General features: G+C 42.3%; 15 non-coding genes and 5 pseudogenes across 15 annotated transcripts; all 20 read right to left on the bottom strand.

The window, feature by feature from the left end:
- Positions 1-2,647: 2,647 nt before the first annotated feature.
- LOC138361952 (U2 spliceosomal RNA) lies at positions 2,648-2,840 on the bottom strand. The gene has a single exon (XR_011227309.1). It is a non-coding gene; the product is annotated as a U2 spliceosomal RNA (small nuclear RNA).
- A 2,540-nt stretch (positions 2,841-5,380) lies between these two features.
- LOC138361951 (U2 spliceosomal RNA) lies at positions 5,381-5,573 on the bottom strand. The gene has a single exon (XR_011227308.1). It is a non-coding gene; the product is annotated as a U2 spliceosomal RNA (small nuclear RNA).
- Positions 5,574-8,104: 2,531 nt separating this feature from the next.
- Positions 8,105-8,297, bottom strand: LOC138361950 (U2 spliceosomal RNA). The gene has a single exon (XR_011227307.1). It is a non-coding gene; the product is annotated as a U2 spliceosomal RNA (small nuclear RNA).
- Positions 8,298-10,837: 2,540 nt separating this feature from the next.
- Positions 10,838-11,030, bottom strand: LOC138361949 (U2 spliceosomal RNA). The gene has a single exon (XR_011227306.1). It is a non-coding gene; the product is annotated as a U2 spliceosomal RNA (small nuclear RNA).
- Positions 11,031-13,577: 2,547 nt separating this feature from the next.
- Positions 13,578-13,770, bottom strand: LOC138361948 (U2 spliceosomal RNA). Its single transcript, XR_011227305.1, has one exon. It is a non-coding gene; the product is annotated as a U2 spliceosomal RNA (small nuclear RNA).
- A 2,545-nt stretch (positions 13,771-16,315) lies between these two features.
- On the bottom strand, positions 16,316-16,508 carry LOC138361947 (U2 spliceosomal RNA). Its single transcript, XR_011227304.1, has one exon. It is a non-coding gene; the product is annotated as a U2 spliceosomal RNA (small nuclear RNA).
- A 2,558-nt stretch (positions 16,509-19,066) lies between these two features.
- LOC138361946 (U2 spliceosomal RNA) lies at positions 19,067-19,259 on the bottom strand. Its single transcript, XR_011227303.1, has one exon. It is a non-coding gene; the product is annotated as a U2 spliceosomal RNA (small nuclear RNA).
- A 2,542-nt stretch (positions 19,260-21,801) lies between these two features.
- LOC138361945 (U2 spliceosomal RNA) lies at positions 21,802-21,994 on the bottom strand. Its single transcript, XR_011227302.1, has one exon. It is a non-coding gene; the product is annotated as a U2 spliceosomal RNA (small nuclear RNA).
- A 2,546-nt stretch (positions 21,995-24,540) lies between these two features.
- LOC138361944 (U2 spliceosomal RNA) lies at positions 24,541-24,733 on the bottom strand. The gene has a single exon (XR_011227301.1). It is a non-coding gene; the product is annotated as a U2 spliceosomal RNA (small nuclear RNA).
- A 2,567-nt stretch (positions 24,734-27,300) lies between these two features.
- On the bottom strand, positions 27,301-27,493 carry LOC138361943 (U2 spliceosomal RNA). Its single transcript, XR_011227300.1, has one exon. It is a non-coding gene; the product is annotated as a U2 spliceosomal RNA (small nuclear RNA).
- Positions 27,494-30,065: 2,572 nt separating this feature from the next.
- On the bottom strand, positions 30,066-30,258 carry LOC138361962 (U2 spliceosomal RNA). Its single transcript, XR_011227314.1, has one exon. It is a non-coding gene; the product is annotated as a U2 spliceosomal RNA (small nuclear RNA).
- Positions 30,259-32,828: 2,570 nt separating this feature from the next.
- LOC138361961 (U2 spliceosomal RNA) lies at positions 32,829-33,021 on the bottom strand. Its single transcript, XR_011227313.1, has one exon. It is a non-coding gene; the product is annotated as a U2 spliceosomal RNA (small nuclear RNA).
- Positions 33,022-35,608: 2,587 nt separating this feature from the next.
- LOC138361960 (U2 spliceosomal RNA) lies at positions 35,609-35,801 on the bottom strand. Its single transcript, XR_011227311.1, has one exon. It is a non-coding gene; the product is annotated as a U2 spliceosomal RNA (small nuclear RNA).
- A 2,606-nt stretch (positions 35,802-38,407) lies between these two features.
- Positions 38,408-38,600, bottom strand: LOC138361953 (U2 spliceosomal RNA). The gene has a single exon (XR_011227310.1). It is a non-coding gene; the product is annotated as a U2 spliceosomal RNA (small nuclear RNA).
- Positions 38,601-41,232: 2,632 nt separating this feature from the next.
- LOC138361959 (U2 spliceosomal RNA) lies at positions 41,233-41,412 on the bottom strand (annotated as a pseudogene).
- Positions 41,413-44,376: 2,964 nt separating this feature from the next.
- LOC138361958 (U2 spliceosomal RNA) lies at positions 44,377-44,556 on the bottom strand (annotated as a pseudogene).
- A 2,970-nt stretch (positions 44,557-47,526) lies between these two features.
- Positions 47,527-47,706, bottom strand: LOC138361957 (U2 spliceosomal RNA; annotated as a pseudogene).
- A 2,971-nt stretch (positions 47,707-50,677) lies between these two features.
- LOC138361955 (U2 spliceosomal RNA) lies at positions 50,678-50,857 on the bottom strand (annotated as a pseudogene).
- Positions 50,858-53,820: 2,963 nt separating this feature from the next.
- Positions 53,821-54,000, bottom strand: LOC138361954 (U2 spliceosomal RNA; annotated as a pseudogene).
- A 2,907-nt stretch (positions 54,001-56,907) lies between these two features.
- Positions 56,908-57,100, bottom strand: LOC138361942 (U2 spliceosomal RNA). The gene has a single exon (XR_011227299.1). It is a non-coding gene; the product is annotated as a U2 spliceosomal RNA (small nuclear RNA).
- Between the last annotated feature and the right edge of the window lie 1,784 nt (positions 57,101-58,884).

The raw sequence follows: 58,884 nt of genomic DNA, 5'->3' as shown, positions 1-58,884 counted from the left end.
CGTATCAGATATTAAGCTGATAACTTTGATCTTAGCCAAAAGGCCGAGAAACTACACTTTGATCTTAGCCAAAAGGCCGAGAAGCGATAGGATGCATGGTTGCTCTGCAACACCAGGCAACAATTGCGGCTAGAAACCACGTAGCGAGTTTCAATTGCAAAAGGGCATGTGATTATCGTTGAGTACTATTCGAATTCAAGCATACATATAAACGCCATGCAGTAAAGGCTTTAACCATTTCTTACCTGATCAATGAATTTATATATATATGCAAATTCATGATATTACATGGTTTCATTCATGAGTAGTGAATATGTAACTGGCGGCAAAGTGGTAAACAGACTCGCGTGGCGTTTCACGAATTCGCTCCTGGCCAGGGAGTATAGCGCTTAACTCTAATACATAAACCTCCATTTGTCATGTGTCTTAAGGTAGCTACAGCTTTTGAAAAGTATAATAACGAATTAAAAGTGCAAGGGGCCTGTTACGCCAACGCTCGTCAAAAAATATAAATAGGAGACGTTCTCTCTCTGATACCATAACAGAAAACGAACAGCACTATTACGCGCCAACTATTCCATTTTTGTATATATATCACGACTTTTTCACATCTAACACTTTGCTTGATACATCGTTTTCACAAACCGGAGACGAGGCGAAGCGAGGCAGGGCTGGGTGGCGAGAGGCGAGAGGCTAGAGGCTAGAGGCGAGAGGCGAGAGGCGAGAGGCGAGAGCGAGAGGCGAGAGGCGAGCGAGACGAGAGACGAGAGACGAGAGACGGAGACGAGAGACGAGAGACGAGAGACGAGAGACGAGAGACGAGAGACGAGAGACGAGAGACGAGACGAGACGAGAGACTAGAGACTAGAGACTAGAGACGAGAGACGAGAGACGAGAGACGAGAGACGAGAGACGTGACGTGATGCCATGCCATGCCATTCAATGCCTTGTGATTCAATACCATGCAGTTCAATGCGATGCGATGCGATGCGATGCAATGACATGCGATTCGATGCCATGCGAGGCGAGCGATGCATCATCTAACATAACGGGATTCCCTGGAAAACGACTCTGTTGTTGAATGAACAACAAAGTTAAGATATAAGAAGATGTAAGTAATTCGAGAAGTCTGAGTACTGTAGGTACTATAGCAAATTCATTGCTTAATATATGTGAATGTGTAAGGAATCCATCCATCGCTTTTACCGAGTATACAAATACTCGGTCATTGTTGGTGTTTAGGGAGGTAAATGAAGTATTGCAAAGCTAATTACGAAACTAGCTTTCACAATGACATTTGGTGGTTGGTCGCTTTGCAAATTATAGTAGATTCTATATCAATTTTATTCGTTATTTTACGTGAATGAATGTGTGCCTGCATACATTGCCTAAATAAAGAATGTAAATATACGTCGGTGGTGTTTAGAGGGGTGAATGAAGCATTTGAAATCTAAATAGGAAACTAGCATTCAAATGGAGAGGGGTGAGAGTGCAGGTGCGCTTGAACTTGGGTGGGTTCTGGGTTTCATTGACGTATATATTACAGGTGAATGTGTGCATCGAATGCTCGATTGAAGTATATAAATACACATTGTTAGTGTGTATTGAGGTAAATGATGGATTGTAAAGCTAATCAAGACACTGGAATTCACTTTGAGGCTAGTGGCTGGCCGGCTGGCAGGCAAGCGTGGAAGTGGCAAACGATCGTTGAGTTGCCGTGTAAAACCACACCAAAGCAACACCTCCCTCCATCTCAAGTCGAATTTCGTCTTTATTACGCATTGGTACATTCCAGCAATGGTAAATTAAATAGATAAACGTCTAATCTTGATGTATGTATGAATATAATTTCGCCGTCAGAGCCGACTAAGGAATTCCGAGTGATATACACACACACTCCTCCCTCCCTCCCTCCCTCCCTCACAAGGGAGAGTGAGTAATTCTGTAAAAAAAAGAAGAGCATGCCAACAATGGGTAACTATTATAGTTAGGTTCTCGATCATAGTAAACCCGTTGATTTAGAGTTTATTTGCACAATGACTACGTCATATTAGATGCCATTTAAATACCAAATCCAGTTCTCCACTAAATGCAGACACAAGTCTAACACTATTCAACCCATCTCTACCAGCCTTTTCATAACAAACCACTAAGCTATCTAAACCAGTTTCCACACTTATATAAATAGAGAAAAACTTCACCCTATATAACCTATCTCAGAAAACAAACAAAATCAATTAATATTGCACTAACTGGCAACCCCCCCCCCATTCATAAAATCAACTTCTTTCCTTCCACACCAACCATCGTATTTCTTTGCTCGCACATAATCTTTAATCTAAAGTTATTAAATGATATTACTCACCTCACTCTCCTTCTTTCTCCTTCCTTCCTTCCTTCCTTCCTTCCTTCCTTCCTTCCTTCCCTCTAACTCGTTGCAGTTGTTCAGCTTCGACCCATCAAACCCGGACTCGACTGACTCACTTCTGCTGCTCGTTCCAAGGCTTTTTCCTCATACGATGTTGGCTGGTGTGAAGTAATTACTGCAATTCAAATTAACACGATTCATTAATGTACATAACCAATTAACATAATCGTCTCCTACTTGATTTTGACTAGTTGATAGGGTTGTTTTTGGTCTCCCCGAAGGGAGTGGACCGATCCCAGAGGTACTGCAATACCGGGCCGATCCGCGGCAAAGGTGGAGCAAGCTCCTAGCACTTCGCCATGTTGCAAAAATCAGTTTAATATCGAGGATCCCACATGGGGATCGTATCAGATATTAAGCTGATAAGAACAGATACTACACTTTGATCTTAGCCAAAAGGCCGAGAAGCGATAGGATGCATGGTTGCTCTGCAACACCAGGCAACAATTGCGGCTAGAAACCACGTAGCGAGTTTCAATTGCAAAAGGGCATGTGATTATCGTTGAGTACTATTCGAATTCAAGCATACATATAAACGCCATGCAGTAAAGGCTTTAACCATTTCTTACCTGATCAATGAATTTATATATATATGCAAATTCATGATATTACATGGTTTCATTCATGAGTAGTGAATATGTAACTGGCGGCAAAGTGGTAAACAGACTCGCGTGGCGTTTCACGAATTCGCTCCTGGCCAGGGAGTATAGCGCTTAACTCTAATACATAAACCTCCATTTGTCATGTGTCTTAAGGTAGCTACAGCTTTTGAAAAGTACAATAACGAATTAAAAGTGCAAGGGGCCTGTTACGCCAACGCTCGTCAAAAAATATAAATAGGAGACGTTCTCTCTCTGATACCATAACAGAAAACGAACAGCACTATTACGCGCCAACTATTCCATTTTTGTATATATATCACGACTTTTTCACATCTAACACTTTGCTTGATACATCGTTTTCACAAACCGGAGACGAGGCGAAGCGAGGCAGGGCTGGGTGGCGAGAGGCGAGAGGCTAGAGGCTAGAGGCGAGAGGCGAGAGGCGAGAGGCGAGAGGCGAGAGGCGAGAGACGAGAGACGAGAGACGAGAGACGAGAGACGAGAGACGAGAGACGAGAGACGAGAGACGAGAGACGAGAGACGAGAGACGAGAGACGAGAGACGAGAGACTAGAGACTAGAGACTAGAGACGAGAGACGAGAGACGAGAGACGAGAGACGTGACGTGATGCCATGCCATGCCATGCCATTCAATGCCTTGTGATTCAATACCATGCAGTTCAATGCGATGCGATGCGATGCATGCATGACATGCGATTCGATGCCATGCGAGGCGAGGCGATGCATCATCTAACATAACGGATTCCCTGGAAAACGACTCTGTTGTTGAATGAACAACAAAGTTAAGATATAAGAAGATGTAAGTAATTCGAGAAGTCTGAGTACTGTAGGTACTATAGCAAATTCATTGCTTAATATATGTGAATGTGTAAGGAATCCATCCATCGCTTTTACCGAGTATACAAATACTCGGTCATTGTTGGTGTTTAGGGAGGTAAATGAAGTATTGCAAAGCTAATTACGAAACTAGCTTTCACAATGACATTTGGTGGTTGGTCGCTTTGCAAATTATAGTAGATTCTATATCAATTTTATTCGTTATTTTACGTGAAATGTGTGCCTGCATACATTGCCTAAATAAAGAATGTAAATATACGTCGGTGGTGTTTAGAGGGGTGAATGAAGCATTTGAAATCTAAATAGGAAACTAGCATTCAAATGGAGAGGGGTGAGAGTGCAGGTGCGCTTGAACTTGGGTGGGTTCTGGGTTTCATTGACGTATATATTACAGGTGAATGTGTGCATCGAATGCTCGATTGAAGTATATAAATACACATTGTTAGTGTGTATTGAGGTAAATGATGGATTGTAAAGCTAATCAAGACACTGGAATTCACTTTGAGGCTAGTGGCTGGCCGGCTGGCAAGCGTGGAAGTGGCAAACGATCGTTGAGTTGCCGTGTAAAACCACACCAAAGCAACACCTCCCTCCATCTCAAGTCGAATTTCGTCTTTATTACGCATTGGTACATTCCAGCAATGGTAAATTAAATAGATAAACGTCTAATCTTGATGTATGTATGAATATAATTTCGCCGTCAGAGCCGACTAAGGAATTCCGAGTGATATACACACACACTCCTCCCTCCCTCCCTCCCCCTCCCTCACAAGGGAGAGTGAGTAATTCTGTAAAAAAAAGAAGAGCATGCCAACAATGGGTAACTATTATAGTTAGGTTCTCGATCATAGTAAACCCGTTGATTTAGAGTTTATTTGCACAATGACTACGTCATATTAGATGCCATTTAAATACCAAATCCAGTTCTCCACTAAATGCAGACACAAGTCTAACACTATTCAACCCATCTCTACCAGCCTTTTCATAACAAACCACTAAGCTATCTAAACCAGTTTCCACACTTATATAAATAGAGAAAAACTTCACCCTATATAACCTATCTCAGAAAACAAACAAAATCAATTAATATTGCACTAACTGGCAACCCCCCCCCCATTCATAAAATCAACTTCTTTCCTTCCACACCAACCATCGTATTTCTTTGCTCGCACATAATCTTTAATCTAAAGTTATTAAATGATATTACTCACCTCACTCTCCTTCTTTCTCCTTCCTTCCTTCCTTCCTTCCTTCCTTCCTTCCTTCCTTCCCTCTAACTCGTTGCAGTTGTTCAGCTTCGACCCATCAAACCCGGACTCGACTGACTCACTTCTGCTGCTCGTTCCAAGGCTTTTTCCTCATACGATGTTGGCTGGTGTGAAGTAATTACTGCAATTCAAATTAACACGATTCATTAATGTACATAACCAATTAACATAATCGTCTCCTACTTGATTTTGACTAGTTGATAGGGTTGTTTTTGGTCTCCCCGAAGGGAGTGGACCGATCCCAGAGGTACTGCAATACCGGGCCGATCCGCGGCAAAGGTGGAGCAAGCTCCTAGCACTTCGCCATGTTGCAAAAATCAGTTTAATATCGAGGATCCCACATGGGGATCGTATCAGATATTAAGCTGATAAGAACAGATACTACACTTTGATCTTAGCCAAAAGGCCGAGAAGCGATAGGATGCATGGTTGCTCTGCAACACCAGGCAACAATTGCGGCTAGAAACCACGTAGCGAGTTTCAATTGCAAAAGGGCATGTGATTATCGTTGAGTACTATTCGAATTCAAGCATACATATAAACGCCATGCAGTAAAGGCTTTAACCATTTCTTACCTGATCAATGAATTTATATATATATGCAAATTCATGATATTACATGGTTTCATTCATGAGTAGTGAATATGTAACTGGCGGCAAAGTGGTAAACAGACTCGCGTGGCGTTTCACGAATTCGCTCCTGGCCAGGGAGTATAGCGCTTAACTCTAATACATAAACCTCCATTTGTCATGTGTCTTAAGGTAGCTACAGCTTTTGAAAAGTACAATAACGAATTAAAAGTGCAAGGGGCCTGTTACGCCAACGCTCGTCAAAAAATATAAATAGGAGACGTTCTCTCTCTGATACCATAACAGAAAACGAACAGCACTATTACGCGCCAACTATTCCATTTTTGTATATATATCACGACTTTTTCACATCTAACACTTTGCTTGATACATCGTTTTCACAAACCGGAGACGAGGCGAAGCGAGGCAGGGCTGGGTGGCGAGAGGCTAGAGGCTAGAGGCGAGAGGCGAGAGGCGAGAGGCGAGAGGCGAGAGGCGAGAGACGAGAGACGAGAGACGAGAGACGAGAGACGAGAGACGAGAGACGAGAGACGAGAGACGAGAGACGAGAGACGAGAGACGAGAGACGAGAGACTAGAGACTAGAGACTAGAGACGAGAGACGAGAGACGAGAGACGAGAGACGAGACGTGACGTGATGCCATGCCATGCCATTCAATGCCTTGTGATTCAATACCATGCAGTTCAATGCGATGCGATGCATGATGCAATGACATGCGATTCGATGCCATGCGAGGCGAGGCGATGCATCATCTAACATAACGGGATTCCCTGGAAAACGACTCTGTTGTTGAATGAACAACAAAGTTAAGATATAAGAAGATGTAAGTAATTCGAGAAGTCTGAGTACTGTAGGTACTATAGCAAATTCATTGCTTAATATATGTGAATGTGTAAGGAATCCATCCATCGCTTTTACCGAGTATACAAATACTCGGTCATTGTTGGTGTTTAGGGAGGTAAATGAAGTATTGCAAAGCTAATTACGAAACTAGCTTTCACAATGACATTTGGTGGTTGGTCGCTTTGCAAATTATAGTAGATTCTATATCAATTTTATTCGTTATTTTACGTGAATGAATGTGTGCCTGCATACATTGCCTAAATAAAGAATGTAAATATACGTCGGTGGTGTTTAGAGGGGTGAATGAAGCATTTGAAATCTAAATAGGAAACTAGCATTCAAATGGAGAGGGGTGAGAGTGCAGGTGCGCTTGAACTTGGGTGGGTTCTGGGTTTCATTGACGTATATATTACAGGTGAATGTGTGCATCGAATGCTCGATTGAAGTATATAAATACACATTGTTAGTGTGTATTGAGGTAAATGATGGATTGTAAAGCTAATCAAGACACTGGAATTCACTTTGAGGCTAGTGGCTGGCCGGCTGGCAAGCGTGGAAGTGGCAAACGATCGTTGAGTTGCCGTGTAAAACCACACCAAAGCAACACCTCCCTCCATCTCAAGTCGAATTTCGTCTTTATTACGCATTGGTACATTCCAGCAATGGTAAATTAAATAGATAAACGTCTAATCTTGATGTATGTATGAATATAATTTCGCCGTCAGAGCCGACTAAGGAATTCCGAGTGATATACACACACACTCCTCCCTCCCTCCCTCCCTCCCTCCCTCACAAGGGAGAGTGAGTAATTCTGTAAAAAAAAGAAGAGCATGCCAACAATGGGTAACTATTATAGTTAGGTTCTCGATCATAGTAAACCCGTTGATTTAGAGTTTATTTGCACAATGACTACGTCATATTAGATGCCATTTAAATACCAAATCCAGTTCTCCACTAAATGCAGACACAAGTCTAACACTATTCAACCCATCTCTACCAGCCTTTTCATAACAAACCACTAAGCTATCTAAACCAGTTTCCACACTTATATAAATAGAGAAAAACTTCACCCTATATAACCTATCTCAGAAAACAAACAAAATCAATTAATATTGCACTAACTGGCAACCCCCCCCCCATTCATAAAATCAACTTCTTTCCTTCCACACCAACCATCGTATTTCTTTGCTCGCACATAATCTTTAATCTAAAGTTATTAAATGATATTACTCACCTCACTCTCCTTCTTTCTCCTTCCTTCCTTCCTTCCTTCCTTCCTTCCTTCCTTCCTTCCCTCTAACTCGTTGCAGTTGTTCAGCTTCGACCCATCAAACCCGGACTCGACTGACTCACTTCTGCTGCTCGTTCCAAGGCTTTTTCCTCATACGATGTTGGCTGGTGTGAAGTAATTACTGCAATTCAAATTAACACGATTCATTAATGTACATAACCAATTAACATAATCGTCTCCTACTTGATTTTGACTAGTTGATAGGGTTGTTTTTGGTCTCCCCGAAGGGAGTGGACCGATCCCAGAGGTACTGCAATACCGGGCCGATCCGCGGCAAAGGTGGAGCAAGCTCCTAGCACTTCGCCATGTTGCAAAAATCAGTTTAATATCGAGGATCCCACATGGGGATCGTATCAGATATTAAGCTGATAAGAACAGATACTACACTTTGATCTTAGCCAAAAGGCCGAGAAGCGATAGGATGCATGGTTGCTCTGCAACACCAGGCAACAATTGCGGCTAGAAACCACGTAGCGAGTTTCAATTGCAAAAGGGCATGTGATTATCGTTGAGTACTATTCGAATTCAAGCATACATATAAACGCCATGCAGTAAAGGCTTTAACCATTTCTTACCTGATCAATGAATTTATATATATATGCAAATTCATGATATTACATGGTTTCATTCATGAGTAGTGAATATGTAACTGGCGGCAAAGTGGTAAACAGACTCGCGTGGCGTTTCACGAATTCGCTCCTGGCCAGGGAGTATAGCGCTTAACTCTAATACATAAACCTCCATTTGTCATGTGTCTTAAGGTAGCTACAGCTTTTGAAAAGTACAATAACGAATTAAAAGTGCAAGGGGCCTGTTACGCCAACGCTCGTCAAAAAATATAAATAGGAGACGTTCTCTCTCTGATACCATAACAGAAAACGAACAGCACTATTACGCGCCAACTATTCCATTTTTGTATATATATCACGACTTTTTCACATCTAACACTTTGCTTGATACATCGTTTTCACAAACCGGAGACGAGGCGAAGCGAGGCAGGGCTGGGAGGCGAGAGGCTAGAGGCTAGAGGCAGAGGCGAGAGGCGAGAGGGAGACGAGAGGCGAGAGGCGAGAGACGAGAGACGAGAGACGAGAGACGAGAGACGAGAGACGAGACGAGAGACGAGAGACGAGAGACGAGAGACGAGAGACGAGAGACGAGAGACGAGAGACTAGAGACGAGAGACGAGAGACGAGAGACGAGAGACGAGACGAGAGACTGACGTGATGCCATGCCATGCCATTCAATGCCTTGTGATTCAATACCATGCAGTTCAATGCGATGCGATGCATGCATGCACATGCGATTCGATGCCATGCGAGGCGAGGCGATGCATCATCTAACATAACGGGATTCCCTGGAAAACGACTCTGTTGTTGAATGAACAACAAAGTTAAGATATAAGAAGATGTAAGTAATTCGAGAAGTCTGAGTACTGTAGGTACTATAGCAAATTCATTGCTTAATATATGTGAATGTGTAAGGAATCCATCCATCGCTTTTACCGAGTATACAAATACTCGGTCATTGTTGGTGTTTAGGGAGGTAAATGAAGTATTGCAAAGCTAATTACGAAACTAGCTTTCACAATGACATTTGGTGGTTGGTCGCTTTGCAAATTATAGTAGATTCTATATCAATTTTATTCGTTATTTTACGTGAATGAATGTGTGCCTGCATACATTGCCTAAATAAGAATGTAAATATACGTCGGTGGTGTTTAGAGGGGTGAATGAAGCATTTGAAATCTAAATAGGAAACTAGCATTCAAATGGAGAGGGGTGAGAGTGCAGGTGCGCTTGAACTTGGGTGGTTCTGGGTTTCATTGACGTATATATTACAGGTGAATGTGTGCATCGAATGCTCGATTGAAGTATATAAATACACATTGTTAGTGTGTATTGAGGTAAATGATGGATTGTAAAGCTAATCAAGACACTGGAATTCACTTTGAGGCTAGTGGCTGGCCGGCTGGCAGGCAAGCGTGGAAGTGGCAAACGATCGTTGAGTTGCCGTGTAAAACCACACCAAAGCAACACCTCCCTCCATCTCAAGTCGAATTTCGTCTTTATTACGCATTGGTACATTCCAGCAATGGTAAATTAAATAGATAAACGTCTAATCTTGATGTATGTATGAATATAATTTCGCCGTCAGAGCCGACTAAGGAATTCCGAGTGATATACACACACACTCCTCCCTCCCTCCCTCCCTCCCTCACAAGGGAGAGTGAGTAATTCTGTAAAAAAAGAAGAGCATGCCAACAATGGGTAACTATTATAGTTAGGTTCTCGATCATAGTAAACCCGTTGATTTAGAGTTTATTTGCACAATGACTACGTCATATTAGATGCCATTTAAATACCAAATCCAGTTCTCCACTAAATGCAGACACAAGTCTAACACTATTCAACCCATCTCTACCAGCCTTTTCATAACAAACCACTAAGCTATCTAAACCAGTTTCCACACTTATATAATAGAGAAAAACTTACCCTATATAACCTATCTCAGAAAACAAACAAAATCAATTAATATTGCACTAACTGGCAACCCCCCCCCCATTCATAAAATCAACTTCTTTCCTTCCACACCAACCATCGTATTTCTTTGCTCGCACATAATCTTTAATCTAAAGTTATTAAATGATATTACTCACCTCACTCTCCTTCTTTCTCCTTCTTCTCCTTCCTTCCTTCCTTCCTTCCTTCCTTCCTTCCTTCCTTCCTTCCTTCCCTCTAACTCGTTGCAGTTGTTCAGCTTCGACCCATCAAACCCGGACTCGACTGACTCACTTCTGCTGCTCGTTCCAAGGCTTTTTCCTCATACGATGTTGGCTGGTGTGAAGTAATTACTGCAATTCAAATTAACACGATTCATTAATGTACATAACCAATTAACATAATCGTCTCCTACTTGATTTTGACTAGTTGATAGGGTTGTTTTTGGTCTCCCCGAAGGGAGTGGACCGATCCCAGAGGTACTGCAATACCGGGCCGATCCGCGGCAAAGGTGGAGCAAGCTCCTAGCACTTCGCCATGTTGCAAAAATCAGTTTAATATCGAGGATCCCACATGGGGATCGTATCAGATATTAAGCTGATAAGAACAGATACTACACTTTGATCTTAGCCAAAAGGCCGAGAAGCGATAGGATGCATGGTTGCTCTGCAACACCAGGCAACAATTGCGGCTAGAAACCACGTAGCGAGTTTCAATTGCAAAAGGGCATGTGATTATCGTTGAGTACTATTCGAATTCAAGCATACATATAAACGCCATGCAGTAAAGGCTTTAACCATTTCTTACCTGATCAATGAATTTATATATATATGCAAATTCATGATATTACATGGTTTCATTCATGAGTAGTGAATATGTAACTGGCGGCAAAGTGGTAAACAGACTCGCGTGGCGTTTCACGAATTCGCTCCTGGCCAGGGAGTATAGCGCTTAACTCTAATACATAAACCTCCATTTGTCATGTGTCTTAAGGTAGCTACAGCTTTTGAAAAGTACAATAACGAATTAAAAGTGCAAGGGGCCTGTTACGCCAACGCTCGTCAAAAAATATAAATAGGAGACGTTCTCTCTCTGATACCATAACAGAAAACGAACAGCACTATTACGCGCCAACTATTCCATTTTTGTATATATATCACGACTTTTTCACATCTAACACTTTGCTTGATACATCGTTTTCACAAACCGGAGACGAGGCGAAGCGAGGCAGGGCTGGGTGGCGAGAGGCGAGAGGCTAGAGGCTAGAGGCGAGAGGCGAGAGGCGAGAGGCGAGAGGCGAGAGGCGAGAGACGAGAGACGAGAGACGAGAGACGAGAGACGAGAGACGAGAGACGAGAGACGAGAGACGAGAGACGAGAGACGAGAGACGAGAGACGAGAGACGAGAGACTAGAGACTAGAGACTAGAGACGAGAGACGAGAGACGAGAGACGAGAGAGAGTGACGTGACGTGCCATGCCATGCCATGCCATTCAATGCCTTGTGATTCAATACCATGCAGTTCAATGCGATGCGATGCGATGCGATGCAATGACATGCGATTCGATGCCATGCGAGGCGAGGCGATGCATCATCTAACATAACGGGATTCCCTGGAAAACGACTCTGTTGTTGAATGAACAACAAAGTTAAGATATAAGAAGATGTAAGTAATTCGAGAAGTCTGAGTACTGTAGGTACTATAGCAAATTCATTGCTTAATATATGTGAATGTGTAAGGAATCCATCCATCGCTTTTACCGAGTATACAAATACTCGGTCATTGTTGGTGTTTAGGGAGGTAAATGAAGTATTGCAAAGCTAATTACGAAACTAGCTTTCACAATGACATTTGGTGGTTGGTCGCTTTGCAAATTATAGTAGATTCTATATCAATTTTATTCGTTATTTTACGTGAATGAATGTGTGCCTGCATACATTGCCTAAATAAAGAATGTAAATATACGTCGGTGGTGTTTAGAGGGGTGAATGAAGCATTTGAAATCTAAATAGGAAACTAGCATTCAAATGGAGAGGGGTGAGAGTGCAGGTGCGCTTGAACTTGGGTGGGTTCTGGGTTTCATTGACGTATATATTACAGGTGAATGTGTGCATCGAATGCTCGATTGAAGTATATAAATACACATTGTTAGTGTGTATTGAGGTAAATGATGGATTGTAAAGCTAATCAAGACACTGGAATTCACTTTGAGGCTAGTGGCTGGCCGGCTGGCAAGCGTGGAAGTGGCAAACGATCGTTGAGTTGCCGTGTAAAACCACACCAAAGCAACACCTCCCTCCATCTCAAGTCGAATTTCGTCTTTATTACGCATTGGTACATTCCAGCAATGGTAAATTAAATAGATAAACGTCTAATCTTGATGTATGTATGAATATAATTTCGCCGTCAGAGCCGACTAAGGAATTCCGAGTGATATACACACACTCCTCCCTCCCTCCCTCCCTCCCTCCTCACAAGGGAGAGTGAGTAATTCTGTAAAAAAAAGAAGAGCATGCCAACAATGGGTAACTATTATAGTTAGGTTCTCGATCATAGTAAACCCGTTGATTTAGAGTTTATTTGCACAATGACTACGTCATATTAGATGCCATTTAAATACCAAATCCAGTTCTCCACTAAATGCAGACACAAGTCTAACACTATTCAACCCATCTCTACCAGCCTTTTCATAACAAACCACTAAGCTATCTAAACCAGTTTCCACACTTATATAAATAGAGAAAAACTTCACCCTATATAACCTATCTCAGAAAACAAACAAAATCAATTAATATTGCACTAACTGGCAACCCCCCCCCCATTCATAAAATCAACTTCTTTCCTTCCACACCAACCATCGTATTTCTTTGCTCGCACATAATCTTTAATCTAAAGTTATTAAATGATATTACTCACCTCACTCTCCTTCTTTCTCCTTCCTTCCTTCCTTCCTTCCTTCCTTCCTTCCTTCCTTCCTCTAACTCGTTGCAGTTGTTCAGCTTCGACCCATCAAACCCGGACTCGACTGACTCACTTCTGCTGCTCGTTCCAAGGCTTTTTCCTCATACGATGTTGGCTGGTGTGAAGTAATTACTGCAATTCAAATTAACACGATTCATTAATGTACATAACCAATTAACATAATCGTCTCCTACTTGATTTTGACTAGTTGATAGGGTTGTTTTTGGTCTCCCCGAAGGGAGTGGACCGATCCCAGAGGTACTGCAATACCGGGCCGATCCGCGGCAAAGGTGGAGCAAGCTCCTAGCACTTCGCCATGTTGCAAAAATCAGTTTAATATCGAGGATCCCACATGGGGATCGTATCAGATATTAAGCTGATAAGAACAGATACTACACTTTGATCTTAGCCAAAAGGCCGAGAAGCGATAGGATGCATGGTTGCTCTGCAACACCAGGCAACAATTGCGGCTAGAAACCACGTAGCGAGTTTCAATTGCAAAAGGGCATGTGATTATCGTTGAGTACTATTCGAATTCAAGCATACATATAAACGCCATGCAGTAAAGGCTTTAACCATTTCTTACCTGATCAATGAATTTATATATATATGCAAATTCATGATATTACATGGTTTCATTCATGAGTAGTGAATATGTAACTGGCGGCAAAGTGGTAAACAGACTCGCGTGGCGTTTCACGAATTCGCTCCTGGCCAGGGAGTATAGCGCTTAACTCTAATACATAAACCTCCATTTGTCATGTGTCTTAAGGTAGCTACAGCTTTTGAAAAGTACAATAACGAATTAAAAGTGCAAGGGGCCTGTTACGCCAACGCTCGTCAAAAAATATAAATAGGAGACGTTCTCTCTCTGATACCATAACAGAAAACGAACAGCACTATTACGCGCCAACTATTCCATTTTTGTATATATATCACGACTTTTTCACATCTAACACTTTGCTTGATACATCGTTTTCACAAACCGGAGACGAGGCGAAGCGAGGCAGGGCTGGGTGGCGAGAGGCGAGAGGCTAGAGGCTAGAGGCGAGAGGCGAGAGGCGAGAGGCGAGAGGCGAGAGGCGAGAGCGAGAGACGAGAGACGAGAGACGAGAGACGAGAGACGAGAGACGAGAGACGAGAGACGAGAGACGAGAGACGAGAGACGAGAGACGAGAGACGAGAGACTAGAGACTAGAGACTAGAGACGAGAGACGAGAGACGAGAGACGAGAGACGAGAGACGTGACGTGATGCCATGCCATGCCATTCAATGCCTTGTGATTCAATACCATGCAGTTCAATGCGATGCGATGCGATGCGATGCAATGACATGCGATTCGATGCCATGCGAGGCGAGGCGATGCATCATCTAACATAACGGGATTCCCTGGAAAACGACTCTGTTGTTGAATGAACAACAAAGTTAAGATATAAGAAGATGTAAGTAATTCGAGAAGTCTGAGTACTGTAGGTACTATAGCAAATTCATTGCTTAATATATGTGAATGTGTAAGGAATCCATCCATCGCTTTTACCGAGTATACAAATACTCGGTCATTGTTGGTGTTTAGGGAGGTAAATGAAGTATTGCAAAGCTAATTACGAAACTAGCTTTCACAATGACATTTGGTGGTTGGTCGCTTTGCAAATTATAGTAGATTCTATATCAATTTTATTCGTTATTTTACGTGAATGAATGTGTGCCTGCATACATTGCCTAAATAAAGAATGTAAATATACGTCGGTGGTGTTTAGAGGGGTGAATGAAGCATTTGAAATCTAAATAGGAAACTAGCATTCAAATGGAGAGGGGTGAGAGTGCAGGTGCGCTTGAACTTGGGTGGGTTCTGGGTTTCATTGACGTATATATTACAGGTGAATGTGTGCATCGAATGCTCGATTGAAGTATATAAATACACATTGTTAGTGTGTATTGAGGTAAATGATGGATTGTAAAGCTAATCAAGACACTGGAATTCACTTTGAGGCTAGTGGCTGGCCGGCTGGCAAGCGTGGAAGTGGCAAACGATCGTTGAGTTGCCGTGTAAAACCACACCAAAGCAACACCTCCCTCCATCTCAAGTCGAATTTCGTCTTTATTACGCATTGGTACATTCCAGCAATGGTAAATTAAATAGATAAACGTCTAATCTTGATGTATGTATGAATATAATTTCGCCGTCAGAGCCGACTAAGGAATTCCGAGTGATATACACACACACTCCTCCCTCCCTCCCTCCCTCCCTCACAAGGGAGAGTGAGTAATTCTGTAAAAAAAAGAAGAGCATGCCAACAATGGGTAACTATTATAGTTAGGTTCTCGATCATAGTAAACCCGTTGATTTAGAGTTTATTTGCACAATGACTACGTCATATTAGATGCCATTTAAATACCAAATCCAGTTCTCCACTAAATGCAGACACAAGTCTAACACTATTCAACCCATCTCTACCAGCCTTTTCATAACAAACCACTAAGCTATCTAAACCAGTTTCCACACTTATATAAATAGAGAAAAACTTCACCCTATATAACCTATCTCAGAAAACAAACAAAATCAATTAATATTGCACTAACTGGCAACCCCCCCCCCATTCATAAAATCAACTTCTTTCCTTCCACACCAACCATCGTATTTCTTTGCTCGCACATAATCTTTAATCTAAAGTTATTAAATGATATTACTCACCTCACTCTCCTTCTTTCTCCTTCCTTCCTTCCTTCCTTCCTTCCTTCCTTCCTTCCTTCCCTCTAACTCGTTGCAGTTGTTCAGCTTCGACCCATCAAACCCGGACTCGACTGACTCACTTCTGCTGCTCGTTCCAAGGCTTTTTCCTCATACGATGTTGGCTGGTGTGAAGTAATTACTGCAATTCAAATTAACACGATTCATTAATGTACATAACCAATTAACATAATCGTCTCCTACTTGATTTTGACTAGTTGATAGGGTTGTTTTTGGTCTCCCCGAAGGGAGTGGACCGATCCCAGAGGTACTGCAATACCGGGCCGATCCGCGGCAAAGGTGGAGCAAGCTCCTAGCACTTCGCCATGTTGCAAAAATCAGTTTAATATCGAGGATCCCACATGGGGATCGTATCAGATATTAAGCTGATAAGAACAGATACTACACTTTGATCTTAGCCAAAAGGCCGAGAAGCGATAGGATGCATGGTTGCTCTGCAACACCAGGCAACAATTGCGGCTAGAAACCACGTAGCGAGTTTCAATTGCAAAAGGGCATGTGATTATCGTTGAGTACTATTCGAATTCAAGCATACATATAAACGCCATGCAGTAAAGGCTTTAACCATTTCTTACCTGATCAATGAATTTATATATATATGCAAATTCATGATATTACATGGTTTCATTCATGAGTAGTGAATATGTAACTGGCGGCAAAGTGGTAAACAGACTCGCGTGGCGTTTCACGAATTCGCTCCTGGCCAGGGAGTATAGCGCTTAACTCTAATACATAAACCTCCATTTGTCATGTGTCTTAAGGTAGCTACAGCTTTTGAAAAGTACAATAACGAATTAAAAGTGCAAGGGGCCTGTTACGCCAACGCTCGTCAAAAAATATAAATAGGAGACGTTCTCTCTCTGATACCATAACAGAAAACGAACAGCACTATTACGCGCCAACTATTCCATTTTTGTATATATATCACGACTTTTTCACATCTAACACTTTGCTTGATACATCGTTTTCACAAACCGGAGACGAGGCGAAGCGAGGCAGGGCTGGGTGGCGAGAGGCGAGAGGCTAGAGGCTAGAGGCGAGAGGCGAGAGGCGAGAGGCGAGAGGCGAGAGGCGAGAGCGAGAGCGAGAGACGAGAGACGAGAGACGAGAGACGAGAGACGAGAGACGAGAGACGAGAGACGAGAGACGAGAGACGAGAGACGAGAGACGAGAGACGAGAGACTAGAGACTAGAGACTAGAGACGAGAGACGAGAGACGAGAGACGAGAGACGAGACGTGACGTGCCATGCCATGCCATGCCATGCCATTCAATGCCTTGTGATTCAATACCATGCAGTTCAATGCGATGCGATGCGATGCAATGACATGCGATTCGATGCCATGCGAGGCGAGGCGAGGCGATGCATCATCTAACATAACGGGATTCCCTGGAAAACGACTCTGTTGTTGAATGAACAACAAAGTTAAGATATAAGAAGATGTAAGTAATTCGAGAAGTCTGAGTACTGTAGGTACTATAGCAAATTCATTGCTTAATATATGTGAATGTGTAAGGAATCCATCCATCGCTTTTACCGAGTATACAAATACTCGGTCATTGTTGGTGTTTAGGGAGGTAAATGAAGTATTGCAAAGCTAATTACGAAACTAGCTTTCACAATGACATTTGGTGGTTGGTCGCTTTGCAAATTATAGTAGATTCTATATCAATTTTATTCGTTATTTTACGTGAATGAATGTGTGCCTGCATACATTGCCTAAATAAAGAATGTAAATATACGTCGGTGGTGTTTAGAGGGGTGAATGAAGCATTTGAAATCTAAATAGGAAACTAGCATTCAAATGGAGAGGGGTGAGAGTGCAGGTGCGCTTGAACTTGGGTGGGTTCTGGGTTTCATTGACGTATATATTACAGGTGAATGTGTGCATCGAATGCTCGATTGAAGTATATAAATACACATTGTTAGTGTGTATTGAGGTAAATGATGGATTGTAAAGCTAATCAAGACACTGGAATTCACTTTGAGGCTAGTGGCTGGCCGGCTGGCAAGCGTGGAAGTGGCAAACGATCGTTGAGTTGCCGTGTAAAACCACACCAAAGCAACACCTCCCTCCATCTCAAGTCGAATTTCGTCTTTATTACGCATTGGTACATTCCAGCAATGGTAAATTAAATAGATAAACGTCTAATCTTGATGTATGTATGAATATAATTTCGCCGTCAGAGCCGACTAAGGAATTCCGAGTGATATACACACACTCCTCCTCCCTCCCTCCTCCCTCCCTCCTCACAAGGGAGAGTGAGTAATTCTGTAAAAAAAAGAAGAGCATGCCAACAATGGGTAACTATTATAGTTAGGTTCTCGATCATAGTAAACCCGTTGATTTAGAGTTTATTTGCACAATGACTACGTCATATTAGATGCCATTTAAATACCAAATCCAGTTCTCCACTAAATGCAGACACAAGTCTAACACTATTCAACCCATCTCTACCAGCCTTTTCATAACAAACCACTAAGCTATCTAAACCAGTTTCCACACTTATATAAATAGAGAAAAACTTCACCCTATATAACCTATCTCAGAAAACAAACAAAATCAATTAATATTGCACTAACTGGCAACCCCCCCCCCATTCATAAAATCAACTTCTTTCCTTCCAACCAACCATCGTATTTCTTTGCTCGCACATAATCTTTAATCTAAAGTTATTAAATGATATTACTCACCTCACTCTCCTTCTTTCTCCTTCCTTCCTTCCTTCCTTCCTTCCTTCCTTCCTTCCTTCCCTCTAACTCGTTGCAGTTGTTCAGCTTCGACCCATCAAACCCGGACTCGACTGACTCACTTCTGCTGCTCGTTCCAAGGCTTTTTCCTCATACGATGTTGGCTGGTGTGAAGTAATTACTGCAATTCAAATTAACACGATTCATTAATGTACATAACCAATTAACATAATCGTCTCCTACTTGATTTTGACTAGTTGATAGGGTTGTTTTTGGTCTCCCCGAAGGGAGTGGACCGATCCCAGAGGTACTGCAATACCGGGCCGATCCGCGGCAAAGGTGGAGCAAGCTCCTAGCACTTCGCCATGTTGCAAAAATCAGTTTAATATCGAGGATCCCACATGGGGATCGTATCAGATATTAAGCTGATAAGAACAGATACTACACTTTGATCTTAGCCAAAAGGCCGAGAAGCGATAGGATGCATGGTTGCTCTGCAACACCAGGCAACAATTGCGGCTAGAAACCACGTAGCGAGTTTCAATTGCAAAAGGGCATGTGATTATCGTTGAGTACTATTCGAATTCAAGCATACATATAAACGCCATGCAGTAAAGGCTTTAACCATTTCTTACCTGATCAATGAATTTATATATATATGCAAATTCATGATATTACATGGTTTCATTCATGAGTAGTGAATATGTAACTGGCGGCAAAGTGGTAAACAGACTCGCGTGGCGTTTCACGAATTCGCTCCTGGCCAGGGAGTATAGCGCTTAACTCTAATACATAAACCTCCATTTGTCATGTGTCTTAAGGTAGCTACAGCTTTTGAAAAGTACAATAACGAATTAAAAGTGCAAGGGGCCTGTTACGCCAACGCTCGTCAAAAAATATAAATAGGAGACGTTCTCTCTCTGATACCATAACAGAAAACGAACAGCACTATTACGCGCCAACTATTCCATTTTTGTATATATATCACGACTTTTTCACATCTAACACTTTGCTTGATACATCGTTTTCACAAACCGGAGACGAGGCGAAGCGAGGCAGGGCTGGGTGGCGAGAGGCGAGAGGCTAGAGGCTAGAGGCGAGAGGCGAGAGGCGAGAGGCGAGAGGCGAGAGGCGAGAGCGAGAGACGAGAGACGAGAGACGAGAGACGAGAGACGAGAGACGAGAGACGAGAGACGAGAGACGAGAGACGAGAGACGAGAGACGAGAGACGAGAGACTAGAGACTAGAGACTAGAGACGAGAGACGAGAGACGAGAGACGAGAGACGAGAGACGTGACGTGATGCCATGCCATGCCATTCAATGCCTTGTGATTCAATACCATGCAGTTCATGCATGCGATGCGATGCGATGCAATGACATGCGATTCGATGCCATGCGAGGCGAGGCGATGCATCATCTAACATAACGGATTCCCTGGAAAACGACTCTGTTGTTGAATGAACAACAAAGTTAAGATATAAGAAGATGTAAGTAATTCGAGAAGTCTGAGTACTGTAGGTACTATAGCAAATTCATTGCTTAATATATGTGAATGTGTAAGGAATCCATCCATCGCTTTTACCGAGTATACAAATACTCGGTCATTGTTGGTGTTTAGGGAGGTAAATGAAGTATTGCAAAGCTAATTACGAAACTAGCTTTCACAATGACATTTGGTGGTTGGTCGCTTTGCAAATTATAGTAGATTCTATATCAATTTTATTCGTTATTTTACGTGAATGAATGTGTGCCTGCATACATTGCCTAAATAAAGAATGTAAATATACGTCGGTGGTGTTTAGAGGGGTGAATGAAGCATTTGAAATCTAAATAGGAAACTAGCATTCAAATGGAGAGGGGTGAGAGTGCAGGTGCGCTTGAACTTGGGTGGGTTCTGGGTTTCATTGACGTATATATTACAGGTGAATGTGTGCATCGAATGCTCGATTGAAGTATATAAATACACATTGTTAGTGTGTATTGAGGTAAATGATGGATTGTAAAGCTAATCAAGACACTGGAATTCACTTTGAGGCTAGTGGCTGGCCGGCTGGCAAGCGTGGAAGTGGCAAACGATCGTTGAGTTGCCGTGTAAAACCACACCAAAGCAACACCTCCCTCCATCTCAAGTCGAATTTCGTCTTTATTACGCATTGGTACATTCCAGCAATGGTAAATTAAATAGATAAACGTCTAATCTTGATGTATGTATGAATATAATTTCGCCGTCAGAGCCGACTAAGGAATTCCGAGTGATATACACACACACTCCTCCCTCCCTCCCTCCCTCCCTCACAAGGGAGAGTGAGTAATTCTGTAAAAAAAAGAAGAGCATGCCAACAATGGGTAACTATTATAGTTAGGTTCTCGATCATAGTAAACCCGTTGATTTAGAGTTTATTTGCACAATGACTACGTCATATTAGATGCCATTTAAATACCAAATCCAGTTCTCCACTAAATGCAGACACAAGTCTAACACTATTCAACCCATCTCTACCAGCCTTTTCATAACAAACCACTAAGCTATCTAAACCAGTTTCCACACTTATATAAATAGAGAAAAACTTCACCCTATATAACCTATCTCAGAAAACAAACAAAATCAATTAATATTGCACTAACTGGCAACCCCCCCCCCATTCATAAAATCAACTTCTTTCCTTCCACACCAACCATCGTATTTCTTTGCTCGCACATAATCTTTAATCTAAAGTTATTAAATGATATTACTCACCTCACTCTCCTTCTTTCTCCTTCCTTCCTTCCTTCCTTCCTTCCTTCCTTCCTTCCTTCCCTCTAACTCGTTGCAGTTGTTCAGCTTCGACCCATCAAACCCGGACTCGACTGACTCACTTCTGCTGCTCGTTCCAAGGCTTTTTCCTCATACGATGTTGGCTGGTGTGAAGTAATTACTGCAATTCAAATTAACACGATTCATTAATGTACATAACCAATTAACATAATCGTCTCCTACTTGATTTTGACTAGTTGATAGGGTTGTTTTTGGTCTCCCCGAAGGGAGTGGACCGATCCCAGAGGTACTGCAATACCGGGCCGATCCGCGGCAAAGGTGGAGCAAGCTCCTAGCACTTCGCCATGTTGCAAAAATCAGTTTAATATCGAGGATCCCACATGGGGATCGTATCAGATATTAAGCTGATAAGAACAGATACTACACTTTGATCTTAGCCAAAAGGCCGAGAAGCGATAGGATGCATGGTTGCTCTGCAACACCAGGCAACAATTGCGGCTAGAAACCACGTAGCGAGTTTCAATTGCAAAAGGGCATGTGATTATCGTTGAGTACTATTCGAATTCAAGCATACATATAAACGCCATGCAGTAAAGGCTTTAACCATTTCTTACCTGATCAATGAATTTATATATATATGCAAATTCATGATATTACATGGTTTCATTCATGAGTAGTGAATATGTAACTGGCGGCAAAGTGGTAAACAGACTCGCGTGGCGTTTCACGAATTCGCTCCTGGCCAGGGAGTATAGCGCTTAACTCTAATACATAAACCTCCATTTGTCATGTGTCTTAAGGTAGCTACAGCTTTTGAAAAGTACAATAACGAATTAAAAGTGCAAGGGGCCTGTTACGCCAACGCTCGTCAAAAAATATAAATAGGAGACGTTCTCTCTCTGATACCATAACAGAAAACGAACAGCACTATTACGCGCCAACTATTCCATTTTTGTATATATATCACGACTTTTTCACATCTAACACTTTGCTTGATACATCGTTTTCACAAACCGGAGACGAGGCGAAGCGAGGCAGGGCTGGGTGGCGAGAGGCGAGAGGCTAGAGGCTAGAGGCGAGAGGCGAGAGGCGAGGCGAGAGGCGAGAGCGAGAGGCGAGACGAGACGAGAGACGAGAGACGAGAGACGAGAGACGAGAGACGAGAGACGAGAGACGAGAGACGAGAGACGAGAGACGAGAGACGAGAGACGAGAGACTAGAGACTAGAGACTAGAGACGAGAGACGAGAGACTAGACGAGACGAGAGACGAGAACGACATGGCCGATGCCATGCCATGCCATTCAATGCCTTGTGATTCAATACCATGCAGTTCAATGCGATGCGATGCGATGCAATGACATGCGATTCGATGCCATGCGAGGCGAGGCGATGCATCATCTAACATAACGGATTCCCTGGAAAACGACTCTGTTGTTGAATGAACAACAAAGTTAAGATATAAGAAGATGTAAGTAATTCGAGAAGTCTGAGTACTGTAGGTACTATAGCAAATTCATTGCTTAATATATGTGAATGTGTAAGGAATCCATCCATCGCTTTTACCGAGTATACAAATACTCGCTCATTGTTGGTGTTTAGGGAGGTAAATGAAGTATTGCAAAGCTAATTACGAAACTAGCTTTCACAATGACATTTGGTGGTTGGTCGCTTTGCAAATTATAGTAGATTCTATATCAATTTTATTCGTTATTTTACGTGAATGAATGTGTGCCTGCATACATTGCCTAAATAAAGAATGTAAATATACGTCGGTGGTGTTTAGAGGGGTGAATGAAGCATTTGAAATCTAAATAGGAAACTAGCATTCAAATGGAGAGGGGTGAGAGTGCAGGTGCGCTTGAACTTGGGTGGGTTCTGGGTTTCATTGACGTATATATTACAGGTGAATGTGTGCATCGAATGCTCGATTGAAGTATATAAATACACATTGTTAGTGTGTATTGAGGTAAATGATGGATTGTAAAGCTAATCAAGACACTGGAATTCACTTTGAGGCTAGTGGCTGGCCGGCTGGCAAGCGTGGAAGTGGCAAACGATCGTTGAGTTGCCGTGTAAAACCACACCAAAGCAACACCTCCCTCCATCTCAAGTCGAATTTCGTCTTTATTACGCATTGGTACATTCCAGCAATGGTAAATTAAATAGATAAACGTCTAATCTTGATGTATGTATGAATATAATTTCGCCGTCAGAGCCGACTAAGGAATTCCGAGTGATATACACACACACTCCTCCTCCCTCCCTCCCTCCCTCCCTCACAAGGGAGAGTGAGTAATTCTGTAAAAAAAGAAGAGCATGCCAACAATGGGTAACTATTATAGTTAGGTTCTCGATCATAGTAAACCCGTTGATTTAGAGTTTATTTGCACAATGACTACGTCATATTAGATGCCATTTAAATACCAAATCCAGTTCTCCACTAAATGCAGACACAAGTCTAACACTATTCAACCCATCTCTACCAGCCTTTTCATAACAAACCACTAAGCTATCTAAACCAGTTTCCACACTTATATAAATAGAGAAAAACTTCACCCTATATAACCTATCTCAGAAAACAAACAAAATCAATTAATATTGCACTAACTGGCAACCCCCCCCCCATTCATAAAATCAACTTCTTTCCTTCCACACCAACCATCGTATTTCTTTGCTCGCACATAATCTTTAATCTAAAGTTATTAAATGATATTACTCACCTCACTCTCCTTCTTTCTCCTTCCTTCCTTCCTTCCTTCCTTCCTTCCTTCCTTCCTTCCCTCTAACTCGTTGCAGTTGTTCAGCTTCGACCCATCAAACCCGGACTCGACTGACTCACTTCTGCTGCTCGTTCCAAGGCTTTTTCCTCATACGATGTTGGCTGGTGTGAAGTAATTACTGCAATTCAAATTAACACGATTCATTAATGTACATAACCAATTAACATAATCGTCTCCTACTTGATTTTGACTAGTTGATAGGGTTGTTTTTGGTCTCCCCGAAGGGAGTGGACCGATCCCAGAGGTACTGCAATACCGGGCCGATCCGCGGCAAAGGTGGAGCAAGCTCCTAGCACTTCGCCATGTTGCAAAAATCAGTTTAATATCGAGGATCCCACATGGGGATCGTATCAGATATTAAGCTGATAAGAACAGATACTACACTTTGATCTTAGCCAAAAGGCCGAGAAGCGATAGGATGCATGGTTGCTCTGCAACACCAGGCAACAATTGCGGCTAGAAACCACGTAGCGAGTTTCAATTGCAAAAGGGCATGTGATTATCGTTGAGTACTATTCGAATTCAAGCATACATATAAACGCCATGCAGTAAAGGCTTTAACCATTTCTTACCTGATCAATGAATTTATATATATGCAAATTCATGATATTACATGGTTTCATTCATGAGTAGTGAATATGTAACTGGCGGCAAAGTGGTAAACAGACTCGCGTGGCGTTTCACGAATTCGCTCCTGGCCAGGGAGTATAGCGCTTAACTCTAATACATAAACCTCCATTTGTCATGTGTCTTAAGGTAGCTACAGCTTTTGAAAAGTACAATAACGAATTAAAAGTGCAAGGGGCCTGTTACGCCAACGCTCGTCAAAAAATATAAATAGGAGACGTTCTCTCTCTGATACCATAACAGAAAACGAACAGCACTATTACGCGCCAACTATTCCATTTTTGTATATATATCACGACTTTTTCACATCTAACACTTTGCTTGATACATCGTTTTCACAAACCGGAGACGAGGCGAAGCGAGGCAGGGCTGGGTGGCGAGAGGCGAGAGGCTAGAGGCTAGAGGCGAGAGGCGAGAGGCGAGAGGCGAGAGGCGAGAGGCGAGAGACGAGAGACGAGAGACGAGAGACGAGAGACGAGAGACGAGAGACGAGAGACGAGAGACGAGAGACGAGAGACGAGAGACGAGACGAGAGACGAGAGACGAGAGACTAGAGACTAGAGACTAGAGACGAGAGACGAGAGACGAGAGACGAGAGACGTAGAGACGTGACGTGCATGCCATGCCATGCCATTCAATGCCTTGTGATTCAATACCATGCAGTTCAATGCGATCGATGCGATGCGATGCAATGACATGCGATTCGATGCCATGCGAGGCGAGGCGATGCATCATCTAACATAACGCGATTCCCTGGAAAACGACTCTGTTGTTGAATTGAACAACAAAGTTAAGATATAAGAAGATGTAAGTAATTCGAGAAGTCTGATTACTGTAGGTACTATAGCAAATTCATTGCTTAATATATGTGAATGTGTAAGGAATCCATCCATCGCTTTTACCGAGTATACAAATACTCGCTCATTGTTGGTGTTTAGGGAGGTAAATGAAGTATTGCAAAGCTAATTACGAAACTAGCTTTCACAATGACATTTGGTGGTTGGTCGCTTTGCAAATTATAGTAGATTCTATATCAATTTTATTCGTTATTTTACGTGAATGAATGTGTGCCTGCATACATTGCCTAAATAAAGAATGTAAATATACGTCGGTGGTGTTTAGAGGGGTGAATGAAGCATTTGAAATCTAAATAGGAAACTAGCATTCAAATGGAGAGGGGTGAGAGTGCAGGTGCGCTTGAACTTGGGTGGGTTCTGGGTTTCATTGACGTATATATTACAGGTGAATGTGTGCATCGAATGCTCGATTGAAGTATATAAATACACATTGTTAGTGTGTATTGAGGTAAATGATGGATTGTAAAGCTAATCAAGACACTGGAATTCACTTTGAGGCTAGTGGCTGGCCGGCTGGCAAGCGTGGAAGTGGCAAACGATCGTTGAGTTGCCGTGTAAAACCACACCAAAGCAACACCTCCCTCCATCTCAAGTCGAATTTCGTCTTTATTACGCATTGGTACATTCCAGCAATGGTAAATTCAATAGATAAACGTCTAATCTTGATGTATGTATGAATATAATTTCGCCGTCAGAGCCGACTAAGGAATTCCGAGTGATATACACACACACTCCTCCCTCCCTCCCTCCCTCCCTCCCTCACTCACAAGGGAGAGTGAGTAATTCTGTAAAAAAAAGAAGAGCATGCCAACAATGGGTAACTATTATAGTTAGGTTCTCGATCATAGTAAACCCGTTGATTTAGAGTTTATTTGCACAATGACTACGTCATATTAGATGCCATTTAAATACCAAATCCAGTTCTCCACTAAATGCAGACACAAGTCTAACACTATTCAACCCATCTCTACCAGCCTTTTCATAACAACCACTAAGCTATCTAAACCAGTTTCCACACTTATATAAATAGAGAAAAACTTCACCCTATATAACCTATCTCAGAAAACAAACAAAATCAATTAATATTGCACTAACTGGCAACCCCCCCCCCATTCATAAAATCAACTTCTTTCCTTCCAGACCAACCATCGTATTTCTTTGCTCGCACATAATCTTTAATCTAAAGTTATTAAATGATATTACTCACCTCACTCTCCTTCTTTCTCCTTCTTCCTTCCTTCCTTCCTTCCTCCTTCCTTCCTTCCTTCCTCCTTCCCTCTAACTCGTTGCAGTTGTTCAGCTTCGACCCATCAAACCCGGACTCGACTGACTCACTTCTGCTGCTCGTTCCAAGGCTTTTTCCTCATACGATGTTGGCTGGTGTGAAGTAATTACTGCAATTCAAATTAACACGATTCATTAATGTACATAACCAATTAACATAATCGTCTCCTACTTGATTTTGACTAGTTGATAGGGTTGTTTTTGGTCTCCCCGAAGGGAGTGGACCGATCCCAGAGGTACTGCAATACCGGGCCGATCCGCGGCAAAGGTGGAGCAAGCTCCTAGCACTTCGCCATGTTGCAAAAATCAGTTTAATATCGAGGATCCCACATGGGGATCGTATCAGATATTAAGCTGATAAGAACAGATACTACACTTTGATCTTAGCCAAAAGGCCGAGAAGCGATAGGATGCATGGTTGCTCTGCAACACCAGGCAACAATTGCGGCTAGAAACCACGTAGCGAGTTTCAATTGCAAAAGGGCATGTGATTATCGTTGAGTACTATTCGAATTCAAGCATACATATAAACGCCATGCAGTAAAGGCTTTAACCATTTCTTACCTGATCAATGAATTTATATATATATGCAAATTCATGATATTACATGGTTTCATTCATGAGTAGTGAATATGTAACTGGCGGCAAAGTGGTAAACAGACTCGCGTGGCGTTTCACGAATTCGCTCCTGGCCAGGGAGTATAGCGCTTAACTCTAATACATAAACCTCCATTTGTCATGTGTCTTAAGGTAGCTACAGCTTTTGAAAAGTATAATAACGAATTAAAAGTGCAAGGGGCCTGTTACGCCAACGCTCGTCAAAAAATATAAATAGGAGACGTTCTCTCTCTGATACCATAACAGAAAACGAACAGCACTATTACGCGCCAACTATTCCATTTTTGTATATATATCACGACTTTTTCACATCTAACACTTTGCTTGATACATCGTTTTCACAAACCGGAGACGAGGCGAAGCGAGGCAGGGCTGGGTGGCGAGAGGCGAGAGGCTAGAGGCTAGAGGCGAGAGGCGAGAGGCGAGAGGCGAGAGGCGAGAGGCGAGAGGCGAGAGGACGAGAGACGAGAGACGAGAGACGAGAGACGAGAGACGAGAGACGAGAGACGAGAGACGAGAGACGAGAGACGAGAGACGAGAGACGAGAGACGAGAGACGAGAGACTAGAGACTAGAGACTAGAGACGAGAGACGAGAGACGAGAGACGAGAGACGAGAGACGTGACGTGATGCCATGCCATGCCATTCAATGCCTTGTGATTCAATACCATGCAGTTCAATGCGATGCGATGCGATGCGATGCAATGACATGCGATTCGATGCCATGCGAGGCGAGGCGATGCATCATCTAACATAACGCGATTCCCTGGAAAACGACTCTGTTGTTGAATGAACAACAAAGTTAAGATATAAGAAGATGTAAGTAATTCGAGAAGTCTGAGTACTGTAGGTACTATAGCAAATTCATTGCTTAATATATGTGAATGTGTAAGGAATCCATCCATCGCTTTTACCGAGTATACAAATACTCGCTCATTGTTGGTGTTTAGGGAGGTAAATGAAGTATTGCAAAGCTAATTACGAAACTAGCTTTCACAATGACATTTGGTGGTTGGTCGCTTTGCAAATTATAGTAGATTCTATATCAATTTTATTCGTTATTTTACGTGAATGAATGTGTGCCTGCATACATTGCCTAAATAAAGAATGTAAATATACGTCGGTGGTGTTTAGAGGGGTGAATGAAGCATTTGAAATCTAAATAGGAAACTAGCATTCAAATGGAGAGGGGTGAGAGTGCAGGTGCGCTTGAACTTGGGTGGGTTCTGGGTTTCATTGACGTATATATTACAGGTGAATGTGTGCATCGAATGCTCGATTGAAGTATATAAATACACATTGTTAGTGTGTATTGAGGTAAATGATGGATTGTAAAGCTAATCAAGACACTGGAATTCACTTTGAGGCTAGTGGCTGGCCGGCTGGCAAGCGTGGAAGTGGCAAACGATCGTTGAGTTGCCGTGTAAAACCACACCAAAGCAACACCTCCCTCCATCTCAAGTCGAATTTCGTCTTTATTACGCATTGGTACATTCCAGCAATGGTAAATTCAATAGATAAACGTCTAATCTTGATGTATGTATGAATATAATTTCGCCGTCAGAGCCGACTAAGGAATTCCGAGTGATATACACACACACTCCTCCCTCCCTCCCTCCCTCCCTCCCTCACTCACAAGGGAGAGTGAGTAATTCTGTAAAAAAAAAGAAGAGCATGCCAACAATGGGTAACTATTATAGTTAGGTTCTCGATCATAGTAAACCCGTTGATTTAGAGTTTATTTGCACAATGACTACGTCATATTAGATGCCATTTAAATACCAAATCCAGTTCTCCACTAAATGCAGACACAAGTCTAACACTATTCAACCCATCTCTACCAGCCTTTTCATAACAAACCACTAAGCTATCTAAACCAGTTTCCACACTTATATAAATAGAGAAAAACTTCACCCTATATAACCTATCTCAGAAAACAAACAAAATCAATTAATATTGCACTAACTGGCAACCCCCCCCCCCATTCATAAAATCAACTTCTTTCCTTCCAGACCAACCATCGTATTTCTTTGCTCGCACATAATCTTTAATCTAAAGTTATTAAATGATATTACTCACCTCACTCTCCTTCTTTCTCCTTCCTTCCTTCCTTCCTTTCCTTCCTTCCTTCCTTCCTTCCCTCTAACTCGTTGCAGTTGTTCAGCTTCGACCCATCAAACCCGGACTCGACTGACTCACTTCTGCTGCTCGTTCCAAGGCTTTTTCCTCATACGATGTTGGCTGGTGTGAAGTAATTACTGCAATTCAAATTAACACGATTCATTAATGTACATAACCAATTAACATAATCGTCTCCTACTTGATTTTGACTAGTTGATAGGGTTGTTTTTGGTCTCCCCGAAGGGAGTGGACCGATCCCAGAGGTACTGCAATACCGGGCCGATCCGCGGCAAAGGTGGAGCAAGCTCCTAGCACTTCGCCATGTTGCAAAAATCAGTTTAATATCGAGGATCCCACATGGGGATCGTATCAGATATTAAGCTGATAAGAACAGATACTACACTTTGATCTTAGCCAAAAGGCCGAGAAGCGATAGGATGCATGGTTGCTCTGCAACACCAGGCAACAATTGCGGCTAGAAACCACGTAGCGAGTTTCAATTGCAAAAGGGCATGTGATTATCGTTGAGTACTATTCGAATTCAAGCATACATATAAACGCCATGCAGTAAAGGCTTTAACCATTTCTTACCTGATCAATGAATTTATATATATATGCAAATTCATGATATTACATGGTTTCATTCATGAGTAGTGAATATGTAACTGGCGGCAAAGTGGTAAACAGACTCGCGTGGCGTTTCACGAATTCGCTCCTGGCCAGGGAGTATAGCGCTTAACTCTAATACATAAACCTCCATTTGTCATGTGTCTTAAGGTAGCTACAGCTTTTGAAAAGTATAATAACGAATTAAAAGTGCAAGGGGCCTGTTACGCCAACGCTCGTCAAAAAATATAAATAGGAGACGTTCTCTCTCTGATACCATAACAGAAAACGAACAGCACTATTACGCGCCAACTATTCCATTTTTGTATATATATCACGACTTTTTCACATCTAACACTTTGCTTGATACATCGTTTTCACAAACCGGAGACGAGGCGAAGCGAGGCAGGGCTGGGTGGCGAGAGGCGAGAGGCTAGAGGCTAGAGGCGAGAGGCGAGAGGCGAGAGGCGAGAGGCGAGAGGCGAGAGGCGAGAGACGAGAGACGAGAGACGAGAGACGAGAGACGAGAGACGAGAGACGAGAGACGAGAGACGAGAGACGAGAGACGAGAGACGAGAGACGAGAGACGAGAGACTAGAGACTAGAGACTAGAGACGAGAGACGAGAGACGAGAGACGAGAGACGAGAGACGTGACGTGATGCCATGCCATGCCATTCAATGCCTTGTGATTCAATACCATGCAGTTCAATGCGATGCGATGCGATGCGATGCAATGACATGCGATTCGATGCCATGCGAGGCGAGGCGATGCATCATCTAACATAACGCGATTCCCTGGAAAACGACTCTGTTGTTGAATGAACAACAAAGTTAAGATATAAGAAGATGTAAGTAATTCGAGAAGTCTGAGTACTGTAGGTACTATAGCAAATTCATTGCTTAATATATGTGAATGTGTAAGGAATCCATCCATCGCTTTTACCGAGTATACAAATACTCGCTCATTGTTGGTGTTTAGGGAGGTAAATGAAGTATTGCAAAGCTAATTACGAAACTAGCTTTCACAATGACATTTGGTGGTTGGTCGCTTTGCAAATTATAGTAGATTCTATATCAATTTTATTCGTTATTTTACGTGAATGAATGTGTGCCTGCATACATTGCCTAAATAAAGAATGTAAATATACGTCGGTGGTGTTTAGAGGGGTGAATGAAGCATTTGAAATCTAAATAGGAAACTAGCATTCAAATGGAGAGGGGTGAGAGTGCAGGTGCGCTTGAACTTGGGTGGGTTCTGGGTTTCATTGACGTATATATTACAGGTGAATGTGTGCATCGAATGCTCGATTGAAGTATATAAATACACATTGTTAGTGTGTATTGAGGTAAATGATGGATTGTAAAGCTAATCAAGACACTGGAATTCACTTTGAGGCTAGTGGCTGGCCGGCTGGCAAGCGTGGAAGTGGCAAACGATCGTTGAGTTGCCGTGTAAAACCACACCAAAGCAACACCTCCCTCCATCTCAAGTCGAATTTCGTCTTTATTACGCATTGGTACATTCCAGCAATGGTAAATTCAATAGATAAACGTCTAATCTTGATGTATGTATGAATATAATTTCGCCGTCAGAGCCGACTAAGGAATTCCGAGTGATATACACACACACTCCTCCCTCCCTCCCTCCCTCCCTCCCTCACTCACAAGGGAGAGTGAGTAATTCTGTAAAAAAAAGAAGAGCATGCCAACAATGGGTAACTATTATAGTTAGGTTCTCGATCATAGTAAACCCGTTGATTTAGAGTTTATTTGCACAATGACTACGTCATATTAGATGCCATTTAAATACCAAATCCAGTTCTCCACTAAATGCAGACACAAGTCTAACACTATTCAACCCATCTCTACCAGCCTTTTCATAACAAACCACTAAGCTATCTAAACCAGTTTCCACACTTATATAAATAGAGAAAAACTTCACCCTATATAACCTATCTCAGAAAACAAACAAAATCAATTAATATTGCACTAACTGGCAACCCCCCCCCCCATTCATAAAATCAACTTCTTTCCTTCCAGACCAACCATCGTATTTCTTTGCTCGCACATAATCTTTAATCTAAAGTTATTAAATGATATTACTCACCTCACTCTCCTTCTTTCTCCTTCCTTCCTTCCTTCCTTCCTTCCTTCCTTCCTTCCTTCCTTCCTTCCCTCTAACTCGTTGCAGTTGTTCAGCTTCGACCCATCAAACCCGGACTCGACTGACTCACTTCTGCTGCTCGTTCCAAGGCTTTTTCCTCATACGATGTTGGCTGGTGTGAAGTAATTACTGCAATTCAAATTAACACGATTCATTAATGTACATAACCAATTAACATAATCGTCTCCTACTTGATTTTGACTAGTTGATAGGGTTGTTTTTGGTCTCCCCGAAGGGAGTGGACCGATCCCAGAGGTACTGCAATACCGGGCCGATCCGCGGCAAAGGTGGAGCAAGCTCCTAGCACTTCGCCATGTTGCAAAAATCAGTTTAATATCGAGGATCCCACATGGGGATCGTATCAGATATTAAGCTGATAAGAACAGATACTACACTTTGATCTTAGCCAAAAGGCCGAGAAGCGATAGGATGCATGGTTGCTCTGCAACACCAGGCAACAATTGCGGCTAGAAACCACGTAGCGAGTTTCAATTGCAAAAGGGCATGTGATTATCGTTGAGTACTATTCGAATTCAAGCATACATATAAACGCCATGCAGTAAAGGCTTTAACCATTTCTTACCTGATCAATGAATTTATATATATATGCAAATTCATGATATTACATGGTTTCATTCATGAGTAGTGAATATGTAACTGGCGGCAAAGTGGTAAACAGACTCGCGTGGCGTTTCACGAATTCGCTCCTGGCCAGGGAGTATAGCGCTTAACTCTAATACATAAACCTCCATTTGTCATGTGTCTTAAGGTAGCTACAGCTTTTGAAAAGTATAATAACGAATTAAAAGTGCAAGGGGCCTGTTACGCCAACGCTCGTCAAAAAATATAAATAGGAGACGTTCTCTCTCTGATACCATAACAGAAAACGAACAGCACTATTACGCGCCAACTATTCCATTTTTGTATATATATCACGACTTTTTCACATCTAACACTTTGCTTGATACATCGTTTTCACAAACCGGAGACGAGGCGAAGCGAGGCAGGGCTGGGTGGCGAGAGGCGAGAGGCTAGAGGCTAGAGGCGAGAGGCGAGAGGCGAGAGGCGAGAGGCGAGAGGCGAGAGGCGAGAGACGAGAGACGAGAGACGAGAGACGAGAGACGAGAGACGAGAGACGAGAGACGAGAGACGAGAGACGAGAGACGAGAGACGAGAGACGAGAGACGAGAGACTAGAGACTAGAGACTAGAGACGAGAGACGAGAGACGAGAGACGAGAGACGAGAGACGTGACGTGATGCCATGCCATGCCATTCAATGCCTTGTGATTCAATACCATGCAGTTCAATGCGATGCGATGCGATGCGATGCAATGACATGCGATTCGATGCCATGCGAGGCGAGGCGATGCATCATCTAACATAACGCGATTCCCTGGAAAACGACTCTGTTGTTGAATGAACAACAAAGTTAAGATATAAGAAGATGTAAGTAATTCGAGAAGTCTGAGTACTGTAGGTACTATAGCAAATTCATTGCTTAATATATGTGAATGTGTAAGGAATCCATCCATCGCTTTTACCGAGTATACAAATACTCGCTCATTGTTGGTGTTTAGGGAGGTAAATGAAGTATTGCAAAGCTAATTACGAAACTAGCTTTCACAATGACATTTGGTGGTTGGTCGCTTTGCAAATTATAGTAGATTCTATATCAATTTTATTCGTTATTTTACGTGAATGAATGTGTGCCTGCATACATTGCCTAAATAAAGAATGTAAATATACGTCGGTGGTGTTTAGAGGGGTGAATGAAGCATTTGAAATCTAAATAGGAAACTAGCATTCAAATGGAGAGGGGTGAGAGTGCAGGTGCGCTTGAACTTGGGTGGGTTCTGGGTTTCATTGACGTATATATTACAGGTGAATGTGTGCATCGAATGCTCGATTGAAGTATATAAATACACATTGTTAGTGTGTATTGAGGTAAATGATGGATTGTAAAGCTAATCAAGACACTGGAATTCACTTTGAGGCTAGTGGCTGGCCGGCTGGCAAGCGTGGAAGTGGCAAACGATCGTTGAGTTGCCGTGTAAAACCACACCAAAGCAACACCTCCCTCCATCTCAAGTCGAATTTCGTCTTTATTACGCATTGGTACATTCCAGCAATGGTAAATTCAATAGATAAACGTCTAATCTTGATGTATGTATGAATATAATTTCGCCGTCAGAGCCGACTAAGGAATTCCGAGTGATATACACACACACTCCTCCCTCCCTCCCTCCCTCCCTCCCTCACTCACAAGGGAGAGTGAGTAATTCTGTAAAAAAAAAGAAGAGCATGCCAACAATGGGTAACTATTATAGTTAGGTTCTCGATCATAGTAAACCCGTTGATTTAGAGTTTATTTGCACAATGACTACGTCATATTAGATGCCATTTAAATACCAAATCCAGTTCTCCACTAAATGCAGACACAAGTCTAACACTATTCAACCCATCTCTACCAGCCTTTTCATAACAAACCACTAAGCTATCTAAACCAGTTTCCACACTTATATAAATAGAGAAAAACTTCACCCTATATAACCTATCTCAGAAAACAAACAAAATCAATTAATATTGCACTAACTGGCAACCCCCCCCCCCATTCATAAAATCAACTTCTTTCCTTCCAGACCAACCATCGTATTTCTTTGCTCGCACATAATCTTTAATCTAAAGTTATTAAATGATATTACTCACCTCACTCTCCTTCTTTCTCCTTCCTTCCTTCCTTCCTTCCTTCCTTCCTTCCTTCCTTCCTTCCTTCCTTCCTTCCTTCCTTCCCTCTAACTCGTTGCAGTTGTTCAGCTTCGACCCATCAAACCCGGACTCGACTGACTCACTTCTGCTGCTCGTTCCAAGGCTTTTTCCTCATACGATGTTGGCTGGTGTGAAGTAATTACTGCAATTCAAATTAACACGATTCATTAATGTACATAACCAATTAACATAATCGTCTCCTACTTGATTTTGACTAGTTGATAGGGTTGTTTTTGGTCTCCCCGAAGGGAGTGGACCGATCCCAGAGGTACTGCAATACCGGGCCGATCCGCGGCAAAGGTGGAGCAAGCTCCTAGCACTTCGCCATGTTGCAAAAATCAGTTTAATATCGAGGATCCCACATGGGGATCGTATCAGATATTAAGCTGATAAGAACAGATACTACACTTTGATCTTAGCCAAAAGGCCGAGAAGCGATAGGATGCATGGTTGCTCTGCAACACCAGGCAACAATTGCGGCTAGAAACCACGTAGCGAGTTTCAATTGCAAAAGGGCATGTGATTATCGTTGAGTACTATTCGAATTCAAGCATACATATAAACGCCATGCAGTAAAGGCTTTAACCATTTCTTACCTGATCAATGAATTTATATATATATGCAAATTCATGATATTACATGGTTTCATTCATGAGTAGTGAATATGTAACTGGCGGCAAAGTGGTAAACAGACTCGCGTGGCGTTTCACGAATTCGCTCCTGGCCAGGGAGTATAGCGCTTAACTCTAATACATAAACCTCCATTTGTCATGTGTCTTAAGGTAGCTACAGCTTTTGAAAAGTATAATAACGAATTAAAAGTGCAAGGGGCCTGTTACGCCAACGCTCGTCAAAAAATATAAATAGGAGACGTTCTCTCTCTGATACCATAACAGAAAACGAACAGCACTATTACGCGCCAACTATTCCATTTTTGTATATATATCACGACTTTTTCACATCTAACACTTTGCTTGATACATCGTTTTCACAAACCGGAGACGAGGCGAAGCGAGGCAGGGCTGGGTGGCGAGAGGCGAGAGGCTAGAGGCTAGAGGCGAGAGGCGAGAGGCGAGAGGCGAGAGGCGAGAGGCGAGAGGCGAGAGACGAGAGGCGAGAGGCGAGAGACGAGAGACGAGAGACGAGAGACGAGAGACGAGAGACGAGAGACGAGAGACGAGAGACGAGAGACGAGAGACGAGAGACGAGAGACGAGAGACTAGAGACTAGAGACTAGAGACTAGAGACTAGAGACGAGAGACGAGAGACGAGAGACGAGAGACGAGAGACGTGACGTGATGCCATGCCATGCCATTCAATGCCTTGTGATTCAATACCATGCAGTTCAATGCGATGCGATGCGATGCGATGCAATGACATGCGATTCGATGCCATGCGAGGCGAGGCGATGCATCATCTAACATAACGCGATTCCCTGGAAAACGACTCTGTTGTTGAATGAACAACAAAGTTAAGATATAAGAAGATGTAAGTAATTCGAGAAGTCTGAGTACTGTAGGTACTATAGCAAATTCATTGCTTAATATATGTGAATGTGTAAGGAATCCATCCATCGCTTTTACCGAGTATACAAATACTCGCTCATTGTTGGTGTTTAGGGAGGTAAATGAAGTATTGCAAAGCTAATTACGAAACTAGCTTTCACAATGACATTTGGTGGTTGGTCGCTTTGCAAATTATAGTAGATTCTATATCAATTTTATTCGTTATTTTACGTGAATGAATGTGTGCCTGCATACATTGCCTAAATAAAGAATGTAAATATACGTCGGTGGTGTTTAGAGGGGTGAATGAAGCATTTGAAATCTAAATAGGAAACTAGCATTCAAATGGAGAGGGGTGAGAGTGCAGGTGCGCTTGAACTTGGGTGGGTTCTGGGTTTCATTGACGTATATATTACAGGTGAATGTGTGCATCGAATGCTCGATTGAAGTATATAAATACACATTGTTAGTGTGTATTGAGGTAAATGATGGATTGTAAAGCTAATCAAGACACTGGAATTCACTTTGAGGCTAGTGGCTGGCCGGCTGGCAAGCGTGGAAGTGGCAAACGATCGTTGAGTTGCCGTGTAAAACCACACCAAAGCAACACCTCCCTCCATCTCAAGTCGAATTTCGTCTTTATTACGCATTGGTACATTCCAGCAATGGTAAATTCAATAGATAAACGTCTAATCTTGATGTATGTATGAATATAATTTCGCCGTCAGAGCCGACTAAGGAATTCCGAGTGATATACACACACACTCCTCCCTCCCTCCCTCCCTCCCTCCCTCACTCACAAGGGAGAGTGAGTAATTCTGTAAAAAAAAGAAGAGCATGCCAACAATGGGTAACTATTATAGTTAGGTTCTCGATCATAGTAAACCCGTTGATTTAGAGTTTATTTGCACAATGACTACGTCATATTAGATGCCATTTAAATACCAAATCCAGTTCTCCACTAAATGCAGACACAAGTCTAACACTATTCAACCCATCTCTACCAGCCTTTTCATAACAAACCACTAAGCTATCTAAACCAGTTTCCACACTTATATAAATAGAGAAAAACTTCACCCTATATAACCTATCTCAGAAAACAAACAAAATCAATTAATATTGCACTAACTGGCAACCCCCCCCCCCATTCATAAAATCAACTTCTTTCCTTCCAGACCAACCATCGTATTTCTTTGCTCGCACATAATCTTTAATCTAAAGTTATTAAATGATATTACTCACCTCACTCTCCTTCTTTCTCCTTCCTTCCTTCCTTCCTTCCTTCCTTCCTTCCTTCCTTCCTTCCTTCCTTCCTTCCCTCTAACTCGTTGCAGTTGTTCAGCTTCGACCCATCAAACCCGGACTCGACTGACTCACTTCTGCTGCTCGTTCCAAGGCTTTTTCCTCATACGATGTTGGCTGGTGTGAAGTAATTACTGCAATTCAAATTAACACGATTCATTAATGTACATAACCAATTAACATAATCGTCTCCTACTTGATTTTGACTAGTTGATAGGGTTGTTTTTGGTCTCCCCGAAGGGAGTGGACCGATCCCAGAGGTACTGCAATACCGGGCCGATCCGCGGCAAAGGTGGAGCAAGCTCCTAGCACTTCGCCATGTTGCAAAAATCAGTTTAATATCGAGGATCCCACATGGGGATCGTATCAGATATTAAGCTGATAAGAACAGATACTACACTTTGATCTTAGCCAAAAGGCCGAGAAGCGATAGGATGCATGGTTGCTCTGCAACACCAGGCAACAATTGCGGCTAGAAACCACGTAGCGAGTTTCAATTGCAAAAGGGCATGTGATTATCGTTGAGTACTATTCGAATTCAAGCATACATATAAACGCCATGCAGTAAAGGCTTTAACCATTTCTTACCTGATCAATGAATTTATATATATATGCAAATTCATGATATTACATGGTTTCATTCATGAGTAGTGAATATGTAACTGGCGGCAAAGTGGTAAACAGACTCGCGTGGCGTTTCACGAATTCGCTCCTGGCCAGGGAGTATAGCGCTTAACTCTAATACATAAACCTCCATTTGTCATGTGTCTTAAGGTAGCTACAGCTTTTGAAAAGTATAATAACGAATTAAAAGTGCAAGGGGCCTGTTACGCCAACGCTCGTCAAAAAATATAAATAGGAGACGTTCTCTCTCTGATACCATAACAGAAAACGAACAGCACTATTACGCGCCAACTATTCCATTTTTGTATATATATCACGACTTTTTCACATCTAACACTTTGCTTGATACATCGTTTTCACAAACCGGAGACGAGGCGAAGCGAGGCAGGGCTGGGTGGCGAGAGGCGAGAGGCTAGAGGCTAGAGGCTAGAGGCGAGAGGCGAGAGGCGAGAGGCGAGAGGCGAGAGGCGAGAGGCGAGAGGCGAGAGGCGAGAGACGAGAGACGAGAGACGAGAGACGAGAGACGAGAGACGAGAGACGAGAGACGAGAGACGAGAGACGAGAGACGAGAGACGAGAGACGAGAGACGAGAGACTAGAGACTAGAGACTAGAGACTAGAGACTAGAGACGAGAGACGAGAGACGAGAGACGAGAGACGTGACGTGATGCCATGCCATGCCATTCAATGCCTTGTGATTCAATACCATGCAGTTCAATGCGATGCGATGCGATGCGATGCAATGACATGCGATTCGATGCCATGCGAGGCGAGGCGATGCATCATCTAACATAACGCGATTCCCTGGAAAACGACTCTGTTGTTGAATGAACAACAAAGTTAAGATATAAGAAGATGTAAGTAATTCGAGAAGTCTGAGTACTGTAGGTACTATAGCAAATTCATTGCTTAATATATGTGAATGTGTAAGGAATCCATCCATCGCTTTTACCGAGTATACAAATACTCGCTCATTGTTGGTGTTTAGGGAGGTAAATGAAGTATTGCAAAGCTAATTACGAAACTAGCTTTCACAATGACATTTGGTGGTTGGTCGCTTTGCAAATTATAGTAGATTCTATATCAATTTTATTCGTTATTTTACGTGAATGAATGTGTGCCTGCATACATTGCCTAAATAAAGAATGTAAATATACGTCGGTGGTGTTTAGAGGGGTGAATGAAGCATTTGAAATCTAAATAGGAAACTAGCATTCAAATGGAGAGGGGTGAGAGTGCAGGTGCGCTTGAACTTGGGTGGGTTCTGGGTTTCATTGACGTATATATTACAGGTGAATGTGTGCATCGAATGCTCGATTGAAGTATATAAATACACATTGTTAGTGTGTATTGAGGTAAATGATGGATTGTAAAGCTAATCAAGACACTGGAATTCACTTTGAGGCTAGTGGCTGGCCGGCTGGCAAGCGTGGAAGTGGCAAACGATCGTTGAGTTGCCGTGTAAAACCACACCAAAGCAACACCTCCCTCCATCTCAAGTCGAATTTCGTCTTTATTACGCATTGGTACATTCCAGCAATGGTAAATTCAATAGATAAACGTCTAATCTTGATGTATGTATGAATATAATTTCGCCGTCAGAGCCGACTAAGGAATTCCGAGTGATATACACACACACTCCTCCCTCCCTCCCTCCCTCCCTCCCTCACTCACAAGGGAGAGTGAGTAATTCTGTAAAAAAAAGAAGAGCATGCCAACAATGGGTAACTATTATAGTTAGGTTCTCGATCATAGTAAACCCGTTGATTTAGAGTTTATTTGCACAATGACTACGTCATATTAGATGCCATTTAAATACCAAATCCAGTTCTCCACTAAATGCAGACACAAGTCTAACACTATTCAACCCATCTCTACCAGCCTTTTCATAACAAACCACTAAGCTATCTAAACCAGTTTCCACACTTATATAAATAGAGAAAAACTTCACCCTATATAACCTATCTCAGAAAACAAACAAAATCAATTAATATTGCACTAACTGGCAACCCCCCCCCCCCATTCATAAAATCAACTTCTTTCCTTCCACACCAACCATCGTATTTCTTTGCTCGCACATAATCTTTAATCTAAAGTTATTAAATGATATTACTCACCTCACTCTCCTTCTTTCTCCTTCCTTCCTTCCTTCCTTCCTTCCTTCCTTCCTTCCTTCCTTCCTTCCTTCCTTCCTTCCTTCCTTCCTTCCTTCCTTCCCTCTAACTCGTTGCAGTTGTTCAGCTTCGACCCATCAAACCCGGACTCGACCTGACTCACTTCTGCTGCTCGTTCCAAGGCTTTTTCCTCATACGATGTTGGCTGGTGTGAAGTAATTACTGCAATTCAAATTAACACGATTCATTAATGTACATAACCAATTAACATAATCGTCTCCTACTTGATTTTGACTAGTTGATAGGGTTGTTTTTGGTCTCCCCGAAGGGAGTGGACCGATCCCAGAGGTACTGCAATACCGGGCCGATCCGCGGCAAAGGTGGAGCAAGCTCCTAGCACTTCGCCATGTTGCAAAAATCAGTTTAATATCGAGGATCCCACATGGGGATCGTATCAGATATTAAGCTGATAAGAACAGATTTAATTTTTTATTGACGAATGTTTTACATATTGCTTACAATAGCCTTGTGTCTTCACAAGGGTGCATGGGTACATAGTTACATTGGTGTGCATAGAATACAATATACATTTTCATACATATGTTGTTAAGGGATCTTTATTTACATTGTGCCGTCTGCCATTAAAAAACTCAAAACAGATGTAATATACAAATTGATATTCTGAAATGAGAAAAAGGTACAGACATGTAAAACTAGTATTGTCGAGCGCCTGTGATGTGCTCTATGTACATCATCCGTGACCACCGGATGGTGTCGCTCACGCATAGCCTCCTGAACAGCCTCTGACTTTGATCTTAGCCAAAAGGCCGAGAAGCGATAGGATGCATGGTTGCTCTGCAACACCAGGCAACAATTGCGGCTAGAAACCACGTAGCGAGTTTCAATTGCAAAAGGGCATGTGATTATCGTTGAGTACTATTCGAATTCAAGCATACATATAAACGCCATGCAGTAAAGGCTTTAACCATTTCTTACCTGATCAATGAATTTATATATATATGCAAATTCATGATATTACATGGTTTCATTCATGAGTAGTGAATATGTAACTGGCGGCAAAGTGGTAAACAGACTCGCGTGGCGTTTCACGAATTCGCTCCTGGCCAGGGAGTATAGCGCTTAACTCTAATACATAAACCTCCATTTGTCATGTGTCTTAAGGTAGCTACAGCTTTTGAAAAGTATAATAACGAATTAAAAGTGCAAGGGGCCTGTTACGCCAACGCTCGTCAAAAAATATAAATAGGAGACGTTCTCTCTCTGATACCATAACAGAAAACGAACAGCACTATTACGCGCCAACTATTCCATTTTTGTATATATATCACGACTTTTTCACATCTAACACTTTGCTTGATACATCGTTTTCACAAACCGGAGACGAGGCGAAGCGAGGCAGGGCTGGGTGGCGAGAGGCGAGAGGCTAGAGGCTAGAGGCTAGAGGCGAGAGGCGAGAGGCGAGAGGCGAGAGGCGAGAGGCGAGAGGCGAGAGGCGAGAGGCGAGAGACGAGAGACGAGAGACGAGAGACGAGAGACGAGAGACGAGAGACGAGAGACGAGAGACGAGAGACGAGAGACGAGAGACGAGAGACGAGAGACGAGAGACTAGAGACTAGAGACTAGAGACTAGAGACTAGAGACGAGAGACGAGAGACGAGAGACGAGAGACGTGACGTGATGCCATGCCATGCCATTCAATGCCTTGTGATTCAATACCATGCAGTTCAATGCGATGCGATGCGATGCGATGCAATGACATGCGATTCGATGCCATGCGAGGCGAGGCGATGCATCATCTAACATAACGCGATTCCCTGGAAAACGACTCTGTTGTTGAATGAACAACAAAGTTAAGATATAAGAAGATGTAAGTAATTCGAGAAGTCTGAGTACTGTAGGTACTATAGCAAATTCATTGCTTAATATATGTGAATGTGTAAGGAATCCATCCATCGCTTTTACCGAGTATACAAATACTCGCTCATTGTTGGTGTTTAGGGAGGTAAATGAAGTATTGCAAAGCTAATTACGAAACTAGCTTTCACAATGACATTTGGTGGTTGGTCGCTTTGCAAATTATAGTAGATTCTATATCAATTTTATTCGTTATTTTACGTGAATGAATGTGTGCCTGCATACATTGCCTAAATAAAGAATGTAAATATACGTCGGTGGTGTTTAGAGGGGTGAATGAAGCATTTGAAATCTAAATAGGAAACTAGCATTCAAATGGAGAGGGGTGAGAGTGCAGGTGCGCTTGAACTTGGGTGGGTTCTGGGTTTCATTGACGTATATATTACAGGTGAATGTGTGCATCGAATGCTCGATTGAAGTATATAAATACACATTGTTAGTGTGTATTGAGGTAAATGATGGATTGTAAAGCTAATCAAGACACTGGAATTCACTTTGAGGCTAGTGGCTGGCCGGCTGGCAAGCGTGGAAGTGGCAAACGATCGTTGAGTTGCCGTGTAAAACCACACCAAAGCAACACCTCCCTCCATCTCAAGTCGAATTTCGTCTTTATTACGCATTGGTACATTCCAGCAATGGTAAATTCAATAGATAAACGTCTAATCTTGATGTATGTATGAATATAATTTCGCCGTCAGAGCCGACTAAGGAATTCCGAGTGATATACACACACACTCCTCCCTCCCTCCCTCCCTCCCTCCCTCACTCACAAGGGAGAGTGAGTAATTCTGTAAAAAAAAGAAGAGCATGCCAACAATGGGTAACTATTATAGTTAGGTTCTCGATCATAGTAAACCCGTTGATTTAGAGTTTATTTGCACAATGACTACGTCATATTAGATGCCATTTAAATACCAAATCCAGTTCTCCACTAAATGCAGACACAAGTCTAACACTATTCAACCCATCTCTACCAGCCTTTTCATAACAAACCACTAAGCTATCTAAACCAGTTTCCACACTTATATAAATAGAGAAAAACTTCACCCTATATAACCTATCTCAGAAAACAAACAAAATCAATTAATATTGCACTAACTGGCAACCCCCCCCCCCCATTCATAAAATCAACTTCTTTCCTTCCACACCAACCATCGTATTTCTTTGCTCGCACATAATCTTTAATCTAAAGTTATTAAATGATATTACTCACCTCACTCTCCTTCTTTCTCCTTCCTTCCTTCCTTCCTTCCTTCCTTCCTTCCTTCCTTCCTTCCTTCCTTCCTTCCTTCCTTCCTTCCTTCCTTCCTTCCCTCTAACTCGTTGCAGTTGTTCAGCTTCGACCCATCAAACCCGGACTCGACCGACTCACTTCTGCTGCTCGTTCCAAGGCTTTTTCCTCATACGATGTTGGCTGGTGTGAAGTAATTACTGCAATTCAAATTAACACGATTCATTAATGTACATAACCAATTAACATAATCGTCTCCTACTTGATTTTGACTAGTTGATAGGGTTGTTTTTGGTCTCCCCGAAGGGAGTGGACCGATCCCAGAGGTACTGCAATACCGGGCCGATCCGCGGCAAAGGTGGAGCAAGCTCCTAGCACTTCGCCATGTTGCAAAAATCAGTTTAATATCGAGGATCCCACATGGGGATCGTATCAGATATTAAGCTGATAAGAACAGATTTAATTTTTTATTGACGAATGTTTTACATATTGCTTACAATAGCCTTGTGTCTTCACAAGGGTGCATGGGTACATAGTTACATTGGTGTGCATAGAATACAATATACATTTTCATACATATGTTGTTAAGGGATCTTTATTTACATTGTGCCGTCTGCCATTAAAAAACTCAAAACAGATGTAATATACAAATTGATATTCTGAAATGAGAAAAAGGTACAGACATGTAAAACTAGTATTGTCGAGCGCCTGTGATGTGCTCTATGTACATCATCCGTGACCACCGGATGGTGTCGCTCACGCATAGCCTCCTGAACAGCCTCTGACTTTGATCTTAGCCAAAAGGCCGAGAAGCGATAGGATGCATGGTTGCTCTGCAACACCAGGCAACAATTGCGGCTAGAAACCACGTAGCGAGTTTCAATTGCAAAAGGGCATGTGATTATCGTTGAGTACTATTCGAATTCAAGCATACATATAAACGCCATGCAGTAAAGGCTTTAACCATTTCTTACCTGATCAATGAATTTATATATATATGCAAATTCATGATATTACATGGTTTCATTCATGAGTAGTGAATATGTAACTGGCGGCAAAGTGGTAAACAGACTCGCGTGGCGTTTCACGAATTCGCTCCTGGCCAGGGAGTATAGCGCTTAACTCTAATACATAAACCTCCATTTGTCATGTGTCTTAAGGTAGCTACAGCTTTTGAAAAGTATAATAACGAATTAAAAGTGCAAGGGGCCTGTTACGCCAACGCTCGTCAAAAAATATAAATAGGAGACGTTCTCTCTCTGATACCATAACAGAAAACGAACAGCACTATTACGCGCCAACTATTCCATTTTTGTATATATATCACGACTTTTTCACATCTAACACTTTGCTTGATACATCGTTTTCACAAACCGGAGACGAGGCGAAGCGAGGCAGGGCTGGGTGGCGAGAGGCGAGAGGCTAGAGGCTAGAGGCTAGAGGCGAGAGGCGAGAGGCGAGAGGCGAGAGGCGAGAGGCGAGAGGCGAGAGGCGAGAGGCGAGAGGCGAGAGACGAGAGACGAGAGACGAGAGACGAGAGACGAGAGACGAGAGACGAGAGACGAGAGACGAGAGACGAGAGACGAGAGACGAGAGACGAGAGACGAGAGACTAGAGACTAGAGACTAGAGACTAGAGACTAGAGACGAGAGACGAGAGACGAGAGACGAGAGACGTGACGTGATGCCATGCCATGCCATTCAATGCCTTGTGATTCAATACCATGCAGTTCAATGCGATGCGATGCGATGCGATGCAATGACATGCGATTCGATGCCATGCGAGGCGAGGCGATGCATCATCTAACATAACGCGATTCCCTGGAAAACGACTCTGTTGTTGAATGAACAACAAAGTTAAGATATAAGAAGATGTAAGTAATTCGAGAAGTCTGAGTACTGTAGGTACTATAGCAAATTCATTGCTTAATATATGTGAATGTGTAAGGAATCCATCCATCGCTTTTACCGAGTATACAAATACTCGCTCATTGTTGGTGTTTAGGGAGGTAAATGAAGTATTGCAAAGCTAATTACGAAACTAGCTTTCACAATGACATTTGGTGGTTGGTCGCTTTGCAAATTATAGTAGATTCTATATCAATTTTATTCGTTATTTTACGTGAATGAATGTGTGCCTGCATACATTGCCTAAATAAAGAATGTAAATATACGTCGGTGGTGTTTAGAGGGGTGAATGAAGCATTTGAAATCTAAATAGGAAACTAGCATTCAAATGGAGAGGGGTGAGAGTGCAGGTGCGCTTGAACTTGGGTGGGTTCTGGGTTTCATTGACGTATATATTACAGGTGAATGTGTGCATCGAATGCTCGATTGAAGTATATAAATACACATTGTTAGTGTGTATTGAGGTAAATGATGGATTGTAAAGCTAATCAAGACACTGGAATTCACTTTGAGGCTAGTGGCTGGCCGGCTGGCAAGCGTGGAAGTGGCAAACGATCGTTGAGTTGCCGTGTAAAACCACACCAAAGCAACACCTCCCTCCATCTCAAGTCGAATTTCGTCTTTATTACGCATTGGTACATTCCAGCAATGGTAAATTCAATAGATAAACGTCTAATCTTGATGTATGTATGAATATAATTTCGCCGTCAGAGCCGACTAAGGAATTCCGAGTGATATACACACACACTCCTCCCTCCCTCCCTCCCTCCCTCCCTCACTCACAAGGGAGAGTGAGTAATTCTGTAAAAAAAAGAAGAGCATGCCAACAATGGGTAACTATTATAGTTAGGTTCTCGATCATAGTAAACCCGTTGATTTAGAGTTTATTTGCACAATGACTACGTCATATTAGATGCCATTTAAATACCAAATCCAGTTCTCCACTAAATGCAGACACAAGTCTAACACTATTCAACCCATCTCTACCAGCCTTTTCATAACAAACCACTAAGCTATCTAAACCAGTTTCCACACTTATATAAATAGAGAAAAACTTCACCCTATATAACCTATCTCAGAAAACAAACAAAATCAATTAATATTGCACTAACTGGCAACCCCCCCCCCCATTCATAAAATCAACTTCTTTCCTTCCACACCAACCATCGTATTTCTTTGCTCGCACATAATCTTTAATCTAAAGTTATTAAATGATATTACTCACCTCACTCTCCTTCTTTCTCCTTCCTTCCTTCCTTCCTTCCTTCCTTCCTTCCTTCCTTCCTTCCTTCCTTCCTTCCTTCCTTCCTTCCTTCCTTCCTTCCCTCTAACTCGTTGCAGTTGTTCAGCTTCGACCCATCAAACCCGGACTCGACCGACTCACTTCTGCTGCTCGTTCCAAGGCTTTTTCCTCATACGATGTTGGCTGGTGTGAAGTAATTACTGCAATTCAAATTAACACGATTCATTAATGTACATAACCAATTAACATAATCGTCTCCTACTTGATTTTGACTAGTTGATAGGGTTGTTTTTGGTCTCCCCGAAGGGAGTGGACCGATCCCAGAGGTACTGCAATACCGGGCCGATCCGCGGCAAAGGTGGAGCAAGCTCCTAGCACTTCGCCATGTTGCAAAAATCAGTTTAATATCGAGGATCCCACATGGGGATCGTATCAGATATTAAGCTGATAAGAACAGATTTAATTTTTTATTGACGAATGTTTTACATATTGCTTACAATAGCCTTGTGTCTTCACAAGGGTGCATGGGTACATAGTTACATTGGTGTGCATAGAATACAATATACATTTTCATACATATGTTGTTAAGGGATCTTTATTTACATTGTGCCGTCTGCCATTAAAAAACTCAAAACAGATGTAATATACAAATTGATATTCTGAAATGAGAAAAAGGTACAGACATGTAAAACTAGTATTGTCGAGCGCCTGTGATGTGCTCTATGTACATCATCCGTGACCACCGGATGGTGTCGCTCACGCATAGCCTCCTGAACAGCCTCTGACTTTGATCTTAGCCAAAAGGCCGAGAAGCGATAGGATGCATGGTTGCTCTGCAACACCAGGCAACAATTGCGGCTAGAAACCACGTAGCGAGTTTCAATTGCAAAAGGGCATGTGATTATCGTTGAGTACTATTCGAATTCAAGCATACATATAAACGCCATGCAGTAAAGGCTTTAACCATTTCTTACCTGATCAATGAATTTATATATATATGCAAATTCATGATATTACATGGTTTCATTCATGAGTAGTGAATATGTAACTGGCGGCAAAGTGGTAAACAGACTCGCGTGGCGTTTCACGAATTCGCTCCTGGCCAGGGAGTATAGCGCTTAACTCTAATACATAAACCTCCATTTGTCATGTGTCTTAAGGTAGCTACAGCTTTTGAAAAGTATAATAACGAATTAAAAGTGCAAGGGGCCTGTTACGCCAACGCTCGTCAAAAAATATAAATAGGAGACGTTCTCTCTCTGATACCATAACAGAAAACGAACAGCACTATTACGCGCCAACTATTCCATTTTTGTATATATATCACGACTTTTTCACATCTAACACTTTGCTTGATACATCGTTTTCACAAACCGGAGACGAGGCGAAGCGAGGCAGGGCTGGGTGGCGAGAGGCGAGAGGCTAGAGGCTAGAGGCTAGAGGCGAGAGGCGAGAGGCGAGAGGCGAGAGGCGAGAGGCGAGAGGCGAGAGGCGAGAGGCGAGAGGCGAGAGACGAGAGACGAGAGACGAGAGACGAGAGACGAGAGACGAGAGACGAGAGACGAGAGACGAGAGACGAGAGACGAGAGACGAGAGACGAGAGACGAGAGACTAGAGACTAGAGACTAGAGACTAGAGACTAGAGACGAGAGACGAGAGACGAGAGACGAGAGACGTGACGTGATGCCATGCCATGCCATTCAATGCCTTGTGATTCAATACCATGCAGTTCAATGCGATGCGATGCGATGCGATGCAATGACATGCGATTCGATGCCATGCGAGGCGAGGCGATGCATCATCTAACATAACGCGATTCCCTGGAAAACGACTCTGTTGTTGAATGAACAACAAAGTTAAGATATAAGAAGATGTAAGTAATTCGAGAAGTCTGAGTACTGTAGGTACTATAGCAAATTCATTGCTTAATATATGTGAATGTGTAAGGAATCCATCCATCGCTTTTACCGAGTATACAAATACTCGCTCATTGTTGGTGTTTAGGGAGGTAAATGAAGTATTGCAAAGCTAATTACGAAACTAGCTTTCACAATGACATTTGGTGGTTGGTCGCTTTGCAAATTATAGTAGATTCTATATCAATTTTATTCGTTATTTTACGTGAATGAATGTGTGCCTGCATACATTGCCTAAATAAAGAATGTAAATATACGTCGGTGGTGTTTAGAGGGGTGAATGAAGCATTTGAAATCTAAATAGGAAACTAGCATTCAAATGGAGAGGGGTGAGAGTGCAGGTGCGCTTGAACTTGGGTGGGTTCTGGGTTTCATTGACGTATATATTACAGGTGAATGTGTGCATCGAATGCTCGATTGAAGTATATAAATACACATTGTTAGTGTGTATTGAGGTAAATGATGGATTGTAAAGCTAATCAAGACACTGGAATTCACTTTGAGGCTAGTGGCTGGCCGGCTGGCAAGCGTGGAAGTGGCAAACGATCGTTGAGTTGCCGTGTAAAACCACACCAAAGCAACACCTCCCTCCATCTCAAGTCGAATTTCGTCTTTATTACGCATTGGTACATTCCAGCAATGGTAAATTCAATAGATAAACGTCTAATCTTGATGTATGTATGAATATAATTTCGCCGTCAGAGCCGACTAAGGAATTCCGAGTGATATACACACACACTCCTCCCTCCCTCCCTCCCTCCCTCCCTCACTCACAAGGGAGAGTGAGTAATTCTGTAAAAAAAAGAAGAGCATGCCAACAATGGGTAACTATTATAGTTAGGTTCTCGATCATAGTAAACCCGTTGATTTAGAGTTTATTTGCACAATGACTACGTCATATTAGATGCCATTTAAATACCAAATCCAGTTCTCCACTAAATGCAGACACAAGTCTAACACTATTCAACCCATCTCTACCAGCCTTTTCATAACAAACCACTAAGCTATCTAAACCAGTTTCCACACTTATATAAATAGAGAAAAACTTCACCCTATATAACCTATCTCAGAAAACAAACAAAATCAATTAATATTGCACTAACTGGCAACCCCCCCCCCCCATTCATAAAATCAACTTCTTTCCTTCCACACCAACCATCGTATTTCTTTGCTCGCACATAATCTTTAATCTAAAGTTATTAAATGATATTACTCACCTCACTCTCCTTCTTTCTCCTTCCTTCCTTCCTTCCTTCCTTCCTTCCTTCCTTCCTTCCTTCCTTCCTTCCTTCCTTCCTTCCTTCCTTCCTTCCTTCCCTCTAACTCGTTGCAGTTGTTCAGCTTCGACCCATCAAACCCGGACTCGACCGACTCACTTCTGCTGCTCGTTCCAAGGCTTTTTCCTCATACGATGTTGGCTGGTGTGAAGTAATTACTGCAATTCAAATTAACACGATTCATTAATGTACATAACCAATTAACATAATCGTCTCCTACTTGATTTTGACTAGTTGATAGGGTTGTTTTTGGTCTCCCCGAAGGGAGTGGACCGATCCCAGAGGTACTGCAATACCGGGCCGATCCGCGGCAAAGGTGGAGCAAGCTCCTAGCACTTCGCCATGTTGCAAAAATCAGTTTAATATCGAGGATCCCACATGGGGATCGTATCAGATATTAAGCTGATAAGAACAGATTTAATTTTTTATTGACGAATGTTTTACATATTGCTTACAATAGCCTTGTGTCTTCACAAGGGTGCATGGGTACATAGTTACATTGGTGTGCATAGAATACAATATACATTTTCATACATATGTTGTTAAGGGATCTTTATTTACATTGTGCCGTCTGCCATTAAAAAACTCAAAACAGATGTAATATACAAATTGATATTCTGAAATGAGAAAAAGGTACAGACATGTAAAACTAGTATTGTCGAGCGCCTGTGATGTGCTCTATGTACATCATCCGTGACCACCGGATGGTGTCGCTCACGCATAGCCTCCTGAACAGCCTCTGACTTTGATCTTAGCCAAAAGGCCGAGAAGCGATAGGATGCATGGTTGCTCTGCAACACCAGGCAACAATTGCGGCTAGAAACCACGTAGCGAGTTTCAATTGCAAAAGGGCATGTGATTATCGTTGAGTACTATTCGAATTCAAGCATACATATAAACGCCATGCAGTAAAGGCTTTAACCATTTCTTACCTGATCAATGAATTTATATATATATGCAAATTCATGATATTACATGGTTTCATTCATGAGTAGTGAATATGTAACTGGCGGCAAAGTGGTAAACAGACTCGCGTGGCGTTTCACGAATTCGCTCCTGGCCAGGGAGTATAGCGCTTAACTCTAATACATAAACCTCCATTTGTCATGTGTCTTAAGGTAGCTACAGCTTTTGAAAAGTATAATAACGAATTAAAAGTGCAAGGGGCCTGTTACGCCAACGCTCGTCAAAAAATATAAATAGGAGACGTTCTCTCTCTGATACCATAACAGAAAACGAACAGCACTATTACGCGCCAACTATTCCATTTTTGTATATATATCACGACTTTTTCACATCTAACACTTTGCTTGATACATCGTTTTCACAAACCGGAGACGAGGCGAAGCGAGGCAGGGCTGGGTGGCGAGAGGCGAGAGGCTAGAGGCTAGAGGCTAGAGGCGAGAGGCGAGAGGCGAGAGGCGAGAGGCGAGAGGCGAGAGGCGAGAGGCGAGAGGCGAGAGACGAGAGACGAGAGACGAGAGACGAGAGACGAGAGACGAGAGACGAGAGACGAGAGACGAGAGACGAGAGACGAGAGACGAGAGACGAGAGACGAGAGACGAGAGACTAGAGACTAGAGACTAGAGACTAGAGACTAGAGACGAGAGACGAGAGACGAGAGACGAGAGACGTGACGTGATGCCATGCCATGCCATTCAATGCCTTGTGATTCAATACCATGCAGTTCAATGCGATGCGATGCGATGCGATGCAATGACATGCGATTCGATGCCATGCGAGGCGAGGCGATGCATCATCTAACATAACGCGATTCCCTGGAAAACGACTCTGTTGTTGAATGAACAACAAAGTTAAGATATAAGAAGATGTAAGTAATTCGAGAAGTCTGAGTACTGTAGGTACTATAGCAAATTCATTGCTTAATATATGTGAATGTGTAAGGAATCCATCCATCGCTTTTACCGAGTATACAAATACTCGCTCATTGTTGGTGTTTAGGGAGGTAAATGAAGTATTGCAAAGCTAATTACGAAACTAGCTTTCACAATGACATTTGGTGGTTGGTCGCTTTGCAAATTATAGTAGATTCTATATCAATTTTATTCGTTATTTTACGTGAATGAATGTGTGCCTGCATACATTGCCTAAATAAAGAATGTAAATATACGTCGGTGGTGTTTAGAGGGGTGAATGAAGCATTTGAAATCTAAATAGGAAACTAGCATTCAAATGGAGAGGGGTGAGAGTGCAGGTGCGCTTGAACTTGGGTGGGTTCTGGGTTTCATTGACGTATATATTACAGGTGAATGTGTGCATCGAATGCTCGATTGAAGTATATAAATACACATTGTTAGTGTGTATTGAGGTAAATGATGGATTGTAAAGCTAATCAAGACACTGGAATTCACTTTGAGGCTAGTGGCTGGCCGGCTGGCAAGCGTGGAAGTGGCAAACGATCGTTGAGTTGCCGTGTAAAACCACACCAAAGCAACACCTCCCTCCATCTCAAGTCGAATTTCGTCTTTATTACGCATTGGTACATTCCAGCAATGGTAAATTCAATAGATAAACGTCTAATCTTGATGTATGTATGAATATAATTTCGCCGTCAGAGCCGACTAAGGAATTCCGAGTGATATACACACACACTCCTCCCTCCCTCCCTCCCTCCCTCCCTCACTCACAAGGGAGAGTGAGTAATTCTGTAAAAAAAAGAAGAGCATGCCAACAATGGGTAACTATTATAGTTAGGTTCTCGATCATAGTAAACCCGTTGATTTAGAGTTTATTTGCACAATGACTACGTCATATTAGATGCCATTTAAATACCAAATCCAGTTCTCCACTAAATGCAGACACAAGTCTAACACTATTCAACCCATCTCTACCAGCCTTTTCATAACAAACCACTAAGCTATCTAAACCAGTTTCCACACTTATATAAATAGAGAAAAACTTCACCCTATATAACCTATCTCAGAAAACAAACAAAATCAATTAATATTGCACTAACTGGCAACCCCCCCCCCCCATTCATAAAATCAACTTCTTTCCTTCCACACCAACCATCGTATTTCTTTGCTCGCACATAATCTTTAATCTAAAGTTATTAAATGATATTACTCACCTCACTCTCCTTCTTTCTCCTTCCTTCCTTCCTTCCTTCCTTCCTTCCTTCCTTCCTTCCTTCCTTCCTTCCTTCCTTCCTTCCTTCCTTCCCTCTAACTCGTTGCAGTTGTTCAGCTTCGACCCATCAAACCCGGACTCGACCGACTCACTTCTGCTGCTCGTTCCAAGGCTTTTTCCTCATACGATGTTGGCTGGTGTGAAGTAATTACTGCAATTCAAATTAACACGATTCATTAATGTACATAACCAATTAACATAATCGTCTCCTACTTGATTTTGACTAGTTGATAGGGTTGTTTTTGGTCTCCCCGAAGGGAGTGGACCGATCCCAGAGGTACTGCAATACCGGGCCGATCCGCGGCAAAGGTGGAGCAAGCTCCTAGCACTTCGCCATGTTGCAAAAATCAGTTTAATATCGAGGATCCCACATGGGGATCGTATCAGATATTAAGCTGATAAGAACAGATTTAATTTTTTATTGACGAATGTTTTACATATTGCTTACAATAGCCTTGTGTCTTCACAAGGGTGCATGGGTACATAGTTACATTGGTGTGCATAGAATACAATATACATTTTCATACATATGTTGTTAAGGGATCTTTATTTACATTGTGCCGTCTGCCATTAAAAAACTCAAAACAGATGTAATATACAAATTGATATTCTGAAATGAGAAAAAGGTACAGACATGTAAAACTAGTATTGTCGAGCGCCTGTGATGTGCTCTATGTACATCATCCGTGACCACCGGATGGTGTCGCTCACGCATAGCCTCCTGAACAGCCTCTGACTTTGATCTTAGCCAAAAGGCCGAGAAGCGATAGAAACCACGTAGCGAGTTTCAATTGCAAAAGGGCATGTGATTATCGTTGAGTACTATTCGAATTCAAGCATACATATAAACGCCATGCAGTAAAGGCTTTAACCATTTCTTACCTGATCAATGAATTTATATATATATGCAAATTCATGATATTACATGGTTTCATTCATGAGTAGTGAATATGTAACTGGCGGCAAAGTGGTAAACAGACTCGCGTGGCGTTTCACGAATTCGCTCCTGGCCAGGGAGTATAGCGCTTAACTCTAATACATAAACCTCCATTTGTCATGTGTCTTAAGGTAGCTACAGCTTTTGAAAAGTATAATAACGAATTAAAAGTGCAAGGGGCCTGTTACGCCAACGCTCGTCAAAAAATATAAATAGGAGACGTTCTCTCTCTGATACCATAACAGAAAACGAACAGCACTATTACGCGCCAACTATTCCATTTTTGTATATATATCACGACTTTTTCACATCTAACACTTTGCTTGATACATCGTTTTCACAAACCGGAGACGAGGCGAAGCGAGGCAGGGCTGGGTGGCGAGAGGCGAGAGGCTAGAGGCTAGAGGCTAGAGGCGAGAGGCGAGAGGCGAGAGGCGAGAGGCGAGAGGCGAGAGGCGAGAGGCGAGAGACGAGAGACGAGAGACGAGAGACGAGAGACGAGAGACGAGAGACGAGAGACGAGAGACGAGAGACGAGAGACGAGAGACGAGAGACGAGAGACGAGAGACTAGAGACTAGAGACTAGAGACTAGAGACTAGAGACGAGAGACGAGAGACGAGAGACGAGAGACGTGACGTGATGCCATGCCATGCCATTCAATGCCTTGTGATTCAATACCATGCAGTTCAATGCGATGCGATGCGATGCGATGCAATGACATGCGATTCGATGCCATGCGAGGCGAGGCGATGCATCATCTAACATAACGCGATTCCCTGGAAAACGACTCTGTTGTTGAATGAACAACAAAGTTAAGATATAAGAAGATGTAAGTAATTCGAGAAGTCTGAGTACTGTAGGTACTATAGCAAATTCATTGCTTAATATATGTGAATGTGTAAGGAATCCATCCATCGCTTTTACCGAGTATACAAATACTCGCTCATTGTTGGTGTTTAGGGAGGTAAATGAAGTATTGCAAAGCTAATTACGAAACTAGCTTTCACAATGACATTTGGTGGTTGGTCGCTTTGCAAATTATAGTAGATTCTATATCAATTTTATTCGTTATTTTACGTGAATGAATGTGTGCCTGCATACATTGCCTAAATAAAGAATGTAAATATACGTCGGTGGTGTTTAGAGGGGTGAATGAAGCATTTGAAATCTAAATAGGAAACTAGCATTCAAATGGAGAGGGGTGAGAGTGCAGGTGCGCTTGAACTTGGGTGGGTTCTGGGTTTCATTGACGTATATATTACAGGTGAATGTGTGCATCGAATGCTCGATTGAAGTATATAAATACACATTGTTAGTGTGTATTGAGGTAAATGATGGATTGTAAAGCTAATCAAGACACTGGAATTCACTTTGAGGCTAGTGGCTGGCCGGCTGGCAAGCGTGGAAGTGGCAAACGATCGTTGAGTTGCCGTGTAAAACCACACCAAAGCAACACCTCCCTCCATCTCAAGTCGAATTTCGTCTTTATTACGCATTGGTACATTCCAGCAATGGTAAATTCAATAGATAAACGTCTAATCTTGATGTATGTATGAATATAATTTCGCCGTCAGAGCCGACTAAGGAATTCCGAGTGATATACACACACACTCCTCCCTCCCTCCCTCCCTCCCTCCCTCACTCACAAGGGAGAGTGAGTAATTCTGTAAAAAAAAGAAGAGCATGCCAACAATGGGTAACTATTATAGTTAGGTTCTCGATCATAGTAAACCCGTTGATTTAGAGTTTATTTGCACAATGACTACGTCATATTAGATGCCATTTAAATACCAAATCCAGTTCTCCACTAAATGCAGACACAAGTCTAACACTATTCAACCCATCTCTACCAGCCTTTTCATAACAAACCACTAAGCTATCTAAACCAGTTTCCACACTTATATAAATAGAGAAAAACTTCACCCTATATAACCTATCTCAGAAAACAAACAAAATCAATTAATATTGCACTAACTGGCAACCCCCCCCCCCCATTCATAAAATCAACTTCTTTCCTTCCACGACCAACCATCGTATTTCTTTGCTCGCACATAATCTTTAATCTAAAGTTATTAAATGATATTACTCACCTCACTCTCCTTCTTTCTCCTTCCTTCCTTCCTTCCTTCCTTCCTTCCTTCCTTCTTCCTTCCTTCCTTCCTTCCTTCCTTCCTTCCTTCCCTCTAACTCGTTGCAGTTGTTCAGCTTCGACCCATCAAACCCGGACTCGACCTGACTCACTTCTGCTGCTCGTTCCAAGGCTTTTTCCTCATACGATGTTGGCTGGTGTGAAGTAATTACTGCAATTCAAATTAACACGATTCATTAATGTACATAACCAATTAACATAATCGTCTCCTACTTGATTTTGACTAGTTGATAGGGTTGTTTTTGGTCTCCCCGAAGGGAGTGGACCGATCCCAGAGGTACTGCAATACCGGGCCGATCCGCGGCAAAGGTGGAGCAAGCTCCTAGCACTTCGCCATGTTGCAAAAATCAGTTTAATATCGAGGATCCCACATGGGGATCGTATCAGATATTAAGCTGATAAGAACAGATACTACACTTTGATCTTAGCCAAAAGGCCGAGAAGCGATAGGATGCATGGTTGCTCTGCAACACCAGGCAACAATTGCGGCTAGAAACCACGTAGCGAGTTTCAATTGCAAAAGGGCATGTGATTATCGTTGAGTACTATTCGAATTCAAGCATACATATAAACGCCATGCAGTAAAGGCTTTAACCATTTCTTACCTGATCAATGAATTTATATATATATGCAAATTCATGATATTACATGGTTTCATTCATGAGTAGTGAATATGTAACTGGCGGCAAAGTGGTAAACAGACTCGCGTGGCGTTTCACGAATTCGCTCCTGGCCAGGGAGTATAGCGCTTAACTCTAATACATAAACCTCCATTTGTCATGTGTCTTAAGGTAGCTACAGCTTTTGAAAAGTATAATAACGAATTAAAAGTGCAAGGGGCCTGTTACGCCAACGCTCGTCAAAAAATATAAATAGGAGACGTTCTCTCTCTGATACCATAACAGAAAACGAACAGCACTATTACGCGCCAACTATTCCATTTTTGTATATATATCACGACTTTTTCACATCTAACACTTTGCTTGATACATCGTTTTCACAAACCGGAGACGAGGCGAAGCGAGGCAGGGCTGGGTGGCGAGAGGCGAGAGGCTAGAGGCTAGAGGCGAGAGGCGAGAGGCGAGAGGCGAGAGGCGAGAGGCGAGAGGCGAGAGGCGAGAGACGAGAGACGAGAGACGAGAGACGAGAGACGAGAGACGAGAGACGAGAGACGAGAGACGAGAGACGAGAGACGAGAGACGAGAGACGAGAGACGAGAGACTAGAGACTAGAGACTAGAGACGAGAGACGAGAGACGAGAGACGAGAGACGAGAGACGTGACGTGATGCCATGCCATGCCATTCAATGCCTTGTGATTCAATACCATGCAGTTCAATGCGATGCGATGCGATGCGATGCAATGACATGCGATTCGATGCCATGCGAGGCGAGGCGATGCATCATCTAACATAACGCGATTCCCTGGAAAACGACTCTGTTGTTGAATGAACAACAAAGTTAAGATATAAGAAGATGTAAGTAATTCGAGAAGTCTGAGTACTGTAGGTACTATAGCAAATTCATTGCTTAATATATGTGAATGTGTAAGGAATCCATCCATCGCTTTTACCGAGTATACAAATACTCGCTCATTGTTGGTGTTTAGGGAGGTAAATGAAGTATTGCAAAGCTAATTACGAAACTAGCTTTCACAATGACATTTGGTGGTTGGTCGCTTTGCAAATTATAGTAGATTCTATATCAATTTTATTCGTTATTTTACGTGAATGAATGTGTGCCTGCATACATTGCCTAAATAAAGAATGTAAATATACGTCGGTGGTGTTTAGAGGGGTGAATGAAGCATTTGAAATCTAAATAGGAAACTAGCATTCAAATGGAGAGGGGTGAGAGTGCAGGTGCGCTTGAACTTGGGTGGGTTCTGGGTTTCATTGACGTATATATTACAGGTGAATGTGTGCATCGAATGCTCGATTGAAGTATATAAATACACATTGTTAGTGTGTATTGAGGTAAATGATGGATTGTAAAGCTAATCAAGACACTGGAATTCACTTTGAGGCTAGTGGCTGGCCGGCTGGCAAGCGTGGAAGTGGCAAACGATCGTTGAGTTGCCGTGTAAAACCACACCAAAGCAACACCTCCCTCCATCTCAAGTCGAATTTCGTCTTTATTACGCATTGGTACATTCCAGCAATGGTAAATTCAATAGATAAACGTCTAATCTTGATGTATGTATGAATATAATTTCGCCGTCAGAGCCGACTAAG

The sequence above is a fragment of the Procambarus clarkii genome, unplaced genomic scaffold, assembly GCF_040958095.1.
Source record: "Procambarus clarkii isolate CNS0578487 unplaced genomic scaffold, FALCON_Pclarkii_2.0 HiC_scaffold_1017, whole genome shotgun sequence".
Taxonomy (NCBI): domain Eukaryota; kingdom Metazoa; phylum Arthropoda; class Malacostraca; order Decapoda; family Cambaridae; genus Procambarus; species Procambarus clarkii.
Note: the sequence above shows the minus strand (reverse complement) of the source record. Positions and strands in the feature narration are given on the sequence as shown.